The sequence below is a fragment of the Physella acuta genome, unplaced genomic scaffold (assembly GCF_028476545.2).
Source record: "Physella acuta isolate Inbredline_101_S28 unplaced genomic scaffold, ASM2847654v3 ptg001067l, whole genome shotgun sequence".
In the NCBI taxonomy this organism is placed as follows: domain Eukaryota; kingdom Metazoa; phylum Mollusca; class Gastropoda; family Physidae; genus Physella; species Physella acuta.
The window spans coordinates 1-60,000 of NW_026732584.1; the positions used below are offsets into that span (position 1 = coordinate 1).

General features: G+C 30.1%; 4 protein-coding genes and 1 long non-coding RNA gene across 5 annotated transcripts in view; 4 read left to right on the forward strand and 1 right to left on the reverse strand.

Moving 5' to 3' along the window:
• Positions 1–4,327: 4,327 nt before the first annotated feature.
• Positions 4,328–14,861, forward strand: LOC131955457 (mucin-like protein). The gene is made up of 19 exons (XM_059319595.1): positions 4,328–4,331; positions 4,610–5,689; positions 6,183–6,440; positions 6,940–7,197; positions 7,552–7,812; positions 8,089–8,155; positions 8,317–8,330; positions 8,566–8,690; positions 8,847–9,008; positions 9,192–9,347; positions 9,620–9,806; positions 9,966–10,061; positions 10,205–10,353; positions 10,449–10,659; positions 11,004–11,125; positions 12,139–12,262; positions 13,653–13,781; positions 14,018–14,212; positions 14,578–14,861. Exons 1-19 carry the CDS (start codon positions 4,328–4,330, stop codon positions 14,859–14,861), a joined length of 3,882 nt encoding a protein of 1,293 aa, XP_059175578.1.
• Positions 14,862–23,579: 8,718 nt separating this feature from the next.
• LOC131955456 (uncharacterized) lies at positions 23,580–24,193 on the forward strand. Its single transcript, XR_009388858.1, has 3 exons — positions 23,580–23,675; positions 23,794–23,922; positions 24,108–24,193. It is a non-coding gene; the product is annotated as an uncharacterized LOC131955456 (long non-coding RNA).
• A 6-nt stretch (positions 24,194–24,199) lies between these two features.
• On the forward strand, positions 24,200–27,314 carry LOC131955458 (latent-transforming growth factor beta-binding protein 1-like). The gene is made up of 8 exons (XM_059319596.1): positions 24,200–24,230; positions 24,399–24,518; positions 24,830–25,084; positions 25,248–25,361; positions 26,208–26,330; positions 26,593–26,715; positions 26,993–27,026; positions 27,155–27,314. Exons 1-8 carry the CDS (start codon positions 24,200–24,202, stop codon positions 27,189–27,191), a joined length of 837 nt encoding a protein of 278 aa, XP_059175579.1. The 3' UTR covers positions 27,192–27,314.
• A 9-nt stretch (positions 27,315–27,323) lies between these two features.
• On the forward strand, positions 27,324–31,848 carry LOC131955459 (fibulin-5-like). Its single transcript, XM_059319597.1, has 9 exons — positions 27,324–27,423; positions 27,902–28,162; positions 28,756–28,884; positions 29,053–29,165; positions 29,758–29,822; positions 30,080–30,238; positions 30,907–31,023; positions 31,140–31,275; positions 31,696–31,848. The coding sequence occupies exons 1-7, from the start codon at positions 27,324–27,326 to the stop codon at positions 30,923–30,925; spliced, it is 846 nt and encodes a 281-aa protein (XP_059175580.1). The 3' UTR covers positions 30,926–31,023; positions 31,140–31,275; positions 31,696–31,848.
• A 3,143-nt stretch (positions 31,849–34,991) lies between these two features.
• The window catches only part of LOC131955461 (uncharacterized), a 36,094-nt gene continuing 11,085 nt past the window's right edge, over positions 34,992–60,000 (reverse strand). The window contains exons 9-46 of the mRNA XM_059319598.1: positions 59,898–59,980; positions 58,575–58,759; positions 58,189–58,267; positions 57,207–57,220; positions 54,418–54,542; positions 54,129–54,290; positions 52,729–52,881; positions 51,684–51,870; positions 50,695–50,793; positions 49,876–50,021; positions 48,881–49,106; positions 48,575–48,708; positions 48,315–48,438; positions 47,873–48,001; positions 47,552–47,746; positions 47,153–47,404; positions 46,632–46,860; positions 45,735–45,808; positions 45,116–45,277; positions 44,569–44,685; positions 43,937–44,053; positions 43,586–43,705; positions 43,023–43,277; positions 42,265–42,387; positions 41,938–42,066; positions 41,532–41,654; positions 41,081–41,203; positions 40,476–40,733; positions 40,005–40,148; positions 39,408–39,668; positions 38,941–39,075; positions 38,117–38,238; positions 37,755–37,819; positions 37,415–37,581; positions 36,991–37,092; positions 36,582–36,726; positions 35,760–36,291; positions 34,992–35,599 (exon numbers count right to left, since the gene is read on the reverse strand). Of these exons, the coding sequence (XP_059175581.1) occupies positions 35,576–35,599; positions 35,760–36,291; positions 36,582–36,726; positions 36,991–37,092; positions 37,415–37,581; positions 37,755–37,819; positions 38,117–38,238; positions 38,941–39,075; positions 39,408–39,668; positions 40,005–40,148; positions 40,476–40,733; positions 41,081–41,203; positions 41,532–41,654; positions 41,938–42,066; positions 42,265–42,387; positions 43,023–43,277; positions 43,586–43,705; positions 43,937–44,053; positions 44,569–44,685; positions 45,116–45,277; positions 45,735–45,808; positions 46,632–46,860; positions 47,153–47,404; positions 47,552–47,746; positions 47,873–48,001; positions 48,315–48,438; positions 48,575–48,708; positions 48,881–49,106; positions 49,876–50,021; positions 50,695–50,793; positions 51,684–51,870; positions 52,729–52,881; positions 54,129–54,290; positions 54,418–54,542; positions 57,207–57,220; positions 58,189–58,267; positions 58,575–58,759; positions 59,898–59,980 (5,820 nt within the window). The 3' untranslated portion in view covers positions 34,992–35,575. The remainder of the gene's footprint in view (positions 35,600–35,759; positions 36,292–36,581; positions 36,727–36,990; positions 37,093–37,414; positions 37,582–37,754; positions 37,820–38,116; positions 38,239–38,940; positions 39,076–39,407; positions 39,669–40,004; positions 40,149–40,475; positions 40,734–41,080; positions 41,204–41,531; positions 41,655–41,937; positions 42,067–42,264; positions 42,388–43,022; positions 43,278–43,585; positions 43,706–43,936; positions 44,054–44,568; positions 44,686–45,115; positions 45,278–45,734; positions 45,809–46,631; positions 46,861–47,152; positions 47,405–47,551; positions 47,747–47,872; positions 48,002–48,314; positions 48,439–48,574; positions 48,709–48,880; positions 49,107–49,875; positions 50,022–50,694; positions 50,794–51,683; positions 51,871–52,728; positions 52,882–54,128; positions 54,291–54,417; positions 54,543–57,206; positions 57,221–58,188; positions 58,268–58,574; positions 58,760–59,897; positions 59,981–60,000) is intronic.

Here is a 60,000-nt window from a genome sequence, read left to right on the forward strand (position 1 = left end):
TAGGTGTCTATGTTTTATATGAATAAATATTATTTCATATTTTAAATAACAAATCAAATTTATTTACCTAATCCTAATCAAATACCAAAATATTGAATTAAAAATTGTGGCTCTTTAAAATTGGGAAATTTTGTTGTAACTTTTGGCTCTTGCTTATCAAAAGGTTGCTGACTCCTGGGCTAGCAGTGTTTCTTCCAGACTTCTTTCTCCGCGGGGGGGGGGGGGGGCACTAATACTGGGTAGGTTAGATTGGATTGGACGTCTTGGCCTAAGCGGTAGAAGGCTAAGGCTGCTAACCTTAAAGATTCGAGTTCGAATCCGGGTTTAAGTCAGTAGAACGTCCTTGATGGGTACCTAACTCACGTTAGTGAAAGTAAAGGGGGTCGGCGTGGTCGAGGCGGTAAAGCTCATGGTTGCTAAACCGAAAAGTCTCGAGTTCAAAACCTCGGGCAGATGAGGCTCGTTAGCTGGCGACATGCCACTCTTCTAGGAGAGACAACTCCAAAATTAAACAACTGCTGCCTTGTAGTTTGTTCTTGTTGGACAAAGGCTATGGAAGCAAATCCAAAAAGAAAAGCAGGCTGAAATCGGAGTCAATGGCCTCAATGGCGCATAACCAGTTGACACGTTATGCTTAATTGTGTTGGAGGCATGGTCGAGTCAGCAAAAAGCACATGGTTGATAAATTCGAACAAAGTCTCAAGTTCAAACCCACTGGCAGATACATCTCGATCCCCTTCAACACTAATAATAAACAACGAAGAAGAAGAAGAAGAAAAAAGTAAAGGCGGCTGGGGCAAAGTGCTGACCACACTTTTTCATCATACGTCGAGGTCAAGAAACATATGAACTCTACTTTACCTGCCCAATGCATCGCTAGATCCTGAAGAGGATTAATTATATTTATCTTTATGTTAAGACTATCTATCAAGATAATCCATTTTGTTATTGTAAGGACTGCAATAGAATATTGCATTCCATTGAAATATCAACAACCGGTTTTACAGCCATTCGAGCGATCAGAGTAATGGTGCCACAGTTCTCTATTACGTTGTATTTCGTAAGCCTTTCTCTAAAATAGTGTGTGATATCTGATCTCTCTGGAAGCTTCACGCTTGGCTGGCCATGAGAACTAAGTCACATTATAGATATATATAACTATATATACTTATTTTATATTATACAAAGCGCGAGACAGTAGATTCACACAAAGTTTAGCTTGTTTGCTAGGATCTGTCTTTCACATCTAGTTTATGGATATACATCGTTTTTTCTACAATCTATTTATTTGTGTGGTATCACGAAAGCCGATATAAGTTAGAATATCTACACACAAATGGAGAAAGAATTCAACATACGTTTTATTTATGTGTACATACTGTTTACCCTGGCTGTAAGCGAAACAAAAGCAGGTAGTTTTCATTTCTTATTTATTGTATACTTATTAACACGTAGTGGTCTAGTTTAGCTAAACCGTAATTTTTTAAAGACAATAACATAGCGAGATCAAGTTAGCAGGTAATTATATAATAACTACTGTCTTTGTACTTAATATAATTACATACACATATATCTCAACTCTCTCTCTCTCTCTCTCTATTCCCCACACTCTCTCTCTCCTTCTGTATATATATATATATATATATATATATATATATATATATATATATATATATTATATATATATATATATATATATATATAAACATAGTTTCTTCCGTCGGGGGGAGCTGAGCCCCCCCCCCCCCCCCCCCGATGAAAGTTTACCGCCCCCCCTCTACGAAATGGAATTTATGTAGAAAATATATACATTTAACAGTGTCTGTCCGTCCCCCCCCGTCCCCCCACCCCCCCCTGGAGAAAAAAGTCTGGAAGAAACACTGTATAAAATGTTTAAACATACAAGACAAATACAAAGATCTACTTGCTTAAATCTGCTATAAACATTGAATGAACTATTTTAAGGAACACAACAATGACGTCGTAGGATCATAAAACCTACACAGACTTATCAAATCTAGGCGTAAACCTTTCGTAGACATGGCAATCTGATCGTACCATTAGCCTCGTTCAACTCGCAAAACTTCATACGAACCATACATAGGCCTACTTTCCTGTTCTCAAAGTAAATAACCATTCTATATTTTTGTATGGGACAGCGTGATCTGATATTAAAGCACACGACTGTTAACACACAAATCTCGTAATCGAACATGTATAGGCACCTGACTCACGTAAAGAGAAAGTAAAAGTGGGCTGGGCATTGTGCTGACTAAACTCACTTTTCTTATGCTGAGATCACACAAATAGGTTAACATAACATCGCCCCTTTGACAGTGTTTCTTCCAGACTTTTTTCTCCGTAAGTGCACTTGAAATTTTCGGGGGGGGGGGGGGGGGGGGGGGCTGACAACAATTTTCAGGGAAACGGACACTGTCAAAAGTATATATTTTCCATATAAATTCATTTCGTTCGGGGGGGGGGGTGTCCCCGAAAAGATGCCTGGAAGAAACTGCCCTTTGATCGCCAGGCTCGACAATGTAACTTTTGTTGAATCGAATTTAAAGTAAAAAGAATTTTAACTACCCGCAATTTAAGACATAAAGACACAGCATGTAAAAAAGAAAAATTGAATGTCAACGGGAAAAATCGCTTCACACGTTTTCCCCTTTCAATATTATTGTTGAAACCGAAACGGTCACGAGTTGCAAAATGACAAAACGTTCACGGGCCTCTCAGCACGGAGTCTAGCGGCCATTTAGACGACGAGACAAAAGCACACAAGCGATAAGTTAGTTTTAGCAAAGCGGCGCAATCTCGCCACATGATATTATATGCCTCAATGAACACGACTTTATAACACTTTTTACTTTCTTGTATATACAAGTATAGAGAAAGTCTTGTAATCGTTTTATGGCTCCCTGAGTCGGAAAACATAGTTTTGTAATCTTGTCCGTATGTCTGTGTGTATGTGTGTCTGTCTGTGTGTGTGTGTAAACACGATAACTTGAGTACCGTTACAGCTAGGTTGATGAAATTTCATAATTAAGTATTATATCAAAATCGTAGATCCGTATCACTTTGTGAGCGATTTCCGATAACCGGAAGTGGGACTTTTACTACTTTTTATTAAGTGCTTAATAACTTAAGTACTATTTCAGATAGATGAATGAAATTTCACATGTAAGTAAAATTTCTAATTTTTTGCTTTCTATCAAATTTTTAGTAATTTCCGTCGACCGGAAGAAGTGATTTACGCTATTTTTAATTTCTCAAAAAAAAAACGCATGTGAATTTATTAAGTACTAATAATATCCCGCACTACTATGCACATCTTTATTTGGAGTTCAGTTGGAATGCAATTCTTTTTTTTCGAGATTCTATTGTATTATAATAAGTTTAAGTAATTAAAAATGGATTAAAAATATTGTCTATGTCCCGAGTTGCCATCCTTCGTAGTGTTACATTAGAATATTCGAGAATGTTTAGGGGAGATCACTCCCGGTTTATTTTTTGAATTATCGAATCTTGAATGAGACTACACTTGGTATTAAAACGCACTATATTCATAAAAAAATTGGGGAATATATATACATACATATATATATATATATATATATATATATATATATATATATATATATATATATATATATATATATATATATATATATATATATATATATATATATATATATATATATATATATATATATATATATATATATATATATATATATATATATATATATATTTATATATATATATATACATATATATATATATATATATATACATATATATATACATATATATATACATATATATATATATATATATAAATATATATATATATAAATATATACATATATATATATATATATATATATATATATATATATATATATATATATATATATATATATATATATATATATATTGTATAGAATGACCTAAATATCGATAGATTTTATGCTGACGGTAACTTTAAAACACTATTAGCGAATATGAATTGGAATTAAAAATAACCCAATGTAATAGTACATGTAATAGTACATAATGGTAAATGAAGTGTCGCGGCAGTGACTGGTATGGTGTTAAACTTACATATCTAGGTGTTGGATTGCTTGGGTGAGAAAGCCAGTGATTGCTAGCCTGCACACTCCACAGTGTGAGGCTTGTTAGCTGGGAAGTACAAGCCAACAAGCCACTAATTCCGAAAGCAGTAGTGGAGCCTCGGGTTTATTTTTGGCAGCTGCGACACGGTTGGTGTAAGGTAATGCCTCACCTTATGGCCTATCAGCTGTGAGGTGTGAGAACATGTAACATGGGCAAGATAATGATTTTCTCAACCTGTTGCTCAGTGTATGTGCCTTGTTTTCCGAGATACAATCATTCAATCGTCTATCCGAATATTAATTCATTTATTTATTTACTTCTATCTCTACTTAAAACTTACTTTGAATATCATTATTCTTTACAATAAGTTCACATTTTTTAAAAGTTATTCTGTTGATAATAATATACTGCTGGGCATTAAATGCAGTTAAGCACAATATACCACATGCAACTACTTGTTTTTTCTAATTTTCTGAAATTGCTTTTTTAGCAACAATTGCCGCATCTTCAGCTTTAACAACAGAAGTGGTCACAACAACCGATGTTTCAATAAGCGGCTCTACATTTGCAATCGCAACAACTGCCAAGTATCAAACAAGCACGAATTCTGAAAGCTCTGCGACTTTTTTGACTATGCAATCAACATTAAAAACTTCCACATTTAGAACATTAGACTCATCTGTGCTAACATCAGACGTTTATATGTCAAGCACACCTGAATCATCTGTACAAACAACAGGAGTTTACACATCCATTACAACAGAATCACCTGTACTAACAGCAGACTTGTACACATCTAGTACAACTATATTACCTGTCTCAACATTGGAAGTGTATACATCAAGCACACTTGAATCAACAGTGGAGACAACAGAAGTTTACACAAACGCTCCACCTGAATCAACTGTGCCAACAACAGAATTGTTTACATTCACTACATCTGAATCAACCGTGCCAACAACAGAAGTGTACATATCCCGTACACCTGAATCAACTGTGCCAACAACAGAATTGTTTACATTCACTACATCTGAATCAACCGTGCCAACAACAGAAGTTCACACATCCAGCACACCTGAATTACCTTTTCAAAGTAAAGAAGTTCTCACATCCACTACACCTGAATCAACTATGCCAACAACAGAAGTTCCCACATCCACTACACCTGAATCAACTATGCCAACAACAGAAGTTCCCACATCCACTACACCTGAATCGTCTGCGCAAAAAACTTACGTTCCCACATTCAGTACAACTGTATCTATTACGCCAACAACAGAAGTTCCCACATCCACTTCACCTGAAGCATGTAATGCTACTCACTATGGTCTGAACTGTGCCAACACATGCATCTGTCACCTAAACAACACAGTTGATTGCAATGACACCACAGGAGAATGTTTGTGTGCAGCAGGTTGGAATGGCACCACTTGTGATGAAGATGTGGATGAATGTCTAAATATCAACTACTGTCTTGAAGCTAATGAAATCTGTTTTAACTTGAATGGATCTGCTGAATGTCTATGTGACTTTGGGTTTCAAAGATCCTTATTTAACTACAGTTGTGAAGGTATTGCTTTTTAGTTGTTTTGACTTTGTTTTAGTTTTTTGCACCAATTGGTATTATATATATATATATATATATATATATATATATATATATATATATATATATATATATATATATATATATATATATATATCAACCAATGCATTTGTAACATGAGCAAAACAATAGACTGTGACAATGTAAATGGGTCTTGCTCATGTATAGCTGGATGGAGTGGCGCATCCTGCAATCAAAGTAAATTTTTCTAATTTTCTTAATTTTCACAGTATAGGTTTATAATTTTATATAACAATATATTGGTAAAGTCAGATTAAACTGTTTATTATTATTTCTTCATATATTTTTTCATTAATGCAATGAAAGCTTTTTTTAGCATCCATATTTTAATACTGTATGTTATTAATTTTATATAATTCATAATTTTTAAATTTAGGTACATAGTTTTAATATCAGAATGCTTTGTTTAATAATAAGTCATTTATATTGTTTACAGCTTGTAGTGCATCATCATATGGCCCAAACTGCAAAAGCAAATGTACTTGTGTTTTCAACAACACAGCTGATTGTAATGATACATCTGGAGCTTGTTTATGTAAAAGTGGCTGGAATGGTACAAACTGTGAGTTAGATATAAATGAATGTCTAAATAAAAGCTACTGTCTTGGTGTACATGAAGAATGTAACAACTTGCAAGGCTCAGCTGAATGTCGATGTGAACTAGGATTTGATAACAGAACTGGTGTTTGTCAAGGTAACTTATTTCTTATTATAGAAGTTTATAAAAGTGATATTTTTCATTGCTACGTTTATTATAATTTTTTTCTTTTTAAGAAACTAATTTTTTTTTACATGCATAACAATTTTATCTAAAATTGTTCGAATCATCAATTTAAAAAAAAAATGTATCTATTGACAGTTTAAATATTAGTGACATAGCTCAAATAATATAATATTAAAAAACTTTCTAAACAATCTTTCATAGGTTTTCCACAAATTATTTTAGATCTATATTTCTTCAAAATGGGTTGGAATAATAAATTGAAAGGTTGAGGGGGGTGCAAATTGAAAGTTTGAGGGGGGGTGCAAATCGAAATCTTGAGGAGGGGGGTGCAAATCAAAAGTTTGAGGGGGACGCAAATCAAAATCTTGAGGGGGGGGGGGGGTGGGGGTGCAAATAAAAAAATTTGTCCCCGGGCGCCGGGAAGGGTCGCTACGCCTCTGTTAAAGTGTAACTTGTTTCTTTATAATAGCATGTAACACAACATCATATGGCTTCTACTGTGGGAACAAGTGTTCTTGTGTCATGAACAACACAATAGACTGTAATGACACAACAGGGTCATGTCTGTGTGCATCAGGATGGACTGGTACAAAATGTGATACAGATATCAATGAATGCTTGAGTACCAGCTACTGTGTCGGTTTTCATGAAAAATGTTACAATTTAAATGGGTCTGCTGAGTGCAAATGTTTGCCTGGCTATGAAAAAAATAATGGAACTTGTCAAGGTAAACTATAATTAGCTAATATTTTCAGATCATGTATATTCTGTTATGTAATCTCAATTGTAGAAAATAAATGATATTCTGATGAATTTATGTAAATACATTTACTACTAAGCTTTGAAAATGTAGTTATATATGCATTCTCATTGGTTTTTTAATAGCTTTAATCAAATATTTTTTTTAATTAACAATTATTTTTAGTCAATTACCTGTATGTTTTAAACAATCTATTTATGTTTATTATGATACATATTTAATCTTGTATTTGGTAAATTTTTATCGGATAGAAAAGACTAAAAATTTTTTTAAAAATGTAAAATTAAGAAAAATAAGTATGTCTTTTCTATTCTCCAAAAGTATGCAACAAAACACACTATGGCTTGGATTGTTCTTTGAAATGTGTCTGTGTCATGGAAAACACCATATATTGTAATGGAAGATCTGGTGCTTGTTTATGTTCTCCTGGATGGAATGGAACCAATTGTGAAAAAGATATAAATGAATGTGATAATATAAATTATTGCACTGAAGTACATGCAAGCTGTTTTAATTTAAATGGGTCTGCAGAATGTAGATGTGATAATGGTTATCGAAAGCTTTCCAGTGGAAAATGTCAAGGTAAAGATGCACTCCTATGTTAAGAAGTAAAGCACACTCTCTAACCTTATCAAACATAGGCAAGGTGAAGTAGAATTCACTTGTTTTAGTTATCTCTGCATATTAAAGTATAGTATTTACAAATAGTGTGATAAGTAAACTAGTAAACTAATTAATATTTCAGAGGGATAAAAATGTAGACAAAATAACACAGTTCATACAATTTAAAAATTTATTTTAATAACATATAATGTTAACTGCCCACATTTTATACTTTTTATTTACTTTTTTTCCTAGCTTTATGTCCTAATTGTACAGAAGCAGAAGTTTGCTTTGATGAAACAGCTGATAAATGGATCTGTAGGTAAGATAAACATTACGTGTGTTGCTTAATAACAACAATCAAAATAAAAACAAATTTCTACAAAGGGATAAAAAATGTATTGAAACGTATTTTAAAAATCAAAAACAACACTGGTCATTATTTAGGTGCATTTACAATTGTTTTTTTTTTTTTGTTTTTAGATTTAATGATTCATGTAAGTAAAACCTCTTATTACAGTTTGAACAAATTATCAAAAGTAAAGATTTTTTTTACTAATGAAACTATTATCATCCAGACATAACGTCTGTTGAAATCTCCAAACATAAAACACTAGTTATCATGGACAGGCAATTCAATATTTTCTTGGTAGTTATACAATATGCCTCGAATTGCTATGATAAAGTGTCTAAAAACATCATATTTTTCTTCTATTCATAACTTTAAATTAGGTATCTATCCCTATGGTCGTGTCCAAAAGGATCAATCATTGCCAAAAAATAAAGAACTGGCATCAGCTAACTTATACATTGAAGATTTCATCCCATATCAGCTAAAGTTAATTAGCTCTGTTTGGGTATGTAAGTTTAATGAAATTATTATATTATTATTATATTATTATTATCAATTGAAATATATATTTTACTCATTCAGACATTACTTATTCATGTCAGTCAATATCTTCACCCTTTTTATGCTATATGGGTTTCTGTTAAATTATTTTTTTAAACAGATAACAGTTAATGGCCTTATAAGCTTTGATGAAGAGTATTCCAGTTTTAATCCACAAAAGTTGCCAGTGTTAGACACAAACTTAAATCAGCACAATGTGTTGGCTGCATACTGGACTGATCTTGATGTTAACGAGGATGATAATTGTGAAGTTTACTATCAGGTAATTTATATCATTCCAGTATTGAGAAATATACTTTTTATTTATTATTTTAATTCATTATGAAATTTATCTAATATCATCTAATCAAATTAATTGTATATTTTTTTTCTTATGTTGAAAATTTTTAAAAGTTTAATAATTGTAAACTTAACCATGATCACACAGTTAAATCTATTTTTTCAGATGTATGATTTGTATTCTAATAACACTTTGGGCACAGCTGTTTTTACCAAAGCCAATGCAGATGTTATGGCTCTCACAGAAAATAAAAGCTACAATGCTACAACAGTAATTGTGGTTACATGGGTTAATGTACCAGCACATGGAAGTGTGGATGAGGTATTTTGATTTTAGCACACCTTCCTTTTTTATGTCTAAATGAATGTTCTATTTTATTGCAAATTAGAGTATTGCTTTGCATATATGTGGCTATATAGAATGCAATATGGGATGGGCACAAAAACAATTATTATCTGCTATTGTAACTATTATTGGCCAATTCCCTACACCCAATACATTGCGTGTCATTGTTACATGTCGTTAAACATTTGTTTTTATGCAACAAAATCTGAAATCATATTACATTGAATGTTTTTCTTGTTTCTTCATAGCGTGTCTCATTCCAATGTGTCATAATATCAGATGGACATACAACATATGCCATATACATCTACATCCAAGGTGCTATGAAATTCAAACCCTTATCAGCCAGAAATGTTGAAGTCGGTTGGGCAAATTTTAGCTTTGATACCTCACTTACAAGTTACTACAGATTTGATACAGTTTTGGGGAACACTGGTAAATAGTCTATAGTACTAAAACTCAAGATAAGTAGTAGTAAATGAGCTTTGATTTTATAAAACTGGTCTATATTGATTTCATGAAAAGCACTAAATTTTTTAGACTAGAATACAATATTGTTTTTGGATTAAAATTTTTTGTGTTTTGTTACAACAGGAAAACCTGGTCTTTGGATTTTTAAAGTTGGAGAAAACAAAAATTTTAAGATGATGTGCCGTACATGGTTTATCTCTAATCAAGGAGAACTGCCTAGTAAAAAATGTCTTTAAAACTATTAATTTACACAAAAAAAATTATATTTTAAGCACATGACATCATTGTCTGTTCAGTTAATTCAAATATATGATTCAAATGTTTTGAAATTATAATAAATGTTAAAAATCCTTTATGAGCAGCTATAGATCTCTGGAACAAAAACCTACTGCCAGCCTGCCCTTGTAATGAAGTTGCTGCCAAAAGTAGCCCAATCTGGGTTCCTAGCAGTCTAGCCTATTCGGATAGAAACTGCTTTGATCTATTACCATTTTATGGAGAATATGGAAGGGTATGGCACTAATATTTGACCTCAATTACCAAAACATTTTTTTCTGTCTTCTATACAAGCTGAAAAACTATTTTCTTTGATTTTCTTTTCTTCAGAGATGCTGCTACAAAGCTGATGAAAGTTCAAGTTTTTTTAATACAATCCCACAAGCTGGAAGTCTTCTGAGATATAATTCTTTCATTTACAAAGAACACGATCAGTTGGATGAAGACCCTAAAGACTGGTGCTGTACTAAGTCAAATTTGTGTGACCTGTACTATACTTTAAGACCAATTTTCTCATGCAATGGGAGTAACTGGGCTAGTAGTAAGATTATACATTTTGTAAAGAATTTTAAGCTTAACATTTATTGTACTTGTTTTGCGTTTTCTAAGGTGAAACTAAAATAAGAAAAAATTTATTTAAACTGAATTAAAAATCTGTCAGTTATTTCTTTGCATATTAACAATTTAATTATCTTAGCTCCAATATTCAGAAATAATTTAATTTTTTTGTCATTAAAATAAATATTAAAAACAGGCAAACTGCTCTTGACTATAGTTACATATTGTTTAGCTTTATTTATTTAAACCACTACTACACTTCTTATAACACAGTAAGGAAAATAATTACAAAAAACAAATGCACTTCATTACAAATACTTTTCATAGGTTTCTTGTTTGGAGACCCCCACATAATAACCCTGGACCAAAGATCATTCATATTCAATGGACTGGGAGAATATCACTTAGTGCAAATAATAGGAGCTACAAACCAGCATTTTAAATTGCAGGTAATATAAGTATATTTTGCTTTTGTTTTAAGACTAAGAGCATTAAAGAAACTATATGTAATTAATTTTTTACTTTCTCGTATATACGAAGTATAGAGAAAGTATTGTAATCGCGCAAAAAAATCTCTTCAAATTTTAACAATTTTCACCGTATTACATCTCGGTCCTTCATCACATCCAAAGTATAGAGGACTTATTTTAATCGGGCAAAAATTATCAATCCAGATTTATCAAAATTAAGAAGTTTTATGCGTAATCCATTCTGAAAAACTGGGCTTTGCAATCCTGTCCGTATGTCTGTGTGTCTGTCTGTGTATCTGTGTGTGTGTGCGTGTAAACACGATAACTTGAGTACCGTTACAGTTAGGTTGATGAAATTTCATATATAAGTATTTTATCAAAATCGTAGATCCGTATCAACTTTTGAGCGATTTCCGATAACCGGAAGTGGTACTTTTTCTACTTTGAATTTTTCAAAAGCATATAACTTGAGTACTATTTCAGAGAGATAAATGAAATTTCACATGTGAGTAAAAGATCTAATTTTCTACCTTCTGTTAAATTTTGAGTTATTTCCGTTGACCGGAAGTAGTAATTTACGCTACTTCCGATTTCTCAAAAAACTAATGTAAATTTTTTAAGTACTAATAATATTGCGCACTATTATGCACTTTTTTATTTGGCGTTCACTTGGTGTGCAATTCTTTTGTCTACGAGATTTTATTCTATTTTTAAAACTTTAAGTATTTAAAATGGATTAAAAATCATGTCTATAGCCCGAGTTCCCATCCCCTGTTGTTTTATATTAGAATATTCGAGAAAGTTTAGGGGAGATCACTCCCGGTTTATTTTTAAAGATTTTTATATATCATATCAAAAAACAATTATAAATATAATATACACATTATAAATATTAACTATAAATTTAAATATTGGCTAAATTTTAATGTTTATGATAGAAATTAATGTATCAATTAACATTTGAATAAGCAACTTGTTTTATAATTCATTAGGGTAGAACCTGTCGTGCATTAAACAGTAATGGCAATGAAACTCTAGCCACAGTCTGGTGTGCTCTATCAATGACGAGTGGTGATGAAAATTCACTCAGAGTAGAAATCAGCCCTTCAAGGAAAAGTAAGAATAAATGTTAAATATTCTTTAATCATGTTTAAACAATATAGTAATGTAATACTAAAATCAGATTTTATTGAAACTACAATATATATGCCTATAGTTTGACCTTTTTTATTTTTTAGTAGCTGTGTATATGAAAAGAGTTTCAAATTTCAAATTTTCAAATTGAGTATGCCTACTTCTAAAATTTGAGTCCTAGACAGATAATTATTTATTTAATTTTAAAAACGATGTGTGGAATATTGAATGTTGCTCTTTCTGTATATTTATATATTCAGTTACCCTGGGTTTCTCCTGGGGGCTGTTGAAACTTTCAGTAAGGCAGTAAGGTCACTTGAAATTTCCAGAGGTTGGGCAATTGAAACTTTCAGGGGGGGGGGTGTCACTTGAAACTTTCAGGTTGGGGGAGGGAGCTTTTGAAACTTCCAGGGTGGGGGAAAGGCCTTTGGAACTTCCAGGGGGGTCACATAAAACTTCCAGGGTGGGGGAGGGGGCATTTGAACTTCCAGGGGAGGGGGAGTCACTTAAAACTTCCAGGGGTGTGCAGCACTTTAAATTTCAGGGGTGAGTGTGGACACTTGAAACTTCCAATGAGGTTACTTGATAATTTCAGGGGGGGGGGTCACTTTAAACTTCAAGAGATGGGGCTATTAAACTTCCAGGGGGGGTCAAATGAAACTTCCAGTGAAGTCCCTTGAAACTTCCATTGGGGGGGGGGGGGGGGGAGGTCACTTGAAACTTCCAGGAGCAGACACTTGTTATAGTATACTTTTTCTATTTTAGCTTGTACATGGGCAGGGTAAAATGTTAAAGTAATAATTGATGTATGGTATGCTGTGGTGTAAAGTGAGTCATTGGCAACAGCACTAAATAAAATGTAATAACCAGGCCCAATAACTACATGAGAATTCATTGCACACAGTTTACTGCCTGTAATTAAATTATAAATTACTTACAAAAAAACAAGGTAGATTATAAGATTAGGTAATGAATTTATCAAACTTGAAATTACATTGATAATTAAAATATGAGTTCAAATTAATACAGTAAATGAAAAAACATATGTAAGCTCATGTTAACTGTTCCCAATGGGCTCAATCTGCAGTGCTAAAACCAGTTGTAAACATGTAGCAGAGCTAGTAAAAACTACACAAGGGTTTGCTGAGGCGTCAGTTCACATAATTAGAGAAATAGTTGGTGGCGGCCACATCTAGAATATCAGTATGATACCTTTACTGTCAAAGGTCCTCTCTTCCCCCTTCCCCCCAGGAGAGACGCCTGAAAACAAAAACACTGCTACTTTCTGTAAAGTGAATGCATTAAAGAAGAAATATTGTTAATTTAAATATTTAAATAATATAATATTACTAATTTTATTATTTTTTTTCAGTTATGATAATATATGCTAATAAAAGAGATTATACAACAGAATACTTAAGTAACCCTAATTTTTTTACATTTGATAATAAAATGATATTAAGAAAACAAAATGGAGCTTTAGAAGTGTCTCTTCCAGAAAGTAAGTTGCTTTTAATTTATATAATTGGAAATTATTTTAATAACATTGCAAGTTCAAACATTTACTACTTCTGAAATCAATATTACCATGAATTAGAGAGTGATGTATATGTAGATGTAGAAGGTGTAGATGTAGATATAGATGTAAATATATTAGTAGATGTGGATATGGATATGGATGTAGACAATACTTAATACTGTGTCTATTTATAAAATTAATTTCAACATCTATTGCAGGTATTGGGATGACTGTTACTCTGGTAAATGAATTACTAGAATTTTCCCTCACGCTAGACAAAAAATATCAGAAAATGACCACTGGTCTTTTAGGCAATTTTAATGGAGACAAAACTGATGATTTTATTTGCCCAAATGGAACACAACTCTCTGATGATTCAAGTGAAAAACAATTATATGAGTATGGCAAGTTATGTAAGTATAAAATACATTTTGTATATTTTAAAATACCATTAGTTACTAGCTCTGAACTTCTTTTAATATGATTTACATTTATTTTCTCATTTTTTAATTTTATTTTGTGTATGAATGTACTGCTCTATGTTTAATAAGATAAAATGTAACAAAATATCATGTATTTATTTAACTCTTAAAAACTATATATATTTTCACAGCATAGCAAAATAATATTTTTTTCAACAAGAAAAGTCATAAGTAGCAACATCAATAAAAATTATTTAGCCCTTTTTAAAAAAAATAAATAAAAAATATAAAACAACATAAAAATATATACAAATAATTTTGTACAAATTGCCCATTGATTTTTTTTTTATTTTCAGGGGCGATAACTCAGAATGAAAGTTTATTCCAGTACAGCTATGGACAAAGCACAAGTACTTTTTCTAACCCTAATTTCACACCATTATTTTATGATGAACAAAATCCTACAACAATAGCAGAAGCTGAAAAGATTTGTAATGGTTCAGGAAATCTTCCTTGTATTTTTAACTTCATTGCTACACAGAATGAAAAAATTGCTGAAATTTCTTTAAAGTCTTCAGTTCAGTTTGAAAAAGTTTCAGTTAGCACAGGTAAATGCAAAAACCACAACACAAGATTATAATTTTTAAGTTTCTGATTCCAAACACATTTAAATGCATTTAAGTTTTGTTGAAATTTATAAAAAATAGAAACATAACACTTAAGGTTTTGCTGATTTTATCCAAGAAAAAAACTTATTATTATTTTGTCAAAAGCATTCTGCTAACATTGAAATATATAAAGAGAAATAAAGATAAAAATTATAATTTAAATTGCAAAATTTTTAAAAAAGGTAACTTTATTTACACTTTAATAAAAATTTGTTAATATGAAAACGCTCATGAATATTTCGCACTATTTTAATCTTCAGCAAACCAAGCCCCATATATTATTGTCAATACAACACATGTTAGGGTTACTGTGAATCAATCTTTCAGCCTAACTCTAACAGCTTTTGATCCTGATGGTCAAGATGTTACTGTTGTTTTAATGACCAATGCTAATTACACTTTTAAAACTATTAATAAGAGAGACACATCAAAAGCTATTGCATCAACTTATTCAATTGTATTGTCTGACACTGAAACTCAGATCTTGTAAGCATACTTTATATTATAATAAATGTCTACATGTAATAATACACTATGTCTTTAAAATTAAATGTTACATACTTTTTCAAAGGGTTTGTTTTGTCTTAATAAACTTAAATTTTCTTTTGCTTAAATCCAGATTCTCATCATCTGATAGTAAAGGACTGCATTCAGAATCAGTAGCAATCAATATTTCTGCATATAGTGGATGTAGTTATTGTGGTACATGTGATGAAGCTAGGCTTACAGCAACATCAAATCCATATTTTTACTGGCAAGCATGTAACTGTAACATTGGATTTGCAGGTTTCTTTTAATTAATTTATATATATAATACTAATAGTTATAAACATAGATTATTTTTATTTTATAATGGTTTATTAATTTTTTTGTTTGAAAATTATTTTAAACATTTTGTTAACTAAGTTAATCTGAGTTTGAAGTTATCACAAAGAAAATAAACGTTGGTCTTTAAATATAAAAAAAATAATCTTTAATCTTACAAGAATATATTTATTGTAACTTTGTGAAATCAAACATTCCCCAAGTAGATCAAAATGAAAACACAATTTGACAGCTTTTTAAATAAGTTTTAGGTACTATTCTCTTGCCATTAGTATAAATATTTAACATCATTAATATTTTGTCTTAAAAAGTGATACTTTTATTTTTTATATTTAATTAAAAATCTATTATTCTGCCTAACCAGGGATGATTTATTTCTGCACGGTTTTGTGTAATGGTAAAATATTCTTATGTGTGTAGTATTCCAACTCTGACTAAATAAAAACTAGAATAGACTTTCAACTGTTAATGCAACCAACAGGTAATGACTGTGAACAAGACAATGATGGCTGTGCTACCAATCCTTGCCCCAGCATGAAAGGTTGTGTAGACATAGCAGCTTCAGAAGAACAAGTCACTGGGCTATCATACACATGTAAAGATTGTCCTATTGGTTATCAACTGAATTCTAAAAAAACCAAGTGTGAAGGTTGGTTTTTTGTAATTATTTAAGTTATATTTATCTAAAATAGTTAGAGTTCCATTGTATTTGTTGTTTGATTATTTCTTTAATATTTTAACCTCTCATGTTATGTTTGTTCAAAGATGTTGATGAATGTAAGATAACCCCACCTTGTGGTGCATATGCTGTATGTGAGAATAATTACGGCAGTTTTGTTTGTAACGGCCCAAAAGGCTTCAGAAAATCTGGATCAGTCAATTGTGTTGGTAAGTATTAAACATTTTAATGTGTAGCTATATTTGTCCTACTACATTAGATTAAAACTATATTGTTTAAATATTTACACTGATAATAATATCTTTTATTTATTTTACATAATACAAAAAATCTTTATTAAGCTTAAAAACATTAAATTGTTTGTAAGTAAATTTTAATAATATACCCACAGACATCAACGAATGCTCAGAGAAATTACATGAGTGTGATCAAATATGTGTTAACAACTTAGGCAGTTATGATTGCAGATGTTACCCAGGATTTGCTAGGACTGATGGCAAATGTGAACTGACAGAAAAGGGTATCTTAAAAAATAACTAACTTTATTAATAAGTTGTGTTTATAATAATGTATTAAATGATTTCTTCTGTTTTACTATCTTAAATGTTTCTATTTGATTATGAAGTATTAATAATAGCAAACATCTATTTTTCCATTGATAGACCCATGTACATTAATTAACAAGTCTTGTGAATACAATTGTCGAAATGGCAGCAATGGAGCAGAATGTTTTTGTGCATCAGGGTACAAATTAAAAGCAAACAACTATTCTTGTGAAGGTATTTTATTTTTTTCAAAGTATACATGCATGACATCAATATGAATCACTAATTTTTTTAAAAACTTTAACATACCCTGTGATGATATATTACTTTTGTTTAATTTTATCTCAGATATAGATGAATGCAAAGAGAAAATCTGTTCACAAATTTGTATCAACACAAATGGAAGTTTCAGTTGTTCATGTTACTCTGGATATACTCTCAACAAGAATGATTTGCGATCTTGTGACAGTATGTAATTATAACAATTTAAACATATGATATTTAGGCCTACAGCTTTGTTAGAAATGTTTCACCAGAAATGCACAATTTACAATAATTTTAAAATTAATTATGTAGTATTTAAATGGTACTTTTTACTAACATTTTTTTCAGCTAGTGTGTTATCTTCTATAAAAAATAGAACAGAAATATTTAATTAAACATCCATTTAGTGTTGTTTTAACCAATAAACCTCAATAAATATCTATCTTATCCAAAAAGGGTCCTCACTACTTATCCAAAATTGTCAGTGTTTTCATTTTTATTGTACTTTTAATAAAAGCAAGATATGAATTTTGTATTTCCCTGCAGAAGTAGAAAGTACATTAGAGAGTAGTAATTTTTCCATTTGATTTCCTTATCAAATGGAAATACTAACAACCGTTAATGAGAGGATTTTTTGGTTTAGTAAAAGAATATGTTATTCAACTTAAAGTACATTTACTTTTTATGACACTCATTAAATAACTTATTTTTTTAAATACTTAAATTTAATGAATTAATGTGAACATTATTTTAAAAAGCTAAATTCATTTTTATTTTCAATGACTTGGGCGAACAATTTTTTAACTAGAGGTTTTTAACAGTATTTAATAAATTATTCACTTGTCAAGCCTAAATATTTAAATTTGCAACTAGTTTATTTCACTTCTTTTTGATCAGTTTTATTTTGTTTCCAGCATGTCAAGGCAACACCTATGGTTACAACTGTAGCAATACATGCCAGTGTAAAGGACGGGCTGTAAGATGTGACAATGTTAAAGGCTGTATCTGTCAAAGCAATTGGAAAGGAGAAACATGTGAAATAGATGTGGATGAATGTGCTATAAAACCTGATGTCTGTCCTGCGGATCATAAATGTATAAATACAGAAGGCTCTTATACTTGTGACTGTCCTGTGGGTTATGAAGATATAAATGGAACATGCATTAGTGAGTTACTTTTTTTTTCCAATATTTTATAATATATTTTCAGTTGCAATGTTTTATGCATTGATATTCAGTTTCCATAAATTGCTTTAATTAGTTATTCAAATGATTTTAGTCATGTATATTTATATTTAAATCAGAAATAAAATAGAATATTGAGAAATTTACTTCTTTTCTATTCATTAGTAATAGGCTAACAGTTATCCGTTATACCATTGTTGTGTTGTATTTTAAAATACAAAATTATTTAACTATTAAAATTGTTTAAATAAAATTAAAATACATTGTGCTGCCTAATGTAAGTGGCATTTTTGAATGTGTTGTTTTTACCCCAAATTTGTTTTCTCATAACTGCTGCTGTTGAACTGAAAGGTATAGTATTGCTCTAAATACTAAAATACTAAAAAATGGGAATGCATGGTGTGATAGATTGTAATCACTGACGAGGAGCCACATTGGTTGTTAACAGTCTTTATTTACAGCCATGAGGAAAGAGGAAGGAAGTACAATGCACAAGGGACATCACTCAAGATAACAATATAAATATAATACTAATACAGAAGAGTGAGTTCCCTTGACCTCACAATTATCTCAATCTATTACATCCCTTTACCCTTAGAACACAATAACACATCTCTCAATAGAACAATTGATAGTATCCTAAAATCACCAATTATATTGTAACATGAACACTATGGTAGATTACATCCTTACAAACAATGCACAATATGCTCCAACATAATCAAGATACAAAACAATGATGTCAAAGTCCTTTTGACCTTTAAAATCATAGGTCTAACTTATTTGGGACTTTGATTGTCCTGCTTGACCTTCTCAGTGGCTTTTGATTTGGTGACTCAAGATTCTGACCATCTGGATTCTCTATCTCAGGAGGTCTAGGATTTAAATCATTAACTCCAGAATTTACATTTTCTGACTCCAGACAACTTGGTTCACTCATATCAACAGAACTTGGTTGTGGAACAAACTGAGTTGGTGTGAACTGATCAGATTTGGTGGGATTGACAGATTCACACTTATTATCTGCACAAGTTATTTTTAACTGGTCTGCATGTCTACGGACAATAAGTCCATCATTTGTTTTTACTTTATAAGACACAGGTCCTGTACATTGAACAATTTGACCTGGTATCCATTTTTCCCTTCTCCCATAATTTCTTAGATACACATTATCATTAACTGCAAATTCTCTTTCAATGGATGATTTGTCATGATTTACTTTTTGTGTATGTTGATGTTGGGAAACAGACCTTTGAACAGTTGGATGTAGTAGGTCAAGATGAGTTTTAATTTTCCTACCACATAACAATTCACATGGTGCAACACCTGTTGTTATATGAGGAGTTGTGCGGTATTTGGTTAAGAACCTGTTTACTCTTTCATTGTCACCTTTAGCTTCTTCTGTTTGGTATTTACCTTTGATGTTACCCTTTTAGTTTCTTTAAGTGCTAATGATGTTAGCAAAGTTGTTTGATGATCACATTCCTTCTTACTAATGTATTCTCTTTGAAAGCATTTGAAATTGCCATATCACCATAATCATTTATTAAGTTACAAATACTTTGTTTAGGCAACTCTGACTGATAATGGACTGCATCTTCTCCATCTTTTAGATTATCTTCACAAAGGGTTTTATTTCTTATTTAATATGGCCTTAAGTCATCATTCACAGACTCTTCAGGCCAACCATTCTTACAGTGCTCATATACTTTTATTAAGCACTCATCTTTTTGTGTTTCTCTTTTAATATCATTCACATTTATATTGGAGTTATCCATGATAGTGAAGAGAACAAATACATCTTCTGGTACATAGCTCAGGCTTTGGTTTTTTAAAGGTAATCTACTAAGACTATCTGCACTATTCTCAGATCCAGGTTTGTATTTCAATTCATAATTGTATGCAGTTAGTGTGATAGCCCATCTTTGAATTCTTGGTGAGGCATGCTCAGGTAGGGTTTTGTTTTCTCCAAATAAACCTAGCAATGGTTTATGATCTGTAAAGATGGTGAACTTCCTACCAAACAGAAACTTATGAAATTTCTTAACACCAAAAATGATGCCTAAGCCTTCCCTATCTAACTGAGAATAATTTTTCTCAGCCTGGTTCAAAGATCTACTGGCAAAAGCAATGGGTCTGTCACCCTTCTCATCCATGTGGGACAAGACTGCTCCTACACCATCTGGTGAAGCATCACATGTTAATATAAGTCTTTTCCCTGGGTCATAGTGAGTTAGTAAGGTGTCAGCAGACAAAGCCTCTTTTGCTGTATTAAAAGCAGCTTCTTGTTGTTTACCCCAGTGCCAAGTTGCATTTTTCTGTAGCAGCTTGTACAGTGGTGATAGTTTACCAGACAGATTTCCTATGAACTTTGCATAGTAATTTATCAAGCCCAAAAAAGCTCTTAGTTGTTGGGTATTTTCAGGTTTGGGTGCTTCTTTAATGGCTTTTGTTTTCTCAGGTTGAGGTCTGATACCTTGCTTGCTTAATATATAACCAAGAAAACTAATTTCTGTCAGCATGAATTGACATTTATCTTTGTTTATCTTTAAACCTTTTTCACCAACAATTTTCAATACTTTATCAAGTGTTTTAAGATGTTCAGTGTCATTCTTACCAGTTATGTACACATTGTCAAAGTACACACAAACATTTGGAATGTCCTTAAAAATACTGTCCATGACAGCTTGGAAAATTCCAGGGCTGGATGATATGCCAAAACATAGTCTTTCGTATTGGTAGAGTCCTTTATGTGTGTTTATTGTCGTATAGACTTTTGAATCTGGATGCAGTTCTAGTTGAGTGTAAGCATGACTAAAGTCTAATTCAGTGAATTTGTCTCCTCCTGCCAAATTCAAAGAAATTTCCTCAATGTTAGGAATAGGGTACCTATTTAGCTCTATTTGCTTATTCAGTGTAGTTTTATAATCTCCACAAATTCTTATAGAACCATCCTTCTTTAACACTGGCACAATGGGCGTTGCCCAATCGGAATAGTCTACCTTCTTTATGATGCCATTAGATTCCAATCTACTTAGCTCATTTTCAATTTTATTCCTCATTGCATAAGGTGGAACTCTAGCTTTGCAGTATCTTGGATTTGTGTCTTTAATGCTTATCTTCACTGTTCTATCATTTAGTAAACCTGAATTGCCAAAAACACTTTTATTTTCAGATATTACTTTATCTAGTGAAGTAAGACTAGATTCTTTTCCATTGACCACTGAAAATATACTCTCCCAATTTAACTTAAGATCACTTAACCAGTTCCTACCTAGTAATGGTGGTCCATTTCCTTCAACCACAAGAAGAGGAAGTTTAACACTTTGACCATTATAACTTACATGAACCATACACTCTCCTATTACCGGAACATTGTCACCAGTGTATGTTGTTAGACACTTGTGACATGGCTGTAGAGGCACTGATCCTCCTGTGACAGCGTCAAAATCTTTCTTTGTTATGACTGTTAGAGATGCTCCAGTGTCAAGTTGGAAGCTGATGCTCTTACCGTTGATATAAACTGGTACATTGATGGGAGCATGACTTATTGATTTCACAGAGAACAGGTTGAAATCCGGCTGCGAATCAGTTTGAGCATTTTCACAGGTAGAGTGGTTCATTGGTTGGGTTAGGTAGTCTTGGTGAGAGTTAACATAGTGCTGCCTTTGGTTGCGGTACTGTCTTGACTGGCTAGATTTAGCAACAGACGAAGACTTTGCAAAGCAGGCCTTGGCAATGTGACCTTGCTTACTGCACTTATAACAAGTTGCAGACTTGAACTTGCATCGATGAGATGCATGGGGACCTTTGCATCGATGACATTTTTGATAATTATTACTAGATTTAGATCTAGGCTTTAAACGTGCAGGCTGTTTAGCATAAGTTGGAATGCTCTGATGGGGTTGGTGTTTGTTGACTAACCTGCTGTTTACTGCATGTATCTCTGAAGGCGTTAGAGATTTCGCCGCCTCTGATGACTGCTGGAATGAAGTTGTTAGTTTTATTGCTTTTTCTAATGTTAGATCTGACTCGAGCAGCAACTTTCTTTGAACATCAGGGCTGTTTAGACCTGTCACAAACTTTTCACATAGTCTGTCAGACAGCGTATCGCCGAATTTACAAAATTTACTTAGATGACGTAAAGCAGCAACATATTCTGATATTGACTCGTTTGGTTGACGAGTCCTACTGTCAAATCTAGCTCTACATAGAAACTTTGATGGGGTAGGCGCATGGTGGTCTGTTAGCAATTTGCTCAGCTCGTTAAAGCTCTTGGTAGTTAGACTAGCTGGTGCGCATAAGTCTTTTAGTAGCCTAAATTGTTGAGGCCCTATGACTGTTAACAAAACAGCTCTCTTTCTGGCTTCTATCGTCACGTCGTTAGCTTCAAGGTAAAAGCTTAACCTATCTAGGTAATCTTGAATGATTTCATCATTCGAATCAAATTCTTTTATTTGGCCATACAGCGCCATTATTCTAGAAATACTTAGCTAATAAGCTCTAGCAAACCTCTTTTTTGCGTAAGTAGGTGCTCTTTCTAGTAGATTATTTATCCTTCGTCGCCAATGTGATAGATTGTAATCACTGACGAGGAGCCACATTGGTTGTTAACAGTCTTTATTTACAGCCATGAGGAAAGAGGAAGGAAGTACAATGCACAAGGGACATCACTCAAGATAACAATATAAATATAATACTAATACAGAAGAGTGAGTTCCCTTGACCTCACAATTATCTCAATCTATTACACATGGCCTACATTGTTGAGCACTAGGCTGCTAACCTGCAAGTCTTGAGTTCGAAACCAGTTTCAAGTCAGTATAATGTCCCCAGAGGCGTAGCGAGGGGAGGGACATACATCCCCGGGCGCCGACCTTAGGGCCGCCAAAATGGGTTGGAAAAACAAATTGAAATTTTGAGGGGAGTGCAAATCAAAAGATTGAGGGGGGGGGGGCAAATCGAAAAGTTGTCCCTGGGCGCCGGGCAAATTGCTGACCGTGCCTTCCCTTCATATGCCTAGGTCAAGAAATATATGAATTCTACTTCATCGGTGCAATGAATTCTTTACTTTTTTACTTTAAACACGAAAAAACACCTTTCAAACTTGACATTTGTTTTAGTATTTATTGATCAAAACATAAAAAAAAAACTTCCTTTTTAACCAACCAGATATTAACGAGTGTGAAACAAGAAACATTTGTTCTCAAGCATGCATTGATACACCAGGGTCATTTATTTGTGAGTGTAGAGATGGATTTTTAAAGCTTCCTAATGGCACTTGTAAAGGTAACTTTAAGTCTTTATGTATTGTTTCTGTTGTATGTAAACCTGATAATCATTTAATAAATCATTTTAATTAAATGAATATTTAACTAACAAAAACAGTTTTCTTCCCACCAAACAGATATTGATGAATGTGAAATTGACAAATCTGGCTGTAAACAGAAATGTATCAATGTCCCTGGAAGTAGCAACTGTGACTGTTATCCAGGCTACAGGTTAAAAGATGACAGGAAGACTTGTGAAAAACATGGTAACTTATAGCATGCATTGACCTTAAAAATTATGTTCGTAATAATAATATCAAATAATAATAACTTCAAATTGCTATTGTAGCCAACCAATAATAAAATATGAGTCAAAATAATTTTAAAATATGTCAAAGGGCATTTATTACTATAAGCTTTAACATTGTGTACTATTTAATTGATACTGTAGATGTTGATCCATGTGAAAACTTTTACCTGAACTGCAGTCAAGGATGTACTGTATCTAATGAAACAGCACAGTGTTTTTGTGCTATAGGTTACATGCTGAGTAATAACCAGTTTGACTGTCTAGGTAAGCCATGCTGTCTTGTATATATTATATATATTGCATTACAACATTTGATAAAATTACTCATTCTTTTACTCTTTATTAAAGTTGTATAACTTCTGTTTTAGTAGTAAATATCTCATTAAAGAGCATCCTATTGAATGTTTTTTTATTTGTTATGATCTAATAAAGATATAGATGAATGTGCAACACAGAAACTATGCAATGGCACCTGTTTTAACACTCCAGGGTCATACAATTGTTCTTGTCCAGTTGGATATAAACTACAGAATGATAAGAAAACCTGTCAAGGTATTTATGTCTGTATATATAAATATATATATAAATAGATAAATATATATATATATATATATATATATATATATATATATATGCGTGTGTATGTATTTGTAAAATTCATAATTTTAATTCATATTATACATATTGCTTAGCCATATTACAAAAAAAAATCTTCTTGCAAATTACATTTTTGTGTTCATTCTTTTCTACAAATAATAAGCTTACTAAAATCTGATGCATATTTATCAATTCTATTAAGAACATATTGTACTATTTTTATTAAACTTGCAATTTAAAACTTGAGATGCTTAAACTTATTTTAGAATGTGATGCCTATCACTGGGGAGAGAACTGTGCCACAGATTGTAACTGCAGCACAAGAGGTACATCAAGATGTGACCCCACGCAAGGATGTCAGTGTAAAGCTGGCTGGGCAGGAACTTGGTGCCAGGATGATATTGATGAATGCTCAAGTCTTGTACCACCATGTCCTGTAACATCAAGTTGTGTCAACACATTTGGCTCTTTTTATTGCCAGTGTAAAGAGGGATATTCATTTGTTAACAATACTTGTACAGGTAGTTATATTTTGTTTATTTATGTGTTCAGGTATTTTAGTTTTGTTATTATTGTAGTAGTTTTATTTATGTTGCAGATTTTTATTGCAGATTTTTTTTTGTAAATCATGTGTGTTGTTCAACACATAAAAACTTATATTTAAACATATAAATCTGTTATTAGATATCAATGAATGTTTGAGTTCCCCATGTGACCAGATCTGCACTAACACACAAGGCAGCTTCCAGTGCTCTTGTTATTCTCAAGGTTTTATTTTTAATGGAACACAATGCAATGGTAGATATATTTGCTTTCATACTTTAATAATTTTAATTTTTTAGCGCAATTTCCATTCTGGAGAATTGCGTTTATTAACCCGTCATTTCTGGATGTATGAATGAATGAATGAATGGATGGATGGATGTGTGTCCGCAGCTTTAAGTCGTATCTCCTCCTCAACGAAGCAATATCGAGGACTAGTTTCAAAAGCAATTATGTTAAGCAAGTTACGAGGATGAACATAGGCCAAAACAATTCCGGGTTTCTTCCATGGGTTTCCCCGAAAAGCCAAAAAACCTCGAAAAAATGCAGTTTTTGGCCCATATCTCGGCAACCAGACGACTTAGCGACTTGAAACATGTACCAATCGATTCCTGCCATAATTTAGAACAATATTGTCGAAGAAAGTTTTCAAAAATATCATTTCGATCGGTCACAAATTTTTTTTTTAATTAATTAAAATTTGGACCGAATTAGTAGGCATTTTTATCCAACCACACCACACGCGTCATCACGTTCAATAGCTGCGCCATCACGTTCAATGGCTGCGACATCATGTGCGGTAGCTTGGCGCGCAATGGTTTTTGTCATGTAAATCTATTGTAAATAAAACATGTAAAATACTGAAAAAAAAATTAATAAAAAACGTTTTAATAACTAACCAATGGTTTTACTAACCCTGCTCTTGATTTACGCTACGACAGAGCTATTTTTAGATAACATAAGGAAATTGCGCTTAAATGTCACTAGACTTTTTAATTAACTTGTTTATTACAAAATGTTCAGTTTACATAAAAAGGTACACTAAAATTTTGATTTAACTTTTGTAATATATTTTCTAATTTAATTCTTTATTTTCAATAGATATAAATGAATGTGCTGTAAAAGAGTTAAATAAATGTGACCAGGAATGTCGAAACACACTTGGTGGATTTGCTTGTGAATGTTACGAAGGATATGAATTAAATGGAACAACTGGAAATACTTGTATTAAGTTTTCAATATATTATACAACTTTTTAAAATTTAAATTGTTTATAATTATTTATCATTGCAAATTCATTTACATGTATACATAATTGTAGTAAAAAATAACATTTTTTAGTAAAAAATAACATTTTGCTTGCCAGATCATGTAATGTTAACAGATATTACATTTTTAAAATCATCTTTAATATGATAATAAAGTATTATTCTTATAATTTGTTGTAAAGAAATTGACATGTAGAAATTGTTTGGTAAAATTTAAGTTAGCAGCCTAAATCAGAAGTGTCCTGCATCAAACAGCTGTCAACAGTTGTGTGTACTAGTAAATAATACCCAGATCTGTTCATGTTTTTCTGGATACAGCATGATTAATAATTCCTGTGTTGGTATGTTCTTTTCTTTGCTTCCTTTGTTTTTAAAAATGTAAAATGTACTACTATAAACTGATGATTGTTCGGGTATTGTACTAATATGTATAGAATTGTTTAAAAAAGTGGAAATGTTATTTCTAAACTTTACGAAATTCAAGTGAACAAGGAACTACATGAGCTTCTGTTATTTGTTGTTTTTTTTTTATATATAAATGAATGTGAAAATAACCCTTGTGTTGGTGGTGAATGTATCAATAGTAATGGATTATTTTCATGTTCCTGCCAAAACAAGACAGAACTTTTAGAAGACAAAAAAACTTGCAGAGGTAAATTGAGTTATTTGGTGATTCATTTGTACTGCTTAATCAAAAATTTCAAGGCATGGTATTTTGTATTTATCATTACTAATAATGATGTTATAAAAAGCATTGCCTGTTTCATTTTATCTCTACAGCTTGCCAATATGGCTTCTATGGCCCCAACTGTGCTGAAAATTGTACCTGCAACACTACCAACACCAAACCACAAATCTGTTTTATTGAAAATGGAAATTGTGATTGTTTAAAAGGCTGGTCTGGTCCAGACTGCAGTACTGATATTGATGAATGTAGTACAAGTGATGTATGTTCAGTCAATGCCGAAATGCCGAGTGTGTCAACGCACCTGGTTCTTATAGATGTGTCTGCAAAATTGGCTTCTATAGTTCCACTACTGGCTGTTTGTGTAAGTTAAAATGTATCTACTTTTACTGTTTTATTGTTTGTAGACAAAATGCAAATTACAAGTCTTTTTATGCAAAAAAATGAAGTCAGCAGCTATGAATACAATAAGTAAAGTATTATATACCCCGATTAAAAAATGCAAACTCTTGTTGAAATAATAGTTATTAATAAATACATTTTGTAATTTTTTTGGGCACACTTTTTGAGGTGCCTTGAAGTTTAAAAAAAAAACAGAATGACTTAGATAGCCCTAACACTTATTAATATTTCCTACACAATGAGTATCTGACCTCAATCTGTTCAGTTTAGTGGTATCATTTTTCATTTAACATTCTTCCATTTCATTCAGACATTTCTGTTTTTTGTCAAATGACCATAGCTCGATATAAGCGATTACTCATTATTTTTCTGCTTTCATTTTTATAAAATAGTACAGAGTGTGATATTCCTTACAAGTGGTGGTCTACATTTTATTTTAGCATGTGATGAGAACCACTATGGCCAGGACTGTAAGAAGACTTGTGCATGTGTAAAAGACAACAGCAATAACTGCAATGCTGTCAATGGAACTTGCACATGTAAACCAGGCTGGACTGGCTCTAACTGTGAAACAGATATAGACGAGTGTTTGAACACCAGCTACTGCCCAGATGTACATGAGAGTTGTACTAATTTGAATGGATCTGCAGAGTGTAGATGTGATCCAGGTTATCAAAGAGTTGATGGATCTGACTGCCAAGGTGTGTACTAACAAGTAAAATGTCAAAAATTCTTAGCTAGTCTCTGGATATAAGCCTACACTACAACATGTCATTAGAATTAAGTAAGAAAGTGAAAAATTCAAGCAATCAATGATATGTTGTCACAAAAATTAAAATTCACTACATTTTATCAACTTTTATCTCAAACTTCTGTTGTTTTAAAGCACCACTTTATTTTCAATTAATTATTACTTATGAAATATAATTATACTTAATCCATACATTATTGTTCCCCGAATTTTCCGGATTGTTTGTCTGATTTTGAAAAAAAAATTATACAAGATTCTTTATATAGGAATCACCAACTCTTGGACAGTTATAATGGATCAAATGAAATGGTTTTTTTTAAAAATAAAAATAATATAAAATTTGAGGGTGTTACTGTAAAAACAAATTTTAAATATTTTTAACCATAGATTTTAAAAGAGATGCATGTGTTTTACGTTAATAAGTAGTTACAAGCAACTAAAATATAAGTAACAACCTTCAAATATTTTCAGCAAAATCTCTGAATTTCTAAATGTACTAAATGACAAAATCTGTGTTATATGGTCATAATGTTCTGTTTTCAGACAGAGATGAATGTCTAGATCCCACCTACTCTTGTGATGAGAGAAAACAATGTAAAAACACACAAGGCTCATATGATTGTGTATGTAAACAAGGTTATCTATTTGTCAACAATACGAAGCCCTGTAAAGGTTAGTTTTAACCTTTTTCAAAAAATTGCATTTACATGCATAATTTGAGGGGTAAACACTTGAAATGATTTATTTATCCAAAAAAAGTTTATTATTACTTAATGAATAATTTATATAATCTTATTTTAATTGTTTGTATATTATCACATTATCTTATATCTTCTTCAGTGAATTTTCGCAGTTTCCCAATGCAGCTGAGATTGAATATTGTACCTGATGCAAATGTTTTTATTTACAACACAAAACAGTTTATCTCTCTTAAATTAAATATTGAAGATAGTGTAAGACTGTTTATAATGTTTTATTGTTATTTCTTGTAAAATATTACACTAAATACATATGTGGTCTTCCATTAATGAAGGTCCAATTATTGTATCATTACCACTACTAACACATCTTTCCTACTATACCATTAAATGTCACAAGAAGCTAGACACTGCCCCTAAAGTTTAATCACACTTCAGCAGCAACTACCCCCCCTCATCCCCACCACTTCAAATAGGCAATAAAAATTATAATTGTTTTAATTTTGTTTTTTTAATGACACATTTTTGTCTTTTGAAATTGTGTTTTGTTTTGTAAAATTATTCCATGAGCTTTGCCATTAACAAGATCATTGATAACTTTTTATAATACAAATTAAAGGCAAAAAAACTGCTAAAATTCCATTTCAAAATTTAAGTGTTCAAAATGCAAAAGTATAATGTCAAACTTTCTGAACCCTTCCCCATGCATTCTTCTTCATCGCACATATTCATCAAGTCTGACCATCCCCACCCTTATATTCATAAATGTGTTTTATTTATGGACCTCCTGTATGCTAGAAAAGTATTATAAACATTATATTATTTAAAATAAATAAAACTATTTCAGTTAAACAAGTTAGGTGGAAATAAAGTGGGAAAAGAAATTCTTCCATTTGTGATTTCAAAGTTCACGTAAGTATAATAATATCAACTGTAATGTTGAATGAACACTTTCCAAACCTATCTGTGTCAATAATAATAAACCCACCATATTCTCGCATTCTTTTTATTTTTATTCTCTGATGAGCACTTGATGCTATACAAAAACTGAACTTGTCAACAATACAAAGTGTATAGTCATTTCACTTTAGTTTGATAATAATCTAGAAAATCATCATAATACTAATTCAAATTTTTTTTACCGATTATGATTTTTTAATCATTTACAGGGATGGATCTGTCATAGTTCATACAGCCATTGTGGTAGACCTGACTTATACCAGCACTCCTGCTTATTCTGCATCCATGTATGCCATCAGTTTAAAAAATAATCAAAATATAACTGTGGGTTATAGAAATCATGAATGTTTTAGTACTAAACCAATCAAGTGAGTTATAAGTTTAAATTAAAAATAATGCAACTGTTCTGTTATACAGCTAAATAAATAATCAAAATATAACTGTTGGTTCTGACATCATAGAAATCTTGAATGTTTTAGTACAAAACCAATCAAGTGAGTTATAATTTCAAATTATAAATAAAATAGTTGAAGCCTTCAAATAATGTCAGCTTGTCTTTACTGTTCTGTTACACAGCTAGATGATTTATTAATAAAATATTTTACTGATATGTTTTTTTCTAGTAGCATTAGGCTGTTTTTAATCCACCTACCATTCATAATATAAACAATATATATCTGCATTATTAATATAGTTCACATAAAAAAAAGTTATGATTCTCAGTATGTGAAGGGAATGTGTGGTCAGCACTTTCCCCAGTAGCCTTTACTTTCCTTAACATAAGTTAGTTACCAATGAGAGCTGGGTAGACTAAGAGAAGTTCTACTGCCTGGGACCCAATTCAAACTCGAGACTTATGGGTTAGCAGTCTAGCACTCTACTGCTTAGGACACGTAGTCCCCCAGTTCACATAGTAACCAATCTTAATAATTCCTGAAAATATTTTCAATTGCATATACCTACCTACCTCAAACAAAATATTTTTATCATCTGTTTATTTTCTTCAGTTTCTGCTAATTCTTGTGTTAATTAATAGTTCCAGACAATACTTGTGATCTGTACACTCAGTTATCTCAATCATGTTCATCCAATGAAAATTGTTACGAAAATAATCAGAATCTTACACAGTGTAAGACAATTATAAAAGATACAGGTATTTCAAAAAATTGACAATATATTTTTATTTAAATAACTTTATTTAGCTATTTTTGTCTGTAGGCAAATCAAAATGTGCTAATTTTATATTTGATGTAATTTCTTTATTAACAGACAGGTTGGCCTTAATTCTAGGACTTTCAATTGGAATTGGTGTGTTTATCATCATTGTTGTGGTTATTGCTGTTTATGTTATTGTTCATCAAAAGCAGTTAACTAAATACCATCTATATTCAAAGTCTATTAATGAGTAAGTACTTACATTTACTTTTTATTATTAAATCCTGTCAGTGATTATAAAGTAATTGGGATCATTCAGTCAAAAAATTACTAGGCTAAAGACTAGCACTGGACAGAGATGCCTGGATATCTCTTGTCAGTGGCATTTGTCCCAGGAGTGGTGACAGGCCAACCTAATCTAATCTTTGAAAATTATTTCGATAAAAATTCACAATTTTGTTTATTCGTTTTATTTAACTCTGGTGGCTTTTTTAAATAAATATATATTTTACTTAGAGCTTAAAATTTTAAAGGTAAAGAATTTTTTATTTTCAGGTGTGTTTTTTAATCTACATTGTCTAGTACTTACATTCACTCAAAATGTATGTATTTTAATATACTTTGCCTGGTGTATTTTTTAACATTTAAAATAATATGTACTTACTTTTAGTAATAGACAGCGTACAAGGGAAGACTCAAGTTATCAGTCCATGGAACTACCCCCTGTGATGGCAAGTGATCCAGTGGCTAAATGTTTAAAGTTTAAGAAAGTCCTTTCTCCTTTTAGTGAAGCTATATACAATGAAAACATTATGTACTGACATATCAGCAAACCATTTCTTTTGCTTTTAAAAACCTTAGAATATTACCAAAACAATTTTGGAACATAATAAATCCTAAATGTAAACTTAAAATGTTTTTCTTAGTAAAAAAAATTGTATAATTAATTTTATGATTTTTCAGTGAAAGTTACTATATCTCCTTGATATTATGTTAAAATTAGATTACTAGTTGCAAAAAATGTTTCACTAACCACATTATAGCCTTTGCCATTTCCATTCATTAACCGAACCTTATGATTATCTTATATTTCGGATTAGGTTTAATGTTAATAATATGTTTAGAATTAATATATAAATTATAATAACTTGTAAATCGTAATTATTGTTGGTTAGTAATTGAGTATACTTTATGAAAATATTATATGTAATAATATTTAGCAATAAATTGTTCACAAAGTTTTAAAATATATTAATTTTTGGTATTTATTTTAATATCTGCACACTATTATTACAATTATTGTCTACATATTGCAATATACAACAGTTTAGGAAAAAAGATATTAAAAATTGCATCACAAAACTGATACATGATAGTGTTTGTGTTAACACTTTAGTTCACAACTTGATAAGTAGGCTAGTATAGTTATAATAATATAATAATATAATAATATAATAATATAATAATATAATAATATAATAATATAATAATATAATAATATAATAATATAATAATATAATAATATAATAATATAATAATATAATAATATAATAATATAATAATATAATAATATAATAATATAATAATATAATAATATAATAATATAATAATATAATAATATAATAATATAATAATATAATAATATAATAATATAATAATATAATAATATAATAATATAATAATATAATAATATAATAATATAATAATATAATAATATAATAATATAATAATATAATAATATAATAATATAATAATATAATAATATAATAATATAATAATATAATAATATAATAATATAATAATATAATAATATAATAATATAATAATATAATAATATAATAATATAATAATATAATAATATAATAATATAATAATATAATAATATAATAATATAATAATATAATAATATAATAATATAATAATATAATAATATAATATAATATAATAATATAATAATATAGTAATGAATTTTTCATTGCTCTGAGTAAAGTGCATTTGTGTCATTATTTAGTGAATGTGTTTTGTGTATCAATTTAAAGTTTTGTATTTGATTTTGTCTCATGTGAAATGGAAATAAAAACATAGACCTGCCTACTAGCATAATAATTGAGTGTTGTCATGTAATTATACCAGTAACAGAAAATATGTAGGAAGTAGCATTTAACTAGAGTATAACTAGAGTATATAGATTTTATTGTCATGAATAAAATAGCAAGTAAAGTAGAGTTCAACAATTTCTGTGACCTCAGCATATGAAGGGATAGTCTGCTTAGTACTAGGCCTGTACGCCTTTACTTTTTCTAACATAAGTAAGGTACACATCAGAGTATGGTGGAGTCAGGGACTCTAGCCAAGCACTTGAACTCTAGACTTTTATGTTAGCAGACAAATCCTCTATCATTTGACCATGCCATCTAGTCTCATGATAACAAGCATAAAAAATTCAGAATATATTGGTGCTCAGACTGCTGCTATCATTGCATTTGAAATATTAATTGCACTGGCGTTTCCTTTTCAATATTGAGGAAAATTATGAATTTCTGATCTCTAACTAAAAAAATAATGTATGGAAAAATAATGTACCAGAATTATTTAAGTACATAATAGAATGTTGTTAGAATATATTTATTTGTATATAATTACATCTCTGTTCTATATTACACATCTGGTATTAAAGTTTTAATCAAACCACAATTATGTAATTATATCAAGCACAATCTTACACTCTCACTTATAAATTCAATATAAATGACAACATTTTTGTGCAAAACAAACGTAATATATTATCTTGTGAACACACGGACACACCTTTCGGGTGATCCGATGCGTAGCGCAACATATAAGACAAACAACCACAAACGGTTACAAAACAAGACTGAATGAAACACAGGCTCGTTGAAAACTAAAAGAATTTAATAGTATATACACTATTTCCACACAGTCTAGTTTAAACACAAAATACACAAGCTAGTAAACTAAGATACAGTGGCTAAAAAACTAGTATAAACCTAACCGGTACTAACCTTGGAGATCTGGACGAAACTGAGGCCATCACACACGTTTTCATACACCTTATATACCCTTTCATAAACTGGTACAAACCGGACTATTACAACACACAGCACGAGAACTGAATAACGCCGAACGGGATAGGGTACCAAGTAACAACAACATTCAACCCCATTCATCCCCCTTCACTACATATTATAAGTGTAAAGATAATTTAATCTATTGGTTTATGCACAATTATTTTCATGTTGATACAAACTAATGCAAATTAATATTTTTGCTGATACTGGCAAGACAATCATATTTTCATCTAAGATTTCTGCCACTAAATAAATAGTCTACTAATTTGTTGTGTTTATCAGGTAAATACACCAGTCAATTTTGTTACTTAAGTTACACTAGCTTCAAGATTTGTAGAATGATACTGGAAGTTAATTTATGCAAAGAAAGAGGGAAATTAAAAAAAAAAATTTCCATTTATACTACTAGGCTAAATAGTACACACTTAATAAGTAAAAATGTTAATAGTATATGTCTGATATATCTTTATTTTTTAGTTCAGTTAATTAAATCTTATATAATTAGAAAGTGGTTTTGTTTCCAACATTGAACAAGTACCTTGGGAATTTTCATAAAATCTTTATGTGCATTTTAATTTTAAAAAACACAAAATATTGAATACAACATGACATTAGTTGAATATACTGATTATATTGCGATAAATAAAAGGAGAAAAAAAAATAACCAGGCATATGCTAAAAGTTATGAATATATATTTAATGTGAGTTTTCTTTTAATATGTTGGCTTGACAATGTAGGTTTACAAATGTTCTCTCACCTCACACAGAACAAGAAATCGAGTCACAAGACAGTTCTAGAATGAAGCATTTAGTAATTCCAACAAAAGGATTAGCCAATATCTATTTTCTATAATTAAATCATGTTAAAAAGGCACCATATAAAAGACTAAACCATTGTGAACTATTTATACTTTTGGACATGAGAAGTTAAAGTGACAATCAAATGCATAATTTAACTTGTAGCAAACTACAATGGCAAACATAACTCAAACATGAATTTAAATTCAAACTCATTTGAACACCTTGAGTAAATTGGTTTAATACTGCTTTAAAAAAAACAAGAATAATGAAATATTTCCATTTAGGAAATGGGTCATACATTTACCTAAACAACCACAGGCAGAGTGTAGAATATAATTATGCTTGAAAGAGCTAAGCCAAACATCAAATTAGAAAACTGACCACTGGATTGAAAGACTTTGACTCACCCATCTTATGAAAATCAGGGACTTTCATTCTGTGATTCAAAGAACAACAGGAATAGCTAAATTGCCAAGATATTTTATACATGCTGGGGTTTTATACATTCTGGTAACATATTCATATAATGGTATTGGAAACAATCTCCATTTAAATTTTAATGTTAGAATGAAAAAGGGAACATGATTTACAAACAAATATTGTTTATTATATCAAACTAAGGATTACTAATGTGGTTAAGCCTAGATTAGATTCAACTGTTCACTTATGGATCTTTTCATAAACCTGTGGGGGAAAAATGAAAAAAAAAACAACTTGTCATTGAAGTATAGCTAAAGATTAAACATTGAACATTTATTTTTTTTTAAAAAGTTCTAATTTAATCTGAACCAGTCATTGTGATCCTACTTTAAAAAATGTATATTTCCAAATTTGTACTACTCACATGTTCCTTGTCCAAGTCATTTGTTCCAGATTCATTTAATTGATGGTATGGATTGTGACCTTTATCTTCGTCAGGATTAATTTCATTATAAGGACTGTTATCCTCTTCTAGGCTATTGGCAACTTCATGGTCGTGATTGATGGAGATTTCATTGTATGGAGTGTTGTTTATGTCTGAATTCATATCATTTACACTATTTTGATTATTCTGTATTTCATTGTATGTACTGTTGGTTGTATCTGAATCTTCAGCTGGTTTATTATTCAACTTCTTGGGAGCAATTTCATTGTTTGAACTAATAGCTCTTTCTCTAAATGCAGCTGTTTTATTGACTGCATCTTTGACTATTTCATCATAAGGATTGACATCAAGGTTTTTGTAAGTTAAATTAGCTCCATGTTCCACTGATGTGGTTGATATCATTTGATATTGTTCATCAGGATCTGTATCTTCCTTCTCAGGTTTATTATAATCATGTTCACCCTCAGTTGTTTTGTAAAAAGCATCATCTGGTAATGGGGATGGTAGCTGTCTAAGAAAAATATTTAAGACAAAAATTAGAGCACTTCATCTTGAATGTGCTTTCATGACAGACATTATAAAGATATATTTGATCACAGCATTATTATCACAAAGTTATAGACCGATGTTATTATTATACAATCGTTGCAGATAAACATTAAATCCTTTTCATAATCACTACAAGTCATGTGTTGACTGAGCTCTTTGATAAATATTTTTTTTAAATATAATCAAAATATCATATCTTGACTTAATTTTTTACAGTGAAGTTATTATGACACATTCAGTTCTAAGACTTACGGATTAATTTCAATATATTCCTCTTTATCATGTTTTTGTCTTCTATTTCTGCAGTGCAAGATAACAAGCACCACAATAGCTATTGTGATGATGACCAACAGGCTAAGTCCAACAGACAGTCCAATTGTTAATGCAGTATTGTTTTCTGCATTTTAAAATATTTGAGTTTTTATTTTGCAATAATGAGTATTACCAAGACAATCATAATTATACAGTATTTTCCTACTTATAGCCTATATTAGTAGTATAAGTAAAGTTATCCTTTCAAACTGGGATCAATGGGGTACATAAAGTAGCAATATTAACAGAAAGAGATATACATGGGTACATAAAGTAGAGTTCACCTTTTTCTTTTGCAAATCCATAATAAATACTGGATAAATGTTTACATTTATTTTAAATGAATTACCTATGATTTTACATGATGGTACTATGTTCTCTTTGTATGATGGACTAGATGAACAGTTCTTCAAGACAGAGTACACTTCACATGAACTTGGTAGCTTTTTCACTAATAACAAACAATTATGTATGTGCATTAGCTGTAAAACGTTATCTTAATTTATTGTAACATTTGTATTTTTTTGGGTTTAAAAAAAAAATGGTCATGAATACCTAATTTATTAAATCAAAGTTTTTTTTATTAAAATGAGTGCAATAAAATTTATTTTTACTATTCTTATGCTCAGACACTAAACCAATACAAATTACTCTCAATAAGGTGGTTTTAAAAGGTTACTGTTTTATAATGAAATGTGTTTCAATTAAGTTATATACTTGAGTTTATTGAAATGCATGAGAAAAATAAATTATAATATTTTTTATTGACTTACATGAAGTGTTACACACAGAAACATCCAGTACTTCAATTACTTCAGAACCAATAGTCAAATTTCCTGCTTTGTTTAGTTCATAAGCAAACGTTGAAGCAGGGTCTGAGTCACTATTAGTATACAATTGATCAACCTGTAGTTCTGTATAGGCAATAACGGATCCATTTCTTTAGAAAAAAGTAATTTTTAACAGGTATAAGTTGTCTTAAAAAATAGCATTTTAACTTATCATAATATATTGGCATAAGTCAACATTATAAATGAAAACAATATTTTATTTTAATGAAGATATAATGTTACAGTATTTACACCACAAAAACAAATTTTGTGTAATACTTACACAAGTTTATTTATAATGAAAGGCAAAATAGCTTGCCCAAGTTTTTCTTTACCAAATTTAGTTAACTGAAATAAATGTGTATAGATCATTTTAGGCTGTTAAACCCAAAAATAAATAATTTATATTTTAACATTGATTATATGCCTTTTGAAAGATTCACAAAATTGCAACAAAATTGCTACTAATTCTGATAAATATATTGTAACCCATAAATATAGCAAGAGCTTAGAGATATTTGAAGTTATAATAGCTTAAAAGATTATTTTATTCAAACTTAACTTAAATAGACTATTTAAATAAAGCTTAATGTTAAACCTTATTAACTTTCTAGTCTATAAATGTTTTGTATAAATAAAACTTACACTATCTGCAATTTTACTTGATAATACTTTTGATTCTGTCGTCGTTGAAATAAACAAGAATGGGTTTATTTTCTCTTTGGGGTACTGAAGTTGAACAGTCAAAGGGAATGAAATGTAGTTCACTGTATGGAAACACCATTCGTTGAATCAGTTGATTATATAAATTTGTAGTTTAGATGTTAAAAAATGTATTTAGACATCTTGTAAGATAATTACAAAAAGAAAGCTTATAATTTTAGACAAATACTATTATTGTTTATAGAATAATTTAATATTTAAATTATTATATTCATATAATAGTTTTAGTAGTGTAAGAGCTTTTCTCAAAATGATGTAGTTCTTTTTTAGGGTTGATGGTATCTGAATTTTAATAGCAGCAAAGTGTGGAGTTGTACGATCTGCACATGTATAGCCACATTTACTTTCAACTTGACTCAAGTACTCTCAAGAGCTGTGTACACTCAGGAATGCCTACTAACTCAAGCCCTAGAACTGAGCTGAGTTTGGTGTCTTTGATTGATTCCTTTATGGGATGTCATTGCCAAGAAGTAGAGCACTTAAAGACTGCTAACCCAAAAGTCTTGAGTTCAAATCCAGGTTCAACTCAGTAGAATGTCCCTGAGTTCACCCAGTTCTGATAGGTACCTAACTCTCATTAGGGAAAATAAAGAGGTCACTGAAACAGATGAACTCTACTTTATTTGCCCCATGTGTCTTAGACATAAACAGGGAATCCTGATGTTTAAGTTCTCTAGAATTCAGCTATGCCTACCTGCTTTCTAAAAAGTACAAAAAGCAAATTATCAGCTGATATAACAAGTCACCTGTACAAGCAAATTTGTCATTTGTTTTTGTTAAATGTCCAGGTTTACAAATACATTCATATGATCCTTCTGCATTGTTACATGTCGTAGTCTTCAAGTCACACTGGTAAGATGGATCAAGGCACTCATCTATATCTGTAAGTGTAAAATGCTTACAATAAATATTGTAATCACAGGTTGGTTTGAATATAATTATTGAGTTAATCAACTAAAGTTAAATTTGATTTACTATAGTTAGATGAAATTAAACATTTGTCGGCTGATTTGTCATATGTCAAATGAGTGGGTTTTATTTCAATTAAAATGTGACTGATGTGTAAATTAAACAGTGAATTAAGATGTAATTTTAGTTTGATCAAAAAAATTTAAACTTCCTAAAAGTATTAACTAAAGTGTGAAAAGAAATATTAACTTAAGCATAAGTTGATGTGTAACATAAATAACAATTATAAAATTACTTATCTCACCTTCACAAAGTGGGCCAATTGATTTTCCATATCCTTCATCACATCTACATTCAGCCGATCCATTTACATTAAAACAATGGTCATGAGCATCTGGACAGTAGCTAGTGTTTAAACATTCATCAATATCTGTCTCACAATGAACTCCAGTCCAGCCGGGCTTACATGTACAGGATCCATTAATATTATTGCATTTCTCAGTGTGAAGCTGAACACAATTACATGTCTCAATGCAGTCTCGACCAAATTTCATTTTACTACAAGCTAAAACAAATGTTGTAAAGTAATTAAAATTAATTTTTAAAACATTCATTTTCAAATTTAATTTACAAAACATTAACTCTTTATGTTTTTCAGGTAGTTTTTAAATTAGTGTGTACTCAAAACCGCCATTATTTTTTTTAATAATTGGTTCAAATGTTAAAATATGATTTCAGCAAAATAAAAAATAAAATAAACAATAAATAAATAAAAATATAAAATACTTACAAGTGCAACCATGGTTTGAATTAAAGAAGCCTTTATCACAGACACATCTATATGATCCCAATGTGTTAACACAGTTTGAATTGTTCTGACATGGATTGTTTTTGTAGTTACATTCATTTATATCAGTATTACAGTCTGTATCATTCCATCCCTTTAGACACTCACATGTTCCATTCTCAGCAAAGCAAATACCCTTTGTTACATTACATGAGCAATTTTGATTACAACTGTACCCGTTAGTTCCATAATAACATTCTGAAAACACATGGTAACAATGTAGATTTCTATGACTCTATCGGTACACTTGAATGAATAATTAGTTTAATAATAAGTCATTATTATTACCATTTCAAGGGAGTTATTTGTGTTTAAATTGCTTAGAAATTGTGTTTTTATCTTTAATAAACAAAACAAAAATAATTTTTTTTAGAAGCATTTTTCATTAAAATATAATTAAATGGTTAAATATTTTAATAATTTTACTTAAATGGTGTATTAAAATACGTTCAAGAATTAGTGATTGATAATAATGTGTATGTGCCTTTAAAAGAAATACAAAGTTAAAAAGGATGTTCACATTACCTGTACATGTATGGTTAGTTAAGTCAATATATCCTTCTTTACACTGACATTCAAATGATCCAGGTGTGTTAATACATGAAGACAATGGCAGACAAGGAAAAAATTCACTAGAACATTCATCTTGATCAATCTCACACCATGTCCCAGCCCAGCCTGTTTTACATTGACATCCAATTTCAGCATCACAACTTGATGTGCCCTGCATGCTGCAGTTACATGTAGTTGCACAGTTATCTCCCCAGTGATAAGCATCACATGCTAGATGAAAATAAACATTCCAAAAATGTTTTTTCAGAAAACATAAATTGCAACTAAAATTACTTAAATTATAGACAATTATAAACTTATACTAGACTATATTATCGCTTTAAATATAATATTTTCAGAAACAAAAATGTATTACAAATAAATAAGAGTGACAAAATAAAAATAGAACTATTAACCATAGCAGTGTAAGAAAAAATATTTACAATCTTAAATAGCAAAAGCTGGAAACATGCGGTATCTGCATTTATGATAATTGTGCTGCTATGATTAGTACATGTAAAGAGAGCAAACACAATGCAGTCATAAATTACTTCTCATTTAAACGTAAGTTATTTTACCTCGACAGCTTAATTTATCATTTTGCAGTTTATAGCCTACAGGGCATGAGCAGTTGTAGGAGCCCATAGTATTGACACAGTTTCCATCACACTTGTTATTTTCTGATTTGCATTCATTTACATCTAAAAAAAAACACGTTAAATTTGTGTAGTGATTTATTTTTAATTTACACAGAATGGATGGATATTTTCTAGGAAAATGTTGTTTGTAGTTATTTTTATTCTTTAAATAATGCGTAAATTTCATTATAACAATAAAATGATTATTCTTTTTGTTGTTTTTGATACAAATTTCAAATTATTTCAAGTTGAGGCAGAGAAATGTTTTACTAACGTTAATAAAAAAGGGTTACTAAAACCTATTAATATTTTATTATTTAATTCTTTAAAATCTCCAATTGTTATAAATATAGTTAAAAAGCTGTCAATTTTAAATAATGTACAAACTCACCAATACAATCAAAGTTATTAGTGCTAAGAGTGAAGCCAGTATGACAGAAACATTGAGGTGTTCCATTTACACCTGTACAGCCTTGGCTGCAGTTAAGGTAAAAATTGACGCAAGGATCCACAGCTGAAAAAATAAGATTGTTGGGTCACAAGTTATCGCATACTAAAATTAAAATGTAATTTCTCCTTTAAAAGTTTATAAAGTTAAAACAGTGTTTTTTATTGCTGATGCACACATTAAAATATTATCTTAATAATCTGTAAGTAAATTAATGAGTACATATTTTTTTTTCAAAAATATTTCTATTTTAAGTGTTTTTAAAGCAATTTTTTAAAAATAAATACAATTGTTTCTGCACATGCTGATTTTTTTGACTAAGTATTTGTTTATTATATTTTAAAATTACCATCTTTTTCACATGTCTTTCTGTCATCCTTTAATCTATAACCTGGATAACAACCACAGTAGCTACTCCCTGGAACATTCAAACAGATCTGCTCACAGCCAGATTGGCCATTATGACATTCATCTATATCTGTAGAAATATTGTAGATTCTTAATTAATAGATTGAAAACATTTACTTTCAATGCGATGTATACAATTTTTCAGAAGTTATTTTTTATTTAGACTTATTATAGCTTTAAATGTTTTTGTTTATATTTTATAGTGTTTTAACTATAGCTAGATTTACAATGTGGGCTTCGATTTAAAATCAATGTTTTTTTATATTACCTAAGCAAGTCCCATTAGAAAGTTTTGTAAAACCACTGAAGCATTCACAAATGAAAGAGCCTGGTGCATCAATGCAGTTTTGGGAGCAATTATTTAACAGAATATTGTTGCATTCATTGATGTCTGAAAAACAAATGATTATGCAAAATTTAAATAATATATAATAAACTATTCTAGTCAGTAGTGTTAAAAAATGAAATTAGAAATAATTAATTATCAATGAATTTGAAGTAACTAGCATATTTTTAAAAGTTAATTTAATGAAAATATTTAATGCTGATGACATTTTATATAGAATAAATAAATTGACACTCCCAATTTAATAATAAATAAAATCAAATGTTAAAACTACTAACACAATTTTTTTTTTGGTAATAAGTATCTCTGTTTTAACTTAAATATATGTTTGTTGTTATAGACATTAATATTTTGATGTGATGTTTACTGTACATTTAATTTAATTTGACTGGCCAGATAATGGTGTCAAATGGCTATCCAAATCAATGCCAAACTACATTAAATTTGTAATATCTTGTCTGGTAGCCATTTGAGTTCCGTTATCTATTATGAACCAAGTTAAACAACAATCCTATAGTCACTTAATAAAAACCTCAGTTATGGCAATTACGCTATATTTTACAGACCTCAAAAGTATAATGTTCACCTACAATTTATAGTAGTAAACAATTATTGTTGAAACATACACATCAATTTATTGAGCTAAAAACTGCCAATCATTCTTAACAAATAATACTTACTGTTGCAAGTTCTGTTTATATCTTCTTCAAATCCTGTAGGACAGTCACATCTGTAGGATCCCAATGTATTTTTACAGTGATGATCTGGTGGACAAATATTTGGTTTTACTACACACTCATCAACATCAATGTCACAGTTTGTTCCCTTCCAATTGTCTTGGCAGATACAGCCCTTGATACTGTCACATCGTTGAGCATGGCCCTTACATTCACATTGTGAGGCACAGTTTAACCCATACATATTATCAGGACATTCTATTAGAATAAAAAAAATGACAAAGAAATATTTCAATTTGTTTTAGGACATGCACTGGTTTATAATAGGAGATGGGACATAGGAATTTGTATGGGTTCAAGCTATAGAAAAATAAAGTGCAGCTAGAACAGACAAAAATGGGTTTAGTTTTTAAAATAAATTTATAGTTAGCAATGTATTAAAAAACCTTAATTTCAGTTTAGATTGTTATAATTATGTTTATTTATCATTAGAAACAATATTGAATAAAAAGTTTGTTGAGATTTTATTAAGAGAAAGACCTTATGAAAAAAATTTTCAAACTTACCATCACACTTGTGAGCATGTTTGCTGTTTATCTTGTAACCAGACTTACAGCTACAAGTAAAGCTCCCTTCACTATTACTGCAGTTTTGTGAGCAACTATTGTTCTTACATTCATCAACATCTGCACATACATAAAGAGATAATGAATAAAAATGTAAGTATATTATTATATATTAGTAACCTCAACATACGTTTTTCAAAATGAATACTTTAAAAATGTATAAAACTGTGTACAATATAATAAATATAATTTTGTTATGTATAAAGCTCATAATAATGAATATGTTACAAAATAAAAAGTAGAACGACATCAACCCTGATTCTAATTATATTATTATTAATACTGAATTACCTATACAATTAATGCCATCTTCTTTCAGAATAAATCCATGTTTACAAAAACAGCCTTGAGTGTCATTGTTGCAGCCATAATTGCATGTTGCGTTTACAGATTTACACTGATTTGTATCTTTAAATAAAAAATAAAAAAGTGAAGATTAAAATATTTAATTATTTGTCTCTTGTTTAAAATCTTCATAAATGAATAGTATCAATGTTAAGATTTAAATTAATTTTAAAAAATAATGTTTACCTGTTTCTGTTTTAATACATGTATTTTTGGAGCTATTAAATCCAGGATAACAAGAACAATTAAAACTTCCTGGAGTGTTGGTACATAACTGATCACAGTTATCTAGTTTTTCAGCACACTCATCAATGTCTAAACATCAAAGATATTTTAACAATGCATATTATACAAAAAAAACAATATGAAATACTATATTTTAAAATATTCCAGATTATTACATCTTAATATTTAATTCTTTAAAAAATGATAACAAAGGTATTTTACTCTAAATATTAATAAATGGTATATTATATGTTAAAATGACAAATGTGTAGTATGGATTCTTTATGAATTTTAACAATTTCTTCATATTTTGCTTATTCTATTTTGATTTTAGAAATAGAAAAACTACTTGCCCACACAACTGTTGTTTACAGTTTGGTAACCACTCTGACAGTGACACAAAAAACTTCCATAAGTATTTTCACAGTCAGCATGAGAATCACATGGTAAAGTTTGACATTCATCAAAGTCTGTTAATACAATATATTTAATAATAGTCTTAATATACAGTGCATAAGTAATGTTGCTAAATTACATGTATAATTCTTTATTTATTGGTTTTACATAGCTAACAACTTGTTTTTAAAAATAGTGTCTACTGTACTTTGTTCGGTAAATGTTTTTACAGTTATAATTTTTTTTTAAAAATAATTTAAAAAAGAAAGCAGAAAAATTATAGTAATACTCTTATTTCAAGAGTTATAGTTTTCTTTTGTCTAGATTGAAATGCATTCCACATTTTCACTGTGTAGCTCTAAGTACCTACCATATTTAATGCTATAGTGTACATTTAATTTGCTTAAAATGTTACTATTGATTATTCAAATGCATGTAGTAAACACACTGAGTTTACATCATACCCAATAATATTAAAAAAAATAAAATATGGAAAAATCATACCTTCACACTTGGTTTTAGAAATGCTAAGAATAAAACCAACAGGGCAATTTTCACAGTTATAAAATACTCCAGTAGCCTGATTTATATTGTTTGAAAGATTTGTACAACCTAATGGGCAGAGCTTATCAGCACAGCCATCAATAATTTCTTCACAATCAACTCCTATTAAGAATTATACCAAAAAAAAGTTGTGGTGGTGTACACAGACAGATCTGTTTACTTTAAACTTAAATTTTGCAAACAGATTATCGCATAATATAATTCAAACTTATACATTTAGCTGTAAAAATGTTATAAAGAAAGAATGTTATTTAGGCTTATGCAGAAATTGTATTAAACTTCTATTTAATATAAATCAAAGTAAAACTAATTCCAAACTATACAACTTACTTCTATTTAATATAAATCAAAGTAAAACAACTGCCAAACTATACAACTTCAATATATTTTAAATGCTCTAGCTTTAAACTTTTAAAATGTAGGAAAACTTTTTTTAAAAAAATTCTATATTAAATTATCAACATGCCTCTATGGCTAGAGTTACAGTTGCAGGTTGCATAGGTAAAATAAGGAGATGTGGTAGGTCTGGTAACAGAAAAGTTACATGATCCTTGATTACTGCAACCAGTACAGAGAGTAAGAGACAATGGTATAACTTCTGACTGCAAGTTTTCATCATCAACAGCTGTTATTCTGTGGGAGAAAATGTATCATAATTTTGCTTACTCTATCAATTTGAGGAAAACAATTAATTGCTACATTTGTAAATGAATATATATATATATATATATATATATATATATATATATATATATATATATATATATATATATATATATATATACATATAGGCCTATATATCTATATATGAATATATTTTATATAAAAGTGTGTAACTTTTGCACAAAACTTTAAGGAATAGTATTGCCTGACAAAACTTTCAGGAAAAACCAAACTATTATTCATACACCCTCACATTTGTTAATGGTAATTCTATTTATAAAACTACAAAACAGCATACAAACAGAAGACCTTGGAAAGCAAAAAAGGAAATGTTTAAATTTGACCCTAAAATGTTACTTCTTTTAGTTTTTCATAGACAGTTTTCCAAAAAAGCAAACTCATCCATCTGAAAATTAGTAAAAATCTGGCAAAATCTATTCTTCACATGTCATGGGAGTCACTTGGTTTCCTCATGTACCACATGGCATCAGCTGCACTTCCATGTTCTGTTTAGTTATCAAATATATTGGCCCACAGTGTTTCGATTGTATGGCTCTCTTAAAACAAATGTAGGTACCATAAAGTTCAAGTGGGAGCCTGGGGTGCACAGGGTCACTTGAATACGGGTGAGAATATGCCTAGAACAATCTGACTGCGCAAAATCTTACCACATAAATCTGCTCAGGAGTATTCTCAAAAACTCCACAAAGTTTCATGGCATTCAGATTAAAAGTGTAGTAATGCATAAAAGACAAACAGACAGACAAAATGTAAATGAAGTAGTCCTACTTACCCAATTGTTACTACAATAGAATCTGTAACCTTAAATATAAATTCAGTTGTTGCATTATGTGTTGTAGTAACTTGAATTTTTGCCTTTTCAGTGTAATTTACATTTGTTAATACTACGAAGTGTGTAATGTTCCCATCAATATCAAAGCCACTAACATTGACGAAAAAAGGAGTATTTATATATATTTCAAAGTTTGTTTGATTTAGCTTAATAAATGGTGCTTGGTTTGCTGTAGACAAAAGAAATGAATTTCATTAAGCATAATTTTAAGTAGTTAAAACAGTATTTACTTTCTAGAAGATAAAAGCATCAAAAACAAATCATTTTAGTATGTCAAAGTCAAGTATGAAACTTAAAAGAATTTAAATGATCAGCTTGCACTAAGCCACACTGCCCCCAAAGTAAACTTTAAGGAATATTTCTAGATTGATGCACAATAGCCAACTGTCACTGCTGTAGTGCTATATTGTTAACTACATCATTCTATAATTGTTAAATAAAAAGTTATAGAAAACTCTTACCCATATTGGTATTCTCCATTATGAACTGATCTGCTACTTCTAGTGAATGTTTTGCTAAACTTTCATTTTGAGTAGCAATGTAATCATAAATACAAGGTATTTGAAACATTCCATTACAAAATGTACTGGAAGAATTGGTTATTGCATAACTAAGCTCATCATAAAATAAAGGGGTGAAATTTGTAAAGGAAAATGTTGATGTGCTTTGCCCATAAGCATATGGAAATAAGCTTTCAGACTGAGTTACTGCCCCTGCAAAGAAAAAGTAAATAGCAATTTCAGTATAAAAATAGAAACAAAATTACAAATGTTCTATATAATTTGATTTGTTAAATTAAATAACAAAATACAATGTATAATAATTTAATTTTTTTAAACTGATTTTCAAAAATTTCTCACAGCTCTGTACAAAATGAAGAAGTTGTCTTTCAGACGATTTATCTGTGAGTGTAGTCCCATTAGTAAATATAAAATCATCTGTCTTGATATAATTGAAATTGCCTAAGAGCCCTCGTGTCATATTCTGATATTTCTTATCTAAGCTTACATAAGCTTCAAGAAAACCATATGATAGGGTAATTGTGACTCCAACACCTGGAGATTTAAAAATTGCATTATTTTTAACACATTTGATAGGATATAAATATAAGATATTAAAAACAGTATTAAATATATCTATAAAAGGTATTTTAAAGTATTTACTAAATTGTCAAAACTTACTTTCAGAAAATGAAACCTTCAAGGATCCATTTTGTTGTCTGATGACCATTCCCTTTTCAACAGCAAAGAATTCTGGCTCATTTTTAAATGGTGCAGAGTAATCTCTATTATTTGCATAAATAACCATCACTGAAATAGTTAGTACTTTTATAAATTTTGATAAGAAAATATTGTGTTCTTTATATACAAACTTAATCTTTTTTAATAGATTTTAAGAATTAGAAAAGAGTGGAAGCATTTTGATGTTAATATTAATTAATCTGGTAACTTTTTGTGTTTTTTTCTTACTCCAAGCAAGGATTTATAGATTTAACCTATTTTTGTGTCAATAATTGCAATAAATTTTTTTGTTCACAAGATCACATTTCTAAAAGTGAAATTAAGATGAAAACTGACGCATTGTTATAAAATAATTAAAGATCATGTACAATAAAAAACATACTTCTATCCCCAGGACTTATTTGTACTGTTAATATCATATCATCTCCATTTTTAAAAGCAAAAGCACACCAAACTGCAGCTCTTGCTTTTGTTCCATTTTTGCTTAATGCACTGCAAGTCCGACCCTTTTTATATTTAAAAAAAAAATATTAGGAGGTAATGAACTTTGTAAATGATTTGTATTACAATTATATTTTCAAAAAAATCTGTAAGGAATAGGTACTTAACTTTATTAGAACTGTAGTTAGTTAATTAATTTACCTGCATCATAAAATTGATGTCAGTTCTGTCCTTTGCAATGCCATCTATCTCCAATATTTTATATTCTCCAAGGCCATTAAAAATATAAAATCGCTCATCGAAAGTAAAAATATGAGGGTCACCAAACAAAAATCCTTGGAGAAAAATTTTGAAGATTTTAAAGCATATAACAATTAGGGCCTATATAAAATAATGTATTTTTTAATATAAAAATACAAATTTTTACTAGATGATACTCATATAAGTAAGATTTCAATGTTAGATAAATATCTTATTTAAGTCATAAAGTTATATTTAACAACTTACCCCTCACCCAACTACTTGCAATACATTGTACAGTTGGTCTTAATTCATAGTATAGTTCACATAAATCAGATTGATAGCAGCACCAATTTTTTGGTTCAATATCATTCAGTTGGTGATCTCTAGAATTGTGTATTAAAGAATTGAAAGCATTGTTGCGTTGAAGGCTGCCTGCTTGTGGCTTTCTGGTTTCAAGACTGAAACTCCCATCCATACGATAGCAGCATCGCTAAAAGCAAAAGTTTAAATGTCAGCATCTGAGACTTTAAAAATATATTTTAAATGCAACAATACTACTGCCAGTAATTAATTAAAGTAATCTTATTATTTATATTAAGTACTGTTACAGATAGTAAGGAGAAAACTTGTAATATTCTTAAGCTGTTTTAAGTGTTTCAATCCTAAGGAATTAAAACTATACTAATTTTGACTCTGATAAAATCTAAATTTCTAATAATTAAAAACACGTTTCAAACCAATAGATATCCAGAAGTTTATAAAGACTAGTTTATCAGTTACTTTCTCAGTTTCAAAAGTAAACAATAACTGATGCGCTTTCACTATGATACTAAACTATTAAACTTGTAATCATATTATTAATTGCTGGTCCAGGAGTATGTAAAACATTGTTCTCTATTTTAATTTACTCTTTCAAAACCTTTTAGACCATAATAAGCAGTTGGCATATTAGAAAGAAGATTGATTCAAAACGGTATCAACATTAAACTGTAAAAAAAGTCAATAAATTGCATACTTAACATTTTTAATTTAATAGTATTAATCTTAATTTTATCAAATTACTAAAAATGTAATTTGATGCTATATATATGGCTTATATATATATATATATATATATATATATATATATATATATATATATATATATATATATATATATATATATATATATATATATATATATATATATATATATATATATATATATATATATATATATATATATTTAAACATAAACACATACTATAAGAATTTCTCACCCTTCCAAATTCACCATAATATGGCAGTAAATCAAAACAGTGACTTTGATTCTGGACATGTGTGGTTTGCACCCAAAGTGGACTATTGTAGGCCACCAATTCATTACATGGACATGCTGGCATTTCTATATTCTTATTATTGATAGCTAGAAAATGTGAAAAAGTAACAGACTAAAAATGTTTTTTAATTTAAAAAATTGGTATTAAAAATGTAAGTAAATTTAAAATCTCTTTTGATAATTTAGTTCTCAAATTTTAATTAATAATATATATATATAGGCTAAATATTAATATACAAATATAGGCTATATATATATATATATATATATATATATATATATATATATATATATATATAGGCTAAAATAAAAATATATATAGAAAGAGAGAAAGTGCATAGAGAAAAATATATACAAATGTTTACAAATAAAAAGAAGTATATAGATGCACATTTAAAAAAAAAATTCATACATTTGTTGTTGCTTGTCTCTACACATACTAGAACTTTTAAATAATTATCATGTGTTTATTGCAGAACTCTTTATCTTTCAAGAAAATACAACTTTTTAAAAAAATATATATCTTTAGCAGGCTTAGTTATCTGCCATTTAAGGTTGCGCCTTTAGAGAATACAACTTTATTGTCATATCAAATATCATAATAATGTCTGATTCATGTGTAACAGATAACAAAAAGTATGATTCAAATACACTAAACACTTGTTTGCTTACCAAGCAAAACCATAATTTGCTTATGCAACGTTATTTATAGCTCATTATATTTAAATTTTTTAAAAATATAATAATTAATGTCATTTACCAATCAATTCAGCAACAGAGGCTGATCGATACCATGATCTACACATCATTTTATAGTTGTCTTTTTCTCCAACTTTGATAAACCATTGGCCAGGGGCTCCTGACAATTTAGAACCGAGAGAGTATGGTTATATTAATTCATAATAATGCTATCACTATCTGTATGTTTACTGTTTGCATTTAAACCAAAAAGACAGCACATTTTACAAGTTTGTATATTTTTTTAGCCTTTAATCTACATGCCCATAATATGTAAAAATATTTTCCAATATGTATTATTTTGCTAATAGTAAAACAAATATAATAACACCATAAACTATAACATTTAATAATCCTTATAAACTAGTTTTTAAATTTAAACTAAGCTAAATGGCTTAGTAGTCTTGAAAATCAAGGCGCAAAGCCTGGACAGAAGTTTAGAAGAGCCAGGTGTTGCCCATGTATCAGTTCTCTCTCTCTCTCTCTCTCTCTCTCTCTCTCTCTCTCTCTCTCTCTCTCTCTCTCTCTCTCTCTCTCTCTTCGTGCAAATTTATGACAACAAGGGACAGGCATTACTATACAACATGACACCAGCTTAGTAAGCTTACTCATAGACTGTTGAAAAGAAAAGTACATTTGGTAATCCAAATGGGCTGTATGATTTAGGAGTTTTCTCTCCTACATGGGTTGGTTTCCCCAGCAATCCATTCTTATCTTACCGGTGGTTAAAAATCGAAACTCTACGGCAGGGGTCTCCAAACTACGGCCCGCGGGCCGGATGCGGCCCGCGAGATCCTCTTATCCGGCCCGCGTCGATCTCTTTGTCCACGGAACTTTGGCTGAGGAACTTTGCCCAGAAAATTCAAAGACATGCCTGGAAGAAACTGGCCCCCGAACTGAAATTTGATAGTTGATGCGGCCTTCGGACTGAAAAGTTTGGAGACCCCTGCTCTAAAGGTTTGCAACCACGCTGACCCATTTTTTAACTTAGGAAGATAATTTTTAACCTGCCTGTATTTCCCAGAACTCTGTCAAACATATAATACGACAATCTGGATGTATCGAAGTTTTGTTTTCCCCACCCAACCTCAACATTCCTTGCAGACAATGGCTTGAATTGCATAGCTCCTTGCATATATAGATAAATAGCATAGGTTGTGTAGCCATCGGTTGCAATAACGCACTGGAATGACACACGCTGAAAAAAAAAATGGAAAAGCTTATAAACATTGCGAAATAATGTTGGTTTGAAATGTTGTGTTAGTTTTAGTTTTAAGCAAGCATATTTAATATTGGCTAATAGTTGCATATACAAATTGATTATTTGTATATGCTGTATGTTAAGTTAAACTTGTGTATATATGTTTTGTGATACTGAGGGTTGGAAATTTAGTTCTATAGGAAGTCGAAAAACACCAAATACTGAAATAACACAAAATAAATAACTGCAACACGAAGCCAGAAAAATTAAATTGAATTACTAAATCTTAAACAGCTATCAATTAAACTAAGTATAATCCCCAAATATTGAAATTTTATAATTTTTTATTATGATTTTAAAAAACTAAATAATGTATCATTTTTATATAAAAAAATATAATAAACCTCTTGTTATCTACGAGGCCTAATTCCCTGTTTCTTAATTTATATAACGCTTAGCACAAAAAAAAGAAAAACAAATTGTTCTCCTGTCAACATACCTCACACAAGTTTTAATATCTAATTGGACACAGCTGCTGCTAAATTGGATAAAGCCCAGAGCACAATGCAATATTTATGTGGTTTTTGAAGTCGTGATTTGTAGTATATAGAAATTTTAGAACATTCTACCAGAAGTGATAGTGCTAGCTTTAATGGCAATATTATTTTAAAATAAATAAATCCAAATACTAAAAGTTGGAGTAGAATTCAGTGTAGGTTTATTTTATAGGACAAAAATTTTAAAAATCTACATTGGTTGTTCACTTCAAACCATTTCGGTCTATTCACTATGTCGATCTAGTTGCATAAAATGGAAAAAAATATGAGTTAGAAAATAAAGTCCATAAAACTGTACCTCGTTTCTCGTATTTCCTGTGACGGGCACTTTAACCCATGTGACTACAATAACAATGGTCGCAGTGTAGGTTGAAATGTTAGCATATCTAACAATGTCGATCTTGGCCCTTTCACATGCTTTAGAGGATGTTTCTAGCCAGCACTTGTAAACCTAAAGAATTTTGTAAAGGCATCTTCAGCATAATGATAAATATATTACTTTATCATATTTGAAAATTATACATGGACAGTAGCTTAACTATAAATAGTTTATTATTTAACGTGTTTATTAATGACTTACGTCAAACCTATTATATTTTTTACTTTCTCGTATATACGAAGTATAGAGGAAGTCTTGTAATTGTGCAAAAAAAAAAAATCGAGATTTTTTCAAATCTGGACGTTTTACACCTGACTGATACGGAAAAACATAATTTTGCAATCTTGTCCGTATGTTTGTGTGTATATCTGTGTGTGTCTGTGTGTGTGTCTGTAAACACGATAACTTGAGTACCGTTACAACTAGGTTGATGACATTTCATATATAAGTATTTTATCAAAATCGTAGATCCGTATAAACTTTTGAGCGATTTCCGATTACCGGAAGTGGTACTTTTTCTACTTTGAATTTTTTAAAAGCCTATAACTTGAGTACTATTTCTGATAGATAAATGAAATGTCACATGTAAGTAAAAGATCTAATTTTCTACCTTTTGTCAAATTTTGAGTAATTTCCGTTGACCGAAAGTACTAATTACGCTATTTCCGATTTCTCAAAAACTAATGTAAATTATTTATAAAGTACTAATAATATTATGCACATTTTATTTGGCGTTCACTGGTGTGCAATTATTTTTTCTACGAGATTTTATTCTATTTTAAAAAGTTTAAGTATTTAAAATGGATTAAAATTCATGTCTATATCCCGAGTTCCCATCCCCTGTTTTTTTATATAAGAATATTCGAGAAAGTTTAGGGAAGATCACTCCCGGTTTATTTAAATATGTAATTTACAGAAAGATATTCATACATGTTTCTAAAACTAAATATTCTAATTACTATATGTTGTTCTTTTTAAATCTCGAGTAAAATAACAGTTTTCCTTTTTGACGCAGCAAGACCCATGGTTTTACTTTGCTTTATTCGAACTATTTTAATGAGAAAAAAATTGCACACATTTCTTTTATAGTTTTCTTGTGATTTTGGATTTTAAAAAATAAAAGTAATGTGTGGAGTTCAATTCCGGATTTTGTAATTTAAAAAAAAAACGGTGATAGAGTTTTTATTATCATAACAATAGTTATTATTTTAATCTAAGATAAACTGCATGAATCTATAATCTCAGTTAATAACTAATTACACGTTGAACATCTTGTTTTTTAATTCAAAATAATGTATGAAAACTGAAAGAAAACATACATGATAATAAACCTGTCCCTCATCACCATCTTTGAGCTCAAGGTCTGTCCAGTACGGAGCTAACAGAGTTCGAGGATTTCCTTTTTTATCTAACACTGGCAGTCGTTGAGGCGTGAAACTGGAATACTCATCTCCAAAACTTATCAATCCATTCACAGAAATCTGAAAATTGCATAATGGTGTTAATATTTACCGAGCTATAATATCATTCTTCAAAGCACTAATAGACTATAACGAATATTTAAAAAAAAAACTATATTTTAATTGAAAGTTTTTTTTTCGAACTTACCCATATGTGTTGAAATAATGTGTTTTCATAAGGTATAAAATCTTCTATGTTAATTTTTGCTGAGGCGAATTCTCTGTTTCTAGGTAATGTTTCATCCATTGACAGAACTCCGTATGGATACGCTCCTGAAATGCATTCATAAAAGTTGTCAAAATAAACTTCTTCTCTGATAATTATAACATATATTCTAAATGTATAAAGATATCAATAGTTGTTTTTTTTTTTATCTATCTATTACATTGTACTTTACAATAGTCTTTATGGCCAGCCAATAAACTTTACAGAATGACTCACGATGTTACTTGAAACTTATATATATATATATATATATATATATATATATATATATATATATATATATATATATATGTATTTGTATGTGTGTGAGTAACTAGTGTAGTTACAAAAACAACGTAGTAGTGTATGTCAACAAGGACAAGGTCATGGCCAAAACTAAACTGAGTTAGTTATAGTTATTATACAACTGATATAAACACGTAACTGGGGTGACTAAAATTAAAATTGAATTTGACTTGTAACTTAAAGACAAACGGACAAGCTAATAGTAGAAACCATGCAATATGTGGTACCGAAATAGAATAGTTTAACATTGTTAGACGTTGTTGACAACCAGTGTTTGTACCAGTCATTTTTCTCCGGGGGGGGGGGAGGTTGGGGGCACTTGATATTTTCGGGGGGGGGGGGGCGGTCTACATTTTCCGGGGGGGGGGGGGAGCGGACACTAGTAAAAGTATATGTTTTGTTTACTATATATATTTCATCTGGTTCGGGGGGGGGGGCGAGGCGGTAGACTCGACCCCCCCCCCGAAGAGATGCCTGGAAGAAACTCTGTTGACAACACCGGATGTGCAGCTGGGTGTATATATGAGCTGCGTTACTTTTGGGTAGAGAATGAGATATAAGATTTAAAGGTAGAAATAGAAGATGTGTGCTTCGAGGAAAAGCCCTGTGAGAGAAAGATTGCAAGTAAGAAAATGGATTGAACGCAGAGACATGTGTTAGTAGATTTAGATACGGAGCGATACAGTGTGTGGACCTTTGACATTGGAGGTCTGTTGAGATTCACCGAATTATCTGAACTGTGATTATCATGAAGGAACAAAGTGTTGTCAGCTTATCAGAGTGAGTTTCTTTATATAAGGTGGATCGGTGCCAAATGAGGTGTCCGCGGCCTAGAGGCGGGAGCTCCTAAGCCGCGGGCGAATACCTACAGACAGGTGGTTAGACACCTGTCGCATTTGAGTGCCGTGAGAAGGGTCGCACAAGACCTAACAAAGTAGGTTACACGTCTGCTGCTGCTTGGTCACACACACACACACACACACACACACACACAAACACACACACACACACACACACACACACATGAATTTAGCCATACAATTTTTTTCAGTAAGTATACAATTAATTAATACAGCATTCCACTAATTAAACTGTTAAATGGGCGGAAAAGTTATTTTTGTCAAATTTGAATTTTTTTATAGACAAGATCGAAAACACGATACGTTAAAGCAAAATAATAACTCTTTGAATATGGGTCGTCCATAAATGACGTCACACTGGGAGGGGACAAAGGGCCTTTAATTTTGTGACGGTGTGTAATGAGAAGGAAAGAGGGGGGGGGGGGCAATTTAGATGGTGTGACATCACACTTTTGAATTATAAGAAAAACAATTTTTTGGGAACGAATTTTAGATGTTAGTTCGCGGTTTAGAAAACTGTTTTAATAAATTGTAATAGAAATTGATTAAAATACTCTATGTTTACAGAGTTTAGACCTGATTTTGGAAAATATCGATGTTTTAAGAAAAATCCAGCTGCAATTTAGAAGGGGCGGTGTTGTAGGCTGAGGTGTGAAGTCATATTGAGGGATGGTCTGGTTTTTATGACGGTGTGTGACGGAGGAGAAGGGGAGGTAAAAATCGTCCAAAAAAGCGTGACGTCATTTTTAAAATCAATTTTAAAAAAAATGTTTATTAATTCCCGGAGCAAATGGACTTTTGTATGTTTTTTTTACTGAAAGTAGGCTACACTATTATCGGTTATGGTTTATTTCAGATACTTTTACACTTGAGAAGCACTTGAAACTGTCAATGGAAGGGATGTACTAGCAGTTTCTGGGAGTCACGAGGAAACTAGTGAACGGACAAATATTATATATATATATATATATATATATATATATATATATATATATATATATATATATATATATATATATATATATTGTTAAAGTTCATTGTTTGGGAAAAGAAGTGATTATAGTCTTAACAAAAATATGTTCAGGTTTCCTACAGATGCGATATTGTTATATATCTTCTTTTAAATATTGCATTTTAACATTTGCTAAGCTTCAGCTGTTTGTAAAGTTTAATGTGCTACTTATGAAACGAAGTTTTACAAAATAAACAAAGATTTTGCACGAACAGTGACAAAAACTGAGCAACGAACAGTCCAAATAGAAAACATACATGTGATTTGGTAGGAATCGGTATAATGTTGCGTGAAAAGTAATGGTTATTCCATAATTTATTAAACTGCCAACTAGTAAGTAAATAAAATATTTACACAGTTTTTATTTAAATCCAATACAGTTAGGCCAGAAATCTTAAAAACCTGAATATCAATATTTCATATAATTATATTTGTGTCAGATATATTTTATAACTGGCAAATTGAACATACATCTAAATGTTAGAAAAAAAGTGTATTTATTATTGTATAAGTAATGATTCATGGTTAATGTAAAATAGCTTATCCAAACTTACGTGGCTCAGATGGCCTGCATAGAAAAAAAATTATTAGAATATAATTATCATCAAAATAGTAGATTTGAATAGGGGTCCATTTACTAGATATCCTTCAGACCGTTTAGTGGGTAGACTCCGAAACAAAATTGGTTCTTAATACTTCTCAGGTAGCAATTATTTCTGTATAGCTTTTCAAAGGGGCAACGTATGTGTTTCCAGAAAAAGTTTAGTGGAGGTATTTTGATTTTGGTACTATGATAACAGCGGCCATCATGAAAATTAACGTATTCATAAGATTTCAACTGTTCATGAAGTATTATACTTTTATAGTCCAATAAAGTATTTTTCATAAAATTCTAACAAAGTTAAAGAAACTCAACATAAAATTTAGGTGTAGGCTAATTTATTTTGAATTTTCTAAATTTGGTTGCGGTAAAAACAGTAAATAACGGTGTGTGAAAATAATAAAATTTAATGTTATCACCGGACCCAAAATTTTAAAAAGTTTAAATATCATACTTTATCATACTTTATAAACTGTTTGTATCCTACGAACGGTTAATTTTTTTCAAGATTTGTTAATATACCTAAGGTAAACTGTAGAAAAATAATTGTTTTCTGAAAATTATAAACAGATTTTTCCCGGAACATAATTAAAAAAAAACTCAATATCAAGGACTTTTTTTTTCAATTGCTAATTATGAGTGTCCATAGCTAGCATAATAACATGATAGTGATACCTTTCTCTTTGAGGGGAGGGGGAGATTGGTGTTGCATTATTTCAAGACGTATGAAATTGGGCTAAGTTTGATTGCGATCAGATTCGGCAAAACATATGTAAGCAAATATATTATATCCCGTGTACAAGTAGGCCAATTACTACACTTGTGCGCTTAACTAGCAAAATGTTATAGTAAATTCATCACATTACCAATCCAAAATAGTTTGAAAAAAACATTTATGTCTATTGTGTTATGTTTTGCTAAAGAAAATTACCCACTTGCAGTGCCATTCAATCATGTTGCCGTTTACTGGCTCACATATTTCGTACGTCTCACATGTTATGCAGTTAACTGCTTCTGCAAAATAAATATATAGAACCTTGTGGATTAGTTTTGTAGCATTTACCTTATATTTACCTAAAAATTCAATGATAATTTAATAATAATTCTCATTAAACTGTATGTAGAAGAAAAACGAATTCTAATTATCAGGTCAATTATGTAGGTCAATAGTATATATGTTTGCACATTATCAGAGTCATACATGACAATAATATAAGTAAATTAAATATATATATATATATATATATATATTGGACAATGATTTATATCAAAGTATAAATACAAAGAATCAAAACAAAATAATATATAATCGACTACTCACGCATATTATTCGTGACATTTTCTAACTGTGCTAATACGACTTTGTAATTTGAATCTATTACTCTCATGTTGATCAAGGCCTTGGCTATTACCAACCGGATTTCAGCATCAAACACATTGTCGTATTCGTGTACAGAATCAAAAAGGTATATTTCAAACTCTACGATGGTGAAGTTTGTACTTGATCTGGTATTTAAGTGTTAAAAAGTATATATATATATATATATATATATATATATATATATATATATATATATATATATATATATATATATATATATATATATATATATATATATATATATACGTATATGTATATGTATATATATATATTCATACATACAGATATACATATGTATATATATATATATATATATATATATATATATATATATATATATATATATATATATATATATATATATATATATATATATATTTAATACATGAAGTTACAATGGACACTGTGACCCAGTATGGGGCGGATTCGTGGATGACATGCATATACCGAAACTTGACTTGATTACCGTTGTGTTATATTTTCAAAGTGTTTATTGGTTGTATTAAAATCTTAATTTATATGTGAAAACTTAATATTGATCACTTTCAGACTAATGTTTATTTATAACATATCATTTTGAAAGATGTAATAGGCCAGGAGAAAAATTAAATTAAACTTAAACCCTTTACAAAAAAATATGCAAATGATGTCAATTTATAGGTCTACTCATTACTTACATTGAAAGATGACTTACAGAAAAATAAAAAAAGCAGAAAAAACAAACCTTTAAAGTTTTTTTTTTTATGTTGGAAAAAATCTTATTGGTATGGTTTGATAAAATGCAATATGTTAGGTAAAACACAGTATTTTAAATACTACCTTTTATTATTTTTATACTATTGAAATACTGTTTACTAATTAATATTTTTGATCAATAGCAGTTTAGAAGCCGCTTTCTTTGCGTTATTGATTGCTTTTATGTTTTCGATTGTGTTTGCATTTGTGTTTGTGCTTGCGTTTGTGTTAGCGTCAAGTTTTCCATCGTGTTTATGTTTTGGGTTTGTTTGGTTCTTGTTAGCGTTATGTTTAGAGCTAAGTTTAGCAAATAGACATTTAATTGGAAAAATAATATATCTCCCATACTCGGACAATGCCGGGCATATGCTGCTTAATAAACACACTAGTCACGGTCCGATGCAGATAGGTTTTTGCAGAGGCCAGTGAGTTGACGATAACATTATAGCTCACGATTAGGTTTCTGCGGAAAAAAATGCAAGTGTATGTGATTTTATAATAAATTAATATAACACCATTAATTCTTACCTTAGCATATCAACTCCAAAATACGTATAGGTCAAATGTGTATACGCCATTCTTTTAATGTATGGGTCCAGGTATGTCTTAAGCTGTAAATAACATTGTTTAG

Coding starts and splice junctions, on each gene's coding strand:
- LOC131955457 (XM_059319595.1), top strand. Junction 11,126..12,138: donor ACCAGCATTTTAAATTGCAG/GTAATATAAGTA, acceptor ATAATTCATTAG/GGTAGAACCTGTCGTGCATT. Junction 14,213..14,577: donor ATATGAGTATGGCAAGTTAT/GTAAGTATAAAA, acceptor TTTTATTTTCAG/GGGCGATAACTCAGAATGAA.
- LOC131955458 (XM_059319596.1), top strand. CDS start 24,200: ATGCTGAGTAATAACCAGTTTGACTGTCTAG. Junction 24,231..24,398: donor TAACCAGTTTGACTGTCTAG/GTAAGCCATGCT, acceptor GATCTAATAAAG/ATATAGATGAATGTGCAACA. Junction 25,362..26,207: donor TAATGGAACACAATGCAATG/GTAGATATATTT, acceptor TATTTTCAATAG/ATATAAATGAATGTGCTGTA.
- LOC131955459 (XM_059319597.1), top strand. CDS start 27,324: ATGTTCAGTCAATGCCGAAATGCCGAGTGTGTCAACGCACCTGGTTCT. Junction 27,424..27,901: donor TTCCACTACTGGCTGTTTGT/GTAAGTTAAAAT, acceptor ATTTTATTTTAG/CATGTGATGAGAACCACTAT. Junction 28,163..28,755: donor TGATGGATCTGACTGCCAAG/GTGTGTACTAAC, acceptor TTCTGTTTTCAG/ACAGAGATGAATGTCTAGAT.